At 42.9% G+C, this 71,133-nt stretch overlaps 3 protein-coding genes and 1 long non-coding RNA gene across 10 annotated transcripts in view; 2 read left to right on the top strand and 2 right to left on the bottom strand.

Moving 5' to 3' along the window:
• Positions 1-12,566, bottom strand: part of ACOT9 (acyl-CoA thioesterase 9) — a 22,693-nt gene extending 10,127 nt beyond the window's left edge. Inside the window, exons 1-7 of one of the 6 annotated variants that reach the window (XM_064407450.1) lie at positions 12,155-12,566; positions 10,719-10,810; positions 9,131-9,157; positions 6,209-6,254; positions 2,421-2,591; positions 2,295-2,332; positions 223-306 (exon numbers count right to left, since the gene is read on the bottom strand). In XM_064407450.1, coding sequence (XP_064263520.1) covers positions 223-306; positions 2,295-2,332; positions 2,421-2,591; positions 6,209-6,254; positions 9,131-9,157; positions 10,719-10,810; positions 12,155-12,168 — 472 coding nt within the window. In that variant the 5' untranslated portion in view covers positions 12,169-12,566. Of the gene's footprint in view, positions 1-222; positions 307-2,294; positions 2,333-2,420; positions 2,592-6,208; positions 6,255-6,677; positions 6,765-9,130; positions 9,158-10,718; positions 10,811-11,787; positions 11,976-12,154 lie in introns of those variants that run through there. The other 5 variants (XM_064407455.1, XM_064407451.1, XM_064407452.1 and 2 more) reach the window with 5 other exon arrangements.
• Positions 12,567-17,895: 5,329 nt separating this feature from the next.
• On the top strand, positions 17,896-20,597 carry SAT1 (spermidine/spermine N1-acetyltransferase 1). Of its 2 annotated transcripts, XM_064407449.1 has the most exons (6): positions 17,896-18,158; positions 18,267-18,318; positions 18,403-18,486; positions 19,653-19,754; positions 19,841-19,881; positions 20,086-20,597. In XM_064407449.1, exons 1-6 carry the CDS (start codon positions 18,093-18,095, stop codon positions 20,254-20,256), a joined length of 516 nt encoding a protein of 171 aa, XP_064263519.1. In that variant the 5' UTR covers positions 17,896-18,092; the 3' UTR covers positions 20,257-20,597. The 2 variants fall into 2 exon arrangements, with proteins under 2 accessions (XP_064263519.1, XP_064263518.1); XM_064407448.1 differs by having other exon boundaries at positions 17,951-18,158; positions 18,267-18,486.
• Positions 20,598-38,700: 18,103 nt separating this feature from the next.
• APOO (apolipoprotein O) lies at positions 38,701-66,326 on the bottom strand. The gene is made up of 9 exons (XM_064407446.1): positions 66,195-66,326; positions 62,335-62,442; positions 59,897-60,016; positions 57,256-57,310; positions 56,078-56,173; positions 54,041-54,132; positions 48,970-49,077; positions 41,813-41,908; positions 38,701-39,019 (listed from the first exon to the last, which is right to left on the bottom strand). The coding sequence occupies exons 1-8, from the start codon at positions 66,201-66,203 to the stop codon at positions 41,840-41,842; spliced, it is 657 nt and encodes a 218-aa protein (XP_064263516.1). The 5' UTR covers positions 66,204-66,326; the 3' UTR covers positions 38,701-39,019; positions 41,813-41,839.
• Positions 66,327-67,323: 997 nt separating this feature from the next.
• On the top strand, positions 67,324-70,512 carry LOC135293376 (uncharacterized). Its single transcript, XR_010355471.1, has 2 exons — positions 67,324-69,289; positions 69,682-70,512. It is a non-coding gene; the product is annotated as an uncharacterized LOC135293376 (long non-coding RNA).
• The last annotated feature ends 621 nt before the right edge of the window (positions 70,513-71,133 follow it).

The following is a 71,133-nucleotide window of genomic DNA, read 5'->3' as shown; positions in this document are numbered from 1 at the left end:
AACCATGTAGGTTGCATTTTGAAGGGAAATTACATGAAATGCTGAAAAGCCACTTCCCACCTCTTGTCAACAAAAGCCAGAAAATTTCAAAGCTAAAACAAGATGAAGAGAACTAAACAGGAGTGAAAAAGGTATGCTCAATAACAACCATGGGAAGGCAGTAGCTGATGAAAGAGTAAAACAAGCAGATGAAACTACTTTATTTACTAAATTGCCACTTACTGATTTTATCCACCAGAGCTGTAACTATGGATAAAGGAGACCTTTGCTGCTTTTCCTGCTTGGTGTGAGTGTAGCAAATAAGAACTGCAAAGAGATCAAAAATGGAACCAGCTCTTTAACAAAAACATAAGTGGAGCAGATCAAAGTCATCTCTGCAAAGCATAAGAGGTACCTGGAAAACACAAACTAAAGTATCATACTATAGGAGAGCAGAGCTTCCACATCTTCATGTATGTAACACATGGGACTGCTATAAAGAAAACAGCAGCAGCTATCTCAGTTTTATGCATATTTACTTACTACAAAGACAAATTTAACAAAGCATTTTAAACCAGCTCATCACCTGACTTCCAATTCCACATGATCTCTTCGCTCTACCTCTGCAGCTCCCTGTCTCAGACTCCCCTAGCTCTATTTTGATTTCATGAAGGCTGTCCAAGGACACATGCTAGCTGAGGACTTTTTAAATACTGATTCCTTTAAAGAGATGGAGATTAAATAAACTGTGCCTTACAGGCACAAAACCATAGTAAGAGGTATTTATCACACCACAGTTACTACTAGCCAAATCACTATTTAAACTAATTAGCTTTGTTCATAAGAGCACATCCAAGTGAACAGACTCCTTGGAGTAATTCAAGGCTGCAAAGATATGGTTTTTTTCTAGTCTTCATGTAATCTTCACTCAACACATCTTCATTATCAAAAGTATCTGTCCTGTACTTACTGAGATAAGAGAGAAGGAATCCCCATATGGACCATACACTTCAGAGTTGGACTTCATAATCCTTGTGGGGCCCTTCCAAGCCAGAATATTCTGTGATCTGTGCTCTGGAAGATCTTTATCCTTCCAAGTAATCTAAGATTTTTTCCCTATGTTTACTGAAGTCGCAATTCTAAAACCTGATAAGCCTATCAACTTATTGTATCAATATGACCACCCTGAACATTATTAAATTGGGACAGAATCTTGATTAACCCAAAACAATACATCCCCAGTGGAACTGACTGAAGCCCCGTATGACTGCAAAGTAAAGACATTCTGCACTGTCACAGGAAAAAAAATTTGATTTTCACACATTTCTGGGGAAATTAAACAAGGCACAGAATGAAAAACAGGCTCATCTCATCTAACAATGCAAGGTAGCCAACATTTTGAAGTCTCCTTTTCTAACTCAGGACAGATATTGAAACCAGTATCTTCCACCTTCCTGGAATAAATATCATTCATGCAGCTATTTCTTCTATCTTCAATATACATGCATTCGTTCATTAATTTCTTTCTCTGCCTTCCTCAATTTTGTCCATCTGGACTCTCAGAAGGAAGAGAAAAAAGATGTCTATTCACAACTTCCCCTTAGTAAGTACTTAATTCTTTGTCAAAAACCTCCATCAAAAAGTTCCAAACCAGCTATGGAACTAGGATGAAGGAGGAAGTCACCTGGTGATGTTTTAAGAAAAAGTATCTCCCAGTTCCATTAACAACCTCACACTTATTACACAAAAGAAAATGATGGTGAACTTCTCAAGACCACAAATAAATAAAAAGGAGGAAAAAAAAAAGAATGCTAACTCATTAAATAACTGAGTTTGTTTACCCTTAACAATTTGCAGAACCCAAGAACATACACCAATTGTTTTTAATTTGTTCTCAATGGATACATTACATGCTTTCCAGATTATACTCTCTTCTCCCCAAAAGGAACACAAAGATATTTGCATCTCATTAACTGTTGGTGTTTGTGGCAGTTTTGGTTGAGATTTTTACAATTAAAAAAAATCTTATGTTTTCATTTTCAATATGCACCCTGCAAATTTTCTCTGAGTTCACACTCAATGCAAATTCATAATCTAGGATCACTTTTCAGTAAATTGTTTTAGTAGCTGGTCCTTTAAAAATCTGACAGAGGCAGGAAGCTGAACAATTTTGTTTCCATCTGTTCTTTATCATCCTTCCTTCTCTTTCAGGCAGAATTATGGGTTTCCTTTCAAGGCCCTACTCAGTCACACCACAGTGCTCAGCAGTAATCAAACTCACTTTGTGCAGCCTTTACAAGGGCATAGGTACATACCTCCTAAACTGTCAAGATCTTCAAGTATCCTTCCAAATCTGCAATATAAGAGGTGACAAATAAATACTTACATGGCAAAACAGAAGTTAACAGTTTCCTGTAGGTGTAACATGGTTGCTTTGTTACCTTACGCTGTTGTGTACATTCAGGTATTTTTCTCTTATTTCAGGCTGACTTCCTAGAGGCAGAATCACTTCCAAGTAGCTATCCTTCATTCTCCTCGGAGGGAGATCTTCCTGCCGTTTTGCCAGTAAAGTATGGAGAGCTTTTCTTTCTTGCATTGCTTGCACATGATCCCTGGTAAGAAAAAAACTCCTTATTCTGAAGTACAGTAAAAGAACTGAAACCCTAAAAGATGTCACATCAACGATTATTGAAGTTAAAACCAAAAAGTAGCAGATATAGCAAGACACAGTGAGAGTGCCTTGAAAAGAAAGTGAAATGCACAAAATGAGACAAGCTAAGCAAGACTACTACAGAAATCTTTTAAATAGTTTGTGTACAAGTGGCAAGAACATACTTCACACTAATGAGATGAACAAAATGCATCTAATTCTGAATGCTACCAAAATCATTCCCCTTGAAAAGAACAGATCACACATAATTTAACCTATGAGGTTGTGTGCATATTCATGTCTTCTAGAGCTACAGTACCACACATCTTCCACACTGCCAATTTTAAAGGACTGACCATCAACTGACAATCTCTCCAGAGAAGTAAGGTAGATGCAGTGTTGGCTAGCACTAATGACAAGTGAACTAATCTGCTAAGATTTGCCATCATCCACAGGTGAGTTCCCCCTTTGCAACATCACTTCTAAGAGCAAGCTAAAAGACAAAAAAAACCTAACCTACTTTTCTTTCTCTCTTCCTACACAGACATCCTAAAATTATAAAAAGTTACAGAAAGTAACAGCACAGAAAAGGGAGAACAATTCCTTCAGAGTTGCTTTTCCAGCACCACCAAATCAGAGGGACTGCAACTCCCACAATGGAGAGGGGCCAGCTTACTGTTCTTTCTTTGCAATCTACCACACTGATTCCTTGCACAGGTTCTTTCCAATCTACCACATTGATTCCTTGCACAGGTATCTACAAGATACAACAGCCTTGCCCAACATGCTCTCTTACCTGTTCCAAACTTCCCTCCCCTTAAAAGTGCAACCTGACTGAATAAAGCAGATAATTCATAACATCCCTAGAATCAATACTCATCTATTACAAACCTAAGGGTTAAACATGCAACAGTTCTGGTATAAAGCCAAACAGTAAGCAAAAATGTGGATCCATTTCATAGAGCAAGGGAATGCACAAAACACTAAGCAACCAAACTTAAAGGTAAATTTCTGGATGCGTGCCATTCCTTCAACTTGTGCTTGCTGCATTGATGAGATTTCAGTGACATTGTGTTTAACAAAACCAATTTAAAAAAAAAAGAAGAAGGAGAAGAAGAAATCAAGAAAACAACAAAAAACCTTTTCACCACAAAGAAATTTTGTCTTAAGTTTTGACTTTGGATGAATTCTGGGTATTAATATGAAGGCTTACTTGGCTGAGTATTACTTCAGAAAGTCAAGCTTCAACATATTTATATTACCTCTTTTCTGTTTAATAAGCTTCGGGGAAATGCAAATGATCCATGATCAAAGAAAATGAAAGTCAAGCAGAAAACTTCAGTTAGTTTCATTTGTTTGTTTGTTTTAAACATGAGATGTGGTTCACCTCATCTAGGAAACATGATTACCATGCAGTTTAGAGGAAACAGAAAGATAACAGCCTTCTGCAGACAGTTAATGTTTAAAGTTATGCCATAAATAGAAATGGAATATTACTGGATGACTAAAGAAAGATGCAAGGTCCAAGATGATGCATCTTAATGCTTTTTAAGAAAGTTTTTTCCAAGTTCTTTCAGTGAAAGGATTAAAAGAAAGTAATCAGAAAGCAAATCATAAATTTGTCTACAAACATAAAGAAACCTAACAATAAAAATTTAACTATATTCTGTTTTCACCAGCTCCATCCTGGCTCCTCTGAGGTCAGCAGCAGAATTCTTCTTGACATCCACTTCAGAATGTGCTCTTTAATATGCAGAAGTATTAGGCTCAAAGCAGTAACATTTTTCAACAGAAAAATACACTGCAGTACTACTCATACAGTAACAATAATTCATCTAAATATTAACTAGCATCTGCCCTAAACATCCTGAGTAATGTTTATATATTTCTGAAATAGCCACAACTCCATCTAGACTATATTTAACAATGAACAAATTAATAGTTTTAACTACAAGCACAAAAACAGAATAAACACAAAAACAAGATATTTCTTTTTCATAACAAATACAAAATGCCACTGGCCTTTACAAGAGAAATCACAAACTAAAATCTCCTTTTAGCAAAACCAATGGTTAAAGATGTTCCTCCAACATGCATGCCAGATATGTGTACAGCAGTGCTTCCCCAGCTCCCTTTTCAGGACCCCTGTCAAGCTGTTCCTCAGGTTTGTCCTCTTTAGTAATTCTGTGGCCTAACTCAGTTAAATTCCCAGCTGTTCAGTCTCCACATGTATCAACTCTTTGTCACTCTATTTTTAAAGTGGGCTCTCAAAGGCTAGCAATCCATGTCCACCAAACCTCTCTGAATTTAACCTGTCATTCCCAAGCACACCCATCTGGGTCTCCCTGGCTTTACTTCTTCATGGTAGCTAAAGGATTCATTAATCTGCAAACCATTTCTGCTGCATTTTGTACAGCAAGAGAGAAGAACCCGTCTAAGAAAAACACTGCTGTGGTGATCCTGGCCTCAGTCTGCTCTCCCTCCAGGATGAGAGCAGAGGGGAAAAAAATAGATGGAAGATCAGACTTGACCAGAGCCCTCTAAAATCTCAATTTTCAAACTGCATTTCCATATGGCATCGTTCCTCCTCAGCCATTCAGGGATGTGGGAAAGGCTTTTTCATAAACAATTTCTAGGGCCCTTTCTAGCTGACTTGATGAAAAGTTCAAGCCCCCTCATGCTTAGACACTACTCTTATTAAGCAAAAATCAGGTTCCCAGATTCAGGCATTTTTGTTAGTATGACTGAAGCTGTGTTTAGATAAACTGAGTCAGAGGGCCTAGATACCTCAGACACTTCCCCCAGGCACACCTCTCTTCGTTTCCCTATCACTGCACAAAGTGGGAAAAAAGAGCTCAGCAAACACAGCCAAAATTAACAAAAAACATGGGAGCAACCAAACTGCAATGCAAACTCCAGAATGCTAAATTGACTTTTCCAGACTGTAACAGAAAGGGTTACAGTCAACTCTGGCTTATTCAATGTAATGGAGGGGAAGGAAAGTAACTCGAATAAAGCCAAACCAGCAATTATTTAAAGTATATGTAAATAAATAAAAAATTAAGTTAGGGCAGACAAAGAAATGCTCAAGATGCTCCTGATTAAGGAGACCTGGATCTCAAGCTACAATTTTCCAAAGAAACATAGGTGCCATTCAGAACACAGCCTGTACACAGAACATTGTGTGCTGTTCAGTACACAGTGAACAAGCTCAGCTACCTCTGAATCCAGTGCAGGATAAATCCACCATGTAGGCAATCCACCTAGAGATAACTCAGGAGGTAACAGCAACACAGCATTGACAGCCAGACTCTACAGCTCCTAACTCCCACTGGATTTAAAGCTAGTAGGACAATCTTGTAAGCACCAAGATCAGATATTTTGTTTCTACCAGAGAAATCTTAGAAATTTGTGATCCACAAAGTATCAATTCAGAAGCTTTGTTTGTTTCAATTACCTTTCAGGGGATCTTTGACTTCCCCTGACAGCAAGCTAACTATTGCTAACTTCCACTACCACAACCCTGAGCTCCACCTTGGTTTCACAAACGAAGTAAAATACATGTAATGCACACTGTACCTCCAGTTGGTAGATGCTCCCACTATATCCCTCAATTTGCTCCGCACTGGAAAAAAAAAAATCAAAGCAAATCAAGCTTAGTTTGCAAGTGATAAACATGAGGTTGCCTGGTGTTAAAGGCACAATCCTCATCCCAGAACAGGAAAATTAAATTCATGCAAATAGCAGCCCAGAAATGAAAGTTTGGCCAAATTCACTGCTGCTGTTAGTAGGCATGTCACAGTAATGGTCTGAGTAACAGGATGCCATAGATTATTGCATATAGTCAACAAAGAGTGTTTGTTAGTGCAATCAGTCACCTCCAGTGCTAATTAACAGCTGAAAGACAGCATGGATCAAGATTAGATTGGGGAATTTTGATGTGAAAATATTAAGCCTAAACACAAACTGTGGCGATAGCAGAAATCAGAAAGTCATAAAAGAACATAAAAGGGAACAGTGCAGCTGGGAAACGGAATGAGGAGAATACCAATTAAATAATCCCACCCACGAAGACAGGCAGTATCAGGAGACTGGTTCTTGCCAGCAGGGTTTCATAGCCCAAACCTTTAGCAGTCTGAAAGAACACAGTGTTAAGACACTGAAGACAGGCCTGTACAATTTATTCTCGCCCTGTTTGCAGTTTCAGAGTTAACAGTAGTTCTGGACAAGTTTTTCCTAAATGTCAAGAATAATCATCATAAACCTCTTCTCTACTCTTTCTCAGATGAGATTATTAAGTGTGCTAAGGTCCAATCAAATTTACCAAACTACTCCATGGCTGGTGAATGTTGGCTATTTGGAAACATCTGAAAACAAGCAGCAACAATTCCCAAACTCAGAACAGAAGCTGAGAATTGTACAGAAGGGATCCTTTACTTATATACAAAGATCTTTTATACCAGGAGGTTCAAATGTTAGGGACACATCAAGGAAGAGCAACCAAATAATACCTAGAATTCCATGGTGAAATTGAAAGAGGCTGCTGGTGAGTCACAAGCTGATTCTTTATCAGGCTTGGCATTTCTCAAACTAAATGCCTGGTCAGAGTATTCACAGTGACCAGCAAGCTGGCCTATAAACCCTGGAGGAGCCTAGCTGAATTCCTAGGATTTAAATCACATTCCACTCTCTCAGCCAGATCTGCTCAGCTCTGCTCCCCTCCTCCTCAGTCATTCAGCTTCTGCCCAAGTCCTCCCACACCACCACTACTGCTATACCCCAAACTTCCCCTCCCCTGCTCCTTCCCCAGCAGCACCCCCAGCCCCTGTCCCTACACTCCCAGCCTCTTTCTGCTCTGCCTGCCTGCTAGAGAAGCCCCAGCCTGAGCTACAGGCAGGCAAGGGAATGACTGCAGCCAGCACATGGATCCAGTGACTCACCAAGAGCCAGCAAACACCAGCGGCCACGCCTGACCCCAGCACCAGCTCTGGCACTCTAACAAATCTCTGATTTGGAAGCAAATTTTCACCAAATTTGCGGAAATATGTTTCTCTTTCAGACTGGTGGCTCATCTATTTTAGCTGACATCAACAAAAGGTTCTGGAATATGAGGAAGACAAGAAGATAGGCAGAAAAAGACAAAAATAGATTGCTTTGGCCTGATTTCTTTACAAAATTAGGCTAAAAACATGTTTTGAAATTAGAAGACTTCTACTACTAATTCTAAGAACAAAAAAATTTCAAGGAAAGAACCTGATTGAAAATCTTGAGAGTTGATTTCTTTTAGAAACAGGGAAGGTCTGATTCCTTTTTCCTTAAGCAGCAGCAGGCTTGCTTACAGAACAGGTGTTACTTTCTTGTTACTCATACTCCACCTGTGAAGCTGCCATAGCATGTATTTGATCAATACAGCATCAGCAGAAACACTGTTACAGCTTCTAGAACACAAAACCTCAATTTTTCAAGTGTGCAGACTGTGCTGGGATGAACAGGGAATAAACAGCACTTTCTCTTTGTTTAAACTAAATTCATCTTCCTTTTCATCTTTAAAGAGATAAAAAGCTCTGAAAAAGAATCTTAGATCCAAACCTGCAAAAATGTGTACAAGCTGTTAGTCCCATTTAATAAATCAGATTTCAGTTTTAGGCGTAAAAATAAATATTTTCCAGGCTGAGAACACATTAATTTTTTTATCTTAGCATTAAAAGGGACAAAGTGTAAAGTGTTTCTAAATGTTGTCAAACCAAATCTAGTCCATTTTACCGTTCATAAGTACATGGTTTTTAACTTTTTCCCTCTTTTTCCTCCTGGGAAGACAACCCTGCTCTTCTAGATATTAGAAATTTAAGTAAGTAACAATAGAAATTTAAGTAAGAAAATTAAGCACAAAAATCTATAAGCTATTTCTTTTCTTATCTGCCAAATGTCTTAACTGTGTAAAACAGTTATAGCAAATGGAACCTCTCCATCATGCTCCCAGTATCTCCTAAACTGGCATCACTGGATCATGAAAGCCAGAGCAGCAGGGTCTGAGTTTATTTGCACTGTGCTGTGGAAAAGGACATGAGGAGGGCAGCTGGACAAGACCACTGCAGTCATCTCCACCAGTGAGATCCATGCTCCTCAGCTGCATCCAGGTTCAGGAAGACCACCAGCTTTGGTACAGAGCTTGCTCTGGACTTAGGTGAAGGACGCAGATTCAAATGTCTAAAAGGAAGCCAAGTACTGCAGGAGCTGCTGCCGTGAGGGATTTTGTATCCCAAGCCTCTTAGAAACGTTTTATCCAGCACTGCAGACAGAGTGTGCTGACAGAGATTTAGTGCAACACTGCCACAATTAAGACCAGGACCATTCGACAAAGGCAAAGGGGCTTCAAGCAAGGCAACAGGGGAGAATAATGGCACTTCATTTTTCATCAGTGCTAAAGGAAGGAAAAACAGTAGCTGAGGACGTTTAGTGTTATAGCAAATATTTTAATATGTACAAATTACCACAACACACCATTATTCACATGAATGGGTGACTGTCCTGTGGAGTACAAAACAAAGGTTAGATTAACAATGAAAAGAAATTATGCAATTCACATCTACTAAGGAGTTACTTGATTATTCTACCTGCTTCAGTTCTGTTTAGGCAGATATTTCTTAATTTTAGTAACTGCAGGCAATCTATCCTTGCCTGGTTTACAGTCAGTGTCCTTTTGTTTTCAACTCAATTTGTTCTTTCCTTTCAAGCCAGCTTTCCAGTTCCCTGTCCACTGACTCTGTGTGGTATCTGCTTGCAGTGCAATCCCAAACAATTCTTCAGACTCGGGGCTACCATTTACTGCTGACAAACAGTGTTAACTTTGGAAAGACTATCTGTAGCATTTTTCAGGAAGTGGGATGAGCATTTTTTCAGAGGAAAATTCCAAAGCCCTGCTTTGTGTAGCCTTTGGGAGAGCCATGGAAGAAGTGAGGGCATTCACAACAGGAACCCAAAATTGTGAAAAGGAAGCATGTGAAAAACTACTAAGAAAAAGTATTTGGTGTTTTGTGAAAGCATGGATACCAAATTGAAGGTATTGTTTACATAACAGTAGAATAGTTTACATATCAGCAAAACTTTGAATTTGAACAATTTTGAAACAGAATCTCAAATGTTTACAGTTATTGCAGTTCACAAAATATGAGTACCCCTTGGAGTACCAGGATGACCTTACTGTTTCACTGTTTTTACTGGCCTTCTAGATGGCATCATTTTCAAATATTCAAATAAACAATCAGGGCAAGCTGCAAGGATGCAACATCATATATCCTTGCTTCACTCCTTTAACCTCCTAAATTACCATTTATTAACAACAACGAAAATAAGTTCTCTAACAACAAATAACCCTCATTTTCTCTTTTATTGGATAACCAGTAATTGTTGGTGTCTTCTGTTTAGAAAACAAAGGAAAAAAGAAGATCTCAGAAATAAGCAGAACTCCATGAAGGAATTACTTGTACCTGGCTCCAGCCTTTTTCCTCCTGCCCTTTTCTCAGCACAAGGGATTAGAATGCAATAAAACCTTTCTAAAAGGTTCTGAAACAGGAGCATTATGGTTCATTACTATTAGAGCATTTAAACAAACTTTCAACACAAAGCTCTATTGACAAGAGCAATTTCACAAGGCAATGCTGCTGATCCGATTAAAAGATTTCTACAAGTTTGCGAAATTAACAGGATCGACAGATTAGAAGTTCTGTACAGCATTATTTGCACTCAATTCCCCATTTCTTGGCCATTCTCTCTGGTCTCATTGTCCCTATCTGCACTACATGGACTTTCTATCAAGACCCGAGCTGAGCAGCAGTTATCCTGCCAGAAAAGAACCAAGCTCTGCCAAGGCTGAAGAACCAGAGGAGCCTCTAAATCTGCAGTTTCAATGATGATGGATATTTGTGCCATTCACCTCTAAACATTCAGTGATTTTCTGCTGCTTCCTGAACACTTCTACCATGAGCTACCAGACGTTCATGACCCAAACCATACTAATACATGAAGGGACATCACCTGAAAAAATAAACTCCTCAGTAACATCATTCCAGAGCACAGCCATCTGCCTTACCTTCAGCCAGGTCAGGAAGCCCTGGGGAGGCATTGGTCCCAGAAGTGAGTGTCCTAGCCAGAACAGAAGGAAGCTTCCTCATGATGTACAACCTATAGGCAAAGCAGAAGAATTAAAGTCATTGAAAATAATCCCATGAAAATAATTTAGGATTTAATTTTGGAATTATGCAGGTGACTTCAGAAACACCAGTCCTTATTTTCAGCTCGATTTTTAGAACTAGATACTATCAGTACAACAGTTCCGACAGTTGAAATTCCAACTGACACCTTTTGTTATCTAAAAACAAGAAAGAAGAATACTTCACTGGCAGTAATTGTTCTCTTCACTGACTATTCAGATGCCCCAAGACAACCAACTTAGACTCCACACCAGCATCTACCCTGTAGCATCTTAACACAGATGGGGCCCATGTGCCTCCAGGAAATCATCCATGACCCTAACCATGCACTTCTCCTGCACTTGGCTGGTGTGCATAGCAGTGGAAGGAGGAATATACCAAAAAGGATTTCACAAGGTCTCACAAGCAGTCCCATTCAGCTAAGCCTGGTTTTCTCCTCCATGGCTTAGTACTGCAGCAACTCAAAAAAGCCTAAAGTGCAGGATATAAACCTCTTAGCCATTAAGCAAGAAGGAACAACCATGAAACCCTTCAGAGAATGTAATCCACCCACAATTCACAAAGTGTTCTACAAGGTAAATAGCCAGCACTACTCCTCTAGGCAAGCATAACTGTGGTAACAAAAAAACACACAGAGGGTCTAATAAACCCCTTTGTGATAGTTCACAGCATCATCCTGACAAGGAATATGTATTGCTGGTCCTTTCATTGTCTTCCTTTGGGACTGAGGTTCCACCTCAAAAAAGGAGAGGTGTCAGGTCCTCAGGCACCAACAGAAGAGCAAGGCCATTTACACACCTCTCTTTTTCTCCCCTTCATGTATATCGACACATATGTATCATATACACACAAGTCTCCACTGTCTGCAGATACTCATGAAGGACTTAAAGAGTAAACGGGAACACAAACACACACACGCGTAACATTTAAAAAAAAAAAAAAAACCACCCTCTGAAGGCAGCGGAGTCCCGTATGCAGCAGGAATGACGTGACTGGCGATGGTGACACGCCTCTGCGAGTGCTGCAGCCTCTGGGCTCGGTGTGTCACGGCACGGCCAGCAGACGCCGTCCCGGCACACCGCGCAGGGCCCCCTCACGCCCGGTGCCCCGGCCCGGCCCAGGCGCCGCGCCCGAGGCCGCGCTGCCCGCGGCGCCGCTCAAGTCTCGGGGTGCCCCGCCCCGGCCGCGCCCGCGCCCCTCATGGCGGAGCGTGGTCCGGCCGCGGAGCGAGGATCGGGGCACGGCCTCCCTGCCCAGACCCGGGCCGGCCGGAGGCACCGTCTCCCCCGGCCGCCATTCCCCACCCGCGCCTTACCGGGTGGGCAGCATGGTGCTCGCCGGGGCTGTCACCGCGGGGCCGCGCCTGCCCAGCCACGCCGTCCTCCCGCACCGGCGACTGGCGGCTCGCCGCGCACAGAAAGGGCTCCGGGCCGCCCGCAGCTGGAAGCCCTCGCTCCACCGGGATCCCCGGGTGGCACCGCCCGGCCCCGGCCTGCCCCGTGTCCCTGTGGCAGCGCGGCCGCTCCCCGGGGCGGAGGCTGGGGCAGGACACCGTTAGTCGTCGGGCGGGCCCGGCAGAGCGGGCGGGCCCTGCCGGGACTTGCTCTTAATAAACATCGTCATTTTTTTCTTTTTAATGCTCCGTTTTTTCACTGTGCCGTGAGGAAGGCGGGCTGGCGGCGCTCAGCTGGGCGCTGTGCCCGGAGCCCAAAGGCGTCACACGGCCGCTGCCCCGGCCCGTCACTTGGTGGCACTGCTAGGGAAGGTAACTGAGGGCATCGGAATTTTCTAAGGGGAAGAGGCTTAAAATCTTGAAGAGTGACGTTATCACCCTGTACCATTCCCTGAAGGGAGGATGTAGCCAGGTGGGGGTCAGCCTCTTCTCCCAGGCAACCAGCGACAGGACGAGAGGACACAGTTTAACACTGTGGCAGGCGAGGTTTAGGTTGGACATTAGGTAGAGCGATTTCTTCACGGAAAGGGTGTTTGGACATTGGAATGGACTGCCCAGGGAGGTTGCTGGAGTCACCGTCCCTAGAAGTGCTTAAGGAAAAACTGGGTGTGGCACTCAGTGCCGTGGTCGGGTTGACACGTTGGTGTTCAGTCACAGGTTGGACTCGATAATCTTGGGTCTTTTCCAACCTAATTGATTTTGTGAAAATACAGCTGTGTTAAATAAGCTGTGTGGTTTGCACAGGCGAATAATCAACAAGTTCAATTAATCAGAATTTTTTTTATTCCTGGGAGCTGGAGAAACCTAGAGCAGCGGTGACATGGGGCCTGCACTGGGGTGTGTGGCAGGGGAGCAGCCCTGGCTCTGCACCAAGACACCACAGAGCCCACAAGGAGCAGAGCACTTGCCAAAATCGTGTCTGCACCTCCCGGGGACTGGGATATATACACGTGTCCAGGTGCAGCCCGTGGCTTCCACCCCAACCACAATGTTTGTGGCTCTCTCTGGCCATTTCAGCTTGCCAGCAAAACAGTGTAAACAGGAGGTACAAGTTAGCAAGGAAGATGCTAACCACGCCTTGATGAAGTCTGAGCAAGTGACCAGTGAGATTGGATGAGGGTATGAGAAAACATGTTCTGGCAAACACAGAGTATTCATTACATGTAAGGGTAACACCTGAAAACTAGATGGTCCTTAAAGTCCCTTCCAACTGAAACCATTCTGTGATTCCGTGAAAAAGCTGAGGGCGCTGTTGCAAAGCTTCTCGCTCATCTGGTTGTGGGAAAAAAAAAATGTGGAATCCTGGTATGCATGCCTGCTGAAAGTTCAAAAATCAAAGTGCCATGAAAAGAATCACCTCTAGGCAGTGCAGAAGACTGTGCAAAAGACAAAACTGTGACTGTGATACATAGTAAAAACACCTACTCATTGTGCAAACCCCCCTTAATTATAAAGAAAAATTTCGATTTCATAGGTTTCTTTTTAAGGCCTGAGATATTTCCCCCTGATTTAAGTACACTGCAGCATCAGAGCCACAGGGACTTCTACTGTATCCAGATATAATACTTCCACTCTATCCAAAACTGAGGCCTGGCTGGATTCTTTCCCAACATTTATTTCTATAACTTTTATACCCCAAATCATTTGCACACATGATATAGATGAGTTTTGGATTCAGGCAGATAATTAGTTATGTCTAAATCCCAAATTCATGAAACTGCATCATTACAAACTGCAGATAAGATGTATTAGCCTACAGGAATAGGGTTCTAATGATCTAAAATATGTTTTCAAAGACAATACAGGAAAATTATGGTACTTTTGTTGCCAGCATATGGCAATTCATGTAGTTTTATCACATGAAACTGTTCATTTTGCATTTGCCCTGAATTCTGAGCATTGCTCATGCAGTATTTATTAGTATTTGTACTATTCTGACAGAGATTAATATTTTTTTCTATGTACAGCCTAGTGCTGATAAACTGCAATTTTAAGTGACTTAAATAAAACATCAGAAGCAACTGTGAACTCATAAATATCAACACGAGGTCTAAGGACTAGGAAGAAAACAGTTGAAAACTATAAGAAAATCCCAAATGTCCAAAATCATGAAAAATTACAGGTCAATACTGAATATTAATTGCATTTTTTGTAATGTGCTTCAGAGATTTGACAGGACATACAACTTGGATTGAAGTACTTGGAAAAATTTATTAGCACAATCAAAAATCATTAACTCACTACATTTTAATGTGGGATAAGGAGTTTTCTCCTTCTCTTATTTATTACAAACAGAGAACCTCTGAGGCACGAGAGAGGCATTCATACAGGAATGCAAGGAATCTTCCTAGCAAAGGAGGAAATCAAAAATTAAAGCAGGGGAAGAGACTTTGATTAATTGCACAGTAAAGAAAGAAAGTTGGTGCCCACTTTGAGCCTTTCTGTCCATCCTTCAAGGAAAGAGAATATTAAAAAAACAATTAGATGCAAATAAAAACATGCTTTTGATACAAGCGCAGATGGGGTCCCATAACTCTCTGAATAAATTGTTCAGTTCACTGCCATGAAAGGATCTGGGGGAACTGGCTTGGCTGTTTCCTGTATCTTCAGAGCAGAAAAGCCCTCCATCTCTGGGCAGGATGTGGGGAAAACTTGCCTCAGTCACTACATAACGATCCACATGCTTTTATTAACAGCTGTTTATAACAGTTCCTGTTGCATGCTAAAAAAGAAAGTGCCACTTGCTATTTTGCACCAATGTTTCTGTTTCTCTTATGAGTAATATTTAGTGAAAAGATACAGTAAAAATAATAAGAATTATGCACATTATAGATAGTTCTAACCATTTTACCTTCTCAAACACCAAAGTCCAATCCTCTTGGAAATGCAGATGGATCACAGTCAGCAGGTTCTGCATGGAAGAAGCTGTGGGCTGGTACAGAAGAGCTAATTCAGACTTCAGTGCATATTTCATTATAGCAGATTATTTCAACACTGGTTTACCTTAAACACGTTTGCTAGCCACCCAACAGCACACATATTTGCACAATTTAAAAAAAAAATGTTGATCCTTTTCAGGAGACTTGCCACTACTCATTGCTTGGAGAGAAGGGCAGATCAACAGGCTGTGATCACTGAAGGATAAAATCCAAGCCCTGTGCAGGTCATTAAAGATTTCATCATTGGCCTCAGCTATGTCAAGATGACATGAAACCTGCTCAAAGACAAACAGACCAGGGAGAAAAGGAAAAAGTCGTAAAACACATGCCAAATCAGTCTGGTTAATTCACAAACTGAGTTTGTTTGGAACCTTTTTGTAAAATATTCTTATTAACTTTACTTATTCTGGGAAAATTCCCCTAATAATGCATAACTAAGTAATTGTACTATAGTCTCTGAGATCTAGATATCTTAATTAGCTATTTTTAATTTTCCTTTTTTTCACTAAATTCTATGCATTTCCTATTGTTTCATTAAACTTTTTGACACATCATGAAAATTTTAAAATATTTTTTTCTTCTGCCTTGTGAATTTGAAAGCTAAATCAAATTAACAGTATAATCTTGAGCAACACAATATCAGCATATTAGCAAACTAAAGCAGGACTTTCAAAAACAGTCAAGGGAGAAAATGTTTGGGTCTTTTTTTGCTGAGACTTCAACTTGTAAATCATGTGACTTTTCTGACTTGAGAAGAAAGAAACCAGGCGCTTTGTGATCTTACACAGCAGTAGGTTTCCTGACAGTGTGACTTCCTCATCGTGAAATGCAAAACAAAGAGAGTTCAGACAACACAAAGGCTGTTGTCTCTCACAGAGACAGTATTTCCCATTTCAGATCCCAGTCTAATCATTTCTAGGGAATTAAGATATCTGTATTCATTAAAGCTATTTTGTTAAGCTGAGTCTGTCTTTGGTAGATTATTCAGATTCAGTCTCCCTACTAAACACCCTGTCCTGAGGGATTTCCAGACTCACAACCCATGAAATAAATTTTTAACTTTTCTACTACTAGCCACTGGTGGTTGCTTAGTGATATGGAAATGCTTCTGTTCTTTGGGCATCTCTGTTCTTGCTCCAGTAGAGGGTAAAGTGAGCCAGTTAGGGTGTTTGCATAAATCCTAAATTACTCTCCCAGGCCTTCAGGCACTTTCCACTGTGTGCTAACCCCAGCCACCCAAACACACACTTTATACACTCTTCTTTATACAATCCTCTTGTTCCGTGCTGGTCCCTCTGAGTGAAGGCCAACCTTGCAGCTTGTTGGACACATGAAATAATGGGGGTGTGTTGTGAGAGTCAGCAGCATGACTTAGTGTCTTCCCATATCCCAAATTCAGCTAAATGGAAGATAAAGAGCTGCTTTACAATACCTAAGAATGTACATGACAGTGGCACAGAAGAAAAGGGTGAAAAGAAAACCACACATATGGCAAAGAGCTGCACTTCTCTGGTGGCCCAGCTGTAGGTCCGTGGACCACACGGCCACTGAGATCATGATCCAGCTCATTCCTCAGCCTCCAGCAGTATCTCTAGGTGCTGAGGATAATTCCTTCATCCTTTCATACTCCAAAGTCATGTTGTTGAGTCTCCTGAGATGGAATTTTCCTCATCACGCCCACCTCTCTCCTCAGTGGCATCCATAGCTCCATCGGGATGGCGGCGGAGCCTCCCTTACGGCAGACTACCGGCAGATCCCCCTGCTTTAAACCCACTCCTTCGTGCTTCTCCCAGCACAACCCCTTCCCCTCCAGTCGGGCGGGTTACGTTGCGTGTGCCAGCCTGGGAAACGTCCCATTCCCGAGGTTAAACTTCAGCGGTTTGAGCCTTTCTCGGTAAGGACGCTCCTGCCCGGGGCGTACCTGGGTGCTGGACACGCTCCCCGCGCCCCGGGTGGATAGGGAGCACTGCTCCGCGTCTCCCGCAAACACCGAGGCTCCTTTCCCTCTGTGCCCACAGCGGTGCACGATCTGGAACAACGCCGCCCCGCACCCTGCGGCCAGGGCACGGCCCCGAGCTGACCGCAATGTCGGGCTCGGTTCTCGGGGTCCCGCGGCAGCGGGTGCCGGGAGAGGCAGGGCCGGCGGTGCCGGGGGGGTCCCTGAGGCCCGGCGGTGCCGGGGGCCGGTCCCTGAGGGCCGGCGGTGCCGGGGGCCGGCCCCTGAGGGCCGGCGGTCCGTCCCTGAGGGCCGGCGGTGCCGGGGGTCCGTCCCTGAGGGCCGGGGGTCCGTCCCTGAGGGCCGGCGGTGCCGGGGGTCCGTCCCTGAGGGCCGGCGGTGCCGAGGGGGGTGTCCCTGAGGGCCGGGGGCCGGTCCCTGAGGGCCGGCGGTCGGTCCCTGAGGGCCGCTCCCGCCGCCCGGGCAGAGCCGCCGGGGTCTGGCCCTGCAGCGCCGCCCAGCCCCGCCAGGGGGCGCCGCGCGCGGATGGGGTGGGGAGGGAGGGCGAGTCACGAGACGGCCGCAGCTGTTGCCGGCAGGCCCGGGCAGCATTCCGGGGAGGGGCGCGGCCATTGGCTGAGGGCGAGCATGGCGGGCGCTTCTATTGGCTGTTGGGCGGGGAAGGCGGGGCGAGCACGTCTTTAAATGTGGCGGCCGAGCGCACGCTCGGCACTCTCCGAGCCGGGGAAGCAGCGGTAGAGGACCGGGACCGCCAGCAGCCGAACGCCGCCGGGACATGCTCGCAGCCTGACTGACCGCAGGTGGCCGCCGCGCCCGGGACACGAATGAAGAAACAGCTGCTCCTCCTGTTCACACACCGGGGACTCGTCAGCCGAGGGGGCCGCAGGGGGAAGCGTCGCCGAAAATGGCCTCGTTCAGCATCCGCGCCGCGCGTCCCGAGGACTGTCCCGACCTGCTGCGACTGATCAAGGTGCGGGCGGGGCGGGGGGGCAGCGCTGCCCGGTGCCGCACCAAAACAAGCTGTTGCGCAAGGCAGGGGGGGCGGGGAGAGGCCGCTCACATCCTCCTTCTCTTCCAGGAATTGGCGAAATACGAGGACATGGAGGACCAGGTGGTGCTAACTGAGAAAGGTACGGGGAATGGAAGAGTTCGGTCGGTTGGCGGCCGAGTGACAGCGCCTGTGGCTCAGCTGCGTGTGCATTCTGCTTTTCTAGAGCTGCTTGAGGATGGTTTTGGCGAGCACCCTTTCTACCACTGTCTGGTTGCAGAAGTGCCGAAAGACCAGTGGTCGTCTGAAGGTGAGGCTTCCTGATACTTCTTTTTGGACGCTAAATACACAGAAGCATCTTTGCTTAATGTTAATGATTGTAGATGAGGTTCCACCTGTGGACTGGGGTAGGAGGACTAGGTTAATTGGTGAAATTCAATAATGTGTAGTGATACTCTGCTGAAGTGGTTGCTAATCCTGGAAGCATGGGAGATCAGGTATAACATAATGTGCTTGACTCCAATTATTAAATGGCTTTTCTTGTTTGACCCTGACTTACCTTTATATAATTCTGTTGAATCACATTTTTTTCTTTAATTTGTCCCCAATCTTCAGGTTACAGTCTCTAGCTTCGCCATGTACATGGCCCTTCTGTGTACATGGATGGGCGGGGAGGTAACTAAAAGATCCGTTACACAATAAAGTAGATGATCATAATATGAGGTAAGGCCTACAGGGACAAGTGCTATTCCCAAACCTTTACCAAAGACACAGTAGATGGCAGAAACCTGTTTGCACGCTTCTCTTACAGTATGTGCAGAGTGTTATGGCAGATGTGGTTAAAATACTCAGGGTTTATGTTCAAGTGGGCTGTTGTTGGGAGAGTTGGTTTCTCTCTTGAGCCACAGAGTTAACAATTGAAGCTGCACCTTTACTTATCTTGACTTCCTGGTGCTGAAGGTAAAGAAAACAGCATGATGCTCAGTGGAAGCATAAGTGGAAGTTCCTGAAATGCTGTTGTGAAGGTGGCCTGTAAATAGGCCTTCTGACACAGTACTTCCTGAGGAATATACATGGAAAGATCAGGGTTTGACAGATTATTCCTAAGGAAGCAGAGCTGGGGCAATCATCTAGATTGTGAGCTGCTGTGTAAAGTACTTACTTGTCTTCTAGACTGAAAATGAATCAGCAGGGTGTGCATTATTTTGTAGAAAAAGGCCATGTTTGCTCTTACAATGACAGTACTTTTGAGGATTTCAGGGTATGAACAGAGCAATCTTTTTTTATTAGGCTGATACAAATTTGTCAGAACACGTGTTTTCAATTGTGTGCCTATTTGCAAACTTCATTTTTATTTGTAACCTAATATTAAATATCTGCATGTGTCACAAGATCTGTATGTTTAAACATGTATGTAAAACTTAGTATTTCTACCTTGTAAATTCTGACTAGCTGAAGTTACACCCTTTGTTTCAGAAACATGCATTGTGGGCTTTGCCATGTATTACTTCACTTACGATCCGTGGATTGGGAAACTGCTGTACCTTGAAGATTTTTATGTGATGGCTGAGTACAGAGGTACTTATTGCAGAATTAGATGAGTTACTACCCCTAGGGCTCCTGTAGATTTAAAACTTAAGCTTCTTGTTTTTTTGGTTTTTCAGGACTTGGTATTGGATCAGAAATTCTGAAGAACTTGAGTCAGGTATGTCTAAGTGCTTAAGCCTAAACAAGCATTAAAGGAGGTGGCAGGACTCTAGACAGCTTAAAACATTGCCTAGAGTCTGGTAACATGAGAGATGCTGCAGTGGCTGCTGGAATGAACTCAGCGACTTGTGGTGGCGTGCATTTGCTGAGTAATGTGGCTGGTTGTCACTGGGGCTGTGACCGTGTGGCATTGGCTTTGCAGGTGGCTGTGAAGTGCCGCTGCAGCAGCATGCACTTCCTCGTCGCCGAGTGGAACGAGCCCTCCATCAGGTTCTACAAGAGAAGGGGCGCCTCGGATCTGTCCACCGAGGAGGGCTGGAGGCTCTTCAAGATTGACAAGAAGTATCTCTTGAAGATGGCAGCAGAAGAGTGAGAGATTATTCCAGCAAATAAATGTTTTCTGCGAATATATGTGCTCTCTGAATAAACTTCTTGCTTTCTGTGTATGTACAGTTTGTAGTGGAATAAAGTAGTGTGGATGCTAATAATGGCAGTGCAGGTGTGGTTATAGAGTAATGGTACTGTGATCTGGAGCTGAGGCAGCTGTGAAGTTCAGTATGTGCTTGTGTGCATCCTTTACCAGTGTGGGCTTGTAATCCCTGTATATGGAGACTTCATTCTTGTAAGTGTCATTCAAATGTGTACAATGTACACACTGGTAGGGTTTGTTTTAATTCTTGTCTTTTATAAAAATAAAATAGTGTTTTCACTTCATGGCAGTAGTTTTGACTTCAATTCTCACATAAAGTTTTCCATCAAATAACATGCAGGTTAATAAAACACCGGATTGACGTCAGCCTTCTCACAAATTAAATTATTTACCAGGGTCCCAGTGGGATAAAAGGGCACTTGTGTGCCTATGGGATCTGGTGGCAAGGTTCTGAGCACCTGACTCAAAGGGTTTGAGATCAGCCCCTGGTGGTGCAGGGCATCCTGCCTTGTGACCTATATTTTTAGGTACAGTTGGGAGTCCCTAAACTAGATTGCTGCTCTCTGGACAGCTGATCCAGAAAGTCCAGAGCTTGGAACTTCCACTTGCAGAGCACCTCAGCTGGAAGGGCGTAGTCTTGAAGGGAAAGATGTATCCTGGTGTGGTTTCGAGGCCTGAGTAACAAAAAACTGACTGGTCACATGAAAGTATATTTACAAACCACACAAAAAGCTCAAGTGTGTGATTCCTAAACCACCAAACTCAAATGCTTCAGGTGGCATGTGTTTCTGATCATGATTTCAGATCAGGTTCAGCATTTCTGCTGAGCCTCAGTGGCTGTGCTGAGCTGTAAGTGCTGTGTTAGTGGTAGGAAATCAGCCCTGTGTTTTTTAGCCTGTGTACAGTAGCAGGTGAAAACAGTGCTGCTCATCAATTTTTTAATTGTCTTTGAAACAAATTAACAACTTTGCAGTCCTGTGTTTGCACTTCTTGCAAGCCAATGGTGAAAGTGGATGCATGCAAACTTTGTCCTGCTCTCCTCTTGCTCTCTGGTAACCCTGCAATAAAAGGCTTATTTTGGCCAGCATTGCTTTCACTTCAAAGGAGGGAAAATACTTAGCTGCCTTGTAACAAACTGGTTTAAATAAAACAAGGTTTTAAACCTGTTGGTCACTGCATAAATCATGTGTCACATGGAAGATGTTTCCTCCTCCTAGAAAGTAGTGTGCAGCAACTGTTTCAGCCATGGGAAATGCTGAACTAATTGTAAGAATAAAGTATCACTCTACCCAGGGCTCTGCATGAAACTGTTCTTATTTTCTGTTTTGTTTGAGTTTTTAGCTGATGTGTACTCAGCAGCATGCCAGCTCTGCCCAGGTGTGAGGTCTGGCTGTCAGCTGTTGCTTCAAGAGTGAGAACACTAATAAAAAATACAGCAGCTCTTGGGGGAGAGCAGAAGGCAGCTTTTCCTTGGGGCCACTGGTGGACAAGAAGCTCAACATTGTCTTGGCAGTGTGCACTGCAGCCCAGAAAAGCAATGAAAGCCCATGTCCTGGGCTGCATCCAGAGCCCTGTGGGCAGCTGGTCAAGGGAGGGGGCTCTGTTCCTCTGCTCCCCTCTGGTGAGACCCACCCAGAGTGCTGCATCCAGCCCTGGGGTCCCCAGCATCAGAAGGATGTGGACCTGCTGGAGTGAATCCAGAGGAGGCCATGAAGATTATCAGAGGGCTGGAGCACCTCTCCCCTGAACACAGACTGAAAGTCAGACCTGCTCAGCCTGGAGAAGAGAAGGCTCCAGGGAGACCTAGCAGCTTTCCAGTGACTAAAGGGGAAAGCTAGAGAGGGACTTTTCACAGGGGCAAGAGGGCTTTAAGCTGTAGGAGGGCAGATTTAGACTAGCTAGTAAGAAGAAATTTTTACTGTGAGGGTGGTGAGGCACTGGAATGGGTTTCTATAGTTGTGGATGTCTCATCCCAGGAAGCATTCAAGGCCAGGCTGGATTTCAGCAACCTGGTCTTGTGGGTGACATCCCTGACCATGGAAGAGCCTGGAAGGAGATGGCCTGTGAGGTCCCTTCCAACCCAAACCATTCTGTGGTTCTGTGATATGGTTCCAGTGCTTATCTGGACTAACTCCAGCTGGACTGAGAATGGAATCTGTCACAAAAATTACCTTGACTGAGCAGGTCAGGTTCTGCATAAGAAACATCCCTTTCCAGGACTGCCCCAGTCTGTGCAGTACCTCAGCTGCTGTGGCAGCATTCATACCACACACAGCAGCCTGAGGCTCAATCCCACTCCTACCCAAAGGGAGAGGAAATCTGCGTTTCTTGCTTGGCCAAAGATGAAATGCCAGGCTACAAACTTCCCTACCCTTGCTGAGCCTGTTCTCTTCTGGAATTCAGTAGGCCAAAAGAAGTGAGAACAAGCATAGCCAAGGAACCAGCCCAAGAGCTGGTGATGGAGGCAGAATGGGAAAGAGGAGATGGTCTCCAGCAGTTCTCACTGAGCATCAGGGTGTAGTATCTTCTCCTTGGTGGAGATGCAGTAACTTCACTGGTTAGTCTGTGAGCTACATTAACCTCATCTCATCTCCTGCATCTCATACCTGCTGCATCTCAGTCCTAGTGCAATCTGGTTTGAAGTTATTTTAAGCTTGTGCTTCTGGCTCCATTTATCAGACCAGAAGGGGATTGGTAGTAGAATAGTTTAAGAGTAGTTTTATTTTGAAATTAACAGTTCATTAGATATCTAGGGCAGGCCTGCTTAAATCTCAGGCCCCAGACTTCTGGAGCACAATAAAGCTATCAAAGCTGCATGACTGAATGGAACCAGCTAACTAATTAGGCATCATAATTAGAAAAGTAAGCAGCTTAGTTAAATTTTCAATCAGTTTTAAATTGTTTATCATATCTTGTTCGTCTTCTGCCAATGTGGCTTACCATTGCATTTTCTAAATGAATTCTGATGGAATGGATTCTCAGGCAGTCACAGAAAACAAGTGAGGCAGTGCTAAATGAGAAGACCTTTTCTAGCCAGTGGGGATAAATTTAAACATTCACGTGTGAAAGGAAATACAAGGACCAACCTTTCAGATATGACTTTTGCTGAGATCCTACTAAGAGGCAGAACCAGCAGAAGTATTCTCACAGTTTTGGTAAGAGTCTCCAACAGTGATGTGGTAATGCCGTGGGTCAACAACAGACCAATTTTAAATTCCCTCAATAACTTCTCCTCAAGCTACGGGAGGACCAAAGTGCTTCTGGAACTACAACTGAGACATACAGCACAGTGTTTTTTGTGGCTTTAGGTGCTGGAGAAACCTCACCTGGTGTGACTTTCCTCGGTTCCAGGACCACAACCACACCGCCAAGCTGAGAGCCAGCCCGTGGCGGGGGCTGAGCCATACCAGCTGGCTCTGAGCTGTCGCTGGTGTCCCAGCCGTGGCAGCAGAGGCACAGGGCTGCCGTGTGCCCTGCAGGGCGGGCAGCGCTGCGCTGCTCCCCGGCTGCAGCGAGCCTGCCTCGGGGGAGAGAGAGTTAGGGAGCGAGCGTAAGCAGCGCTGATAACATCTCCGGGCAGCCGAGGCGCAGAGCTCCTCCTCGCTCTCCCTCTCAAACTCATGCCCCGGGAAGTTCTCCTCACGCTGAGCCAGCCAGCGGAACGTTTCGCAATGGCAGAGTTTCCACATTCCCATCGGGCGGGGACAGAAGGGCGGCCTTGGACAGACTTAGGGCCGGAGGATGCGTCAGGCCCGTGCCGGGGGAGCGCCGGGCTCGCCGCCCCCTCTCCGCTTGGCCTTTTCCTGTTCACAGGCCCCGGCACAATGATCCAGCCGTAGCCATAGCGACGACGTGGAAGGAGGCTTTTTTTTTTTTTTTTTTTTTGTCTACATAAGTTAAAACAAAATACATGTGAGAAAAACAACCCTTCCCCCTCCCCTCTTCTTGTAAAGAGCATTCGATGTCGATGTCATTCAAAAAGCCAGTGCAAACTTTTCCTCCGAAAAATCAAATGGGGGTTTTACTGCATTCCTGCTCGGTGTCTTGGGAGAGCCTGGCCCGGGGGAGCCGAGGAGTCAGCTCAGGGCAAGCACCAGCTCCGTACGGAGCGGGACTCGGGAAAGCTCGGCCTAATTCCCCGCCAGGCAGCGCTGCCTCGGGCTGGAGGCCAGCCCAAGGGTGTGTGTCGTGCCTGCCTTTCTTGGAGTTGACCAGAAGCTTTCTTTCCTCCGGCTCGCTCAAGCTTCCTCCCCACAGCGCTCGCTCCCCGCGCTTCCCTCATGAGCTCGGGCCCTCACACGGGCGGACGGATGGCAGCGCCGAGGGGCCAAACCTGCGCCTTTAAATTATTCCCCTCACGCAACGGACTCGGCCGTGCCCGCTTGTTTTGATTGCCTGGGCAGGATTGCTTAATTTTTTTAATTTTATTTCTCTGTCAGAGAGGTGTCTTCAGTTTAAAGGAGTCCTCAGCTGCTGTCTGAAACCAAGCATCTAAGCAGCACCGAGACTGCTGCTAGTATTTAATCTTGCTGCAAACTCAAAGCAGGCTCTAACTTCGCCATCCAGGCAAGATTCCTTCCCAGGACTCTTCTTTCTCTCACCAAGTCCTGGCTAAAAACTTTTTTTGCTGTCCAGATTTCTTTTTGGGAAATACAACCTCGATGGAGGGCTTCAGAGCCCATCAGGAGCTCAGACTTGGCCCCAGAGGGAGCTTGTGGAGGAGCAGGGTGTGAGGCTGAGGGCGGTGGATGTGGGCTCTGGGCAGGAGCACAGCCCAACACGGTTCAACACTCCCAGCACCGGGAGATGCCTCTCCCCACCCTCAGGCCTTGCCCTGCTGAGCTCTGACTTCTTTCTGCTATCAGAAACACTCTGTAACAGAATAAAGCGCAGGCAAACATCTCAACTGAAAATAGTAAGGTGGAAGAAATTTCATCTTCAAACCAGTTTCGGTTTCGTTTCATAGAATTACTCCGGGCTAAAGCAAGAGACAAAAAGCCCCAGGGGATAATTAGCTTGTGAGGATGGAAAATAAACACCCTGTTCAGAAACTGCTCTTAGCTAAATAGTTCTGTTTATTTTGTTCCGACCTTTGCGTATTTCGATTGTTGATGTAGCAGGTGTCCGATGATCACATCCACTCAAAGGAAAAACGAACCTCCGTTTTCTTGAACTATTTTCCTTCGCCACTAAAACAGACTAAAAATAGCATGCTTTGGTAAGACAAAACCAGGCGCCCGTCCTCTCCTAAAAGTTTGTTGTACAGTATGATAAGGTTTACATCTTCAGAATCACCTTCCAGGAACCCATTGTGCAGGGATGAGACATGAATCCCTGGAATTCCTACCAGAAACTTCTCCACAAAGCAAAAAACGTGAGAGACACGGTAGCTTTCCACATGAAAGCCCATCAGTGTTTCCAAGTAACTGGATATTGCAGTGTTATTTTCAAAACACACTGATAAAACTGCAGGGTGAGACTTTGGAAAGCTGGTTACTATAATTGGACACCCAGATACCACTGTGGAGGTACCTTTGAACAGACTTTCTTTATTGCTCTCCTGGTGAGCAAACTCCAGCCGGGGCTCTCTGTGACCTCCCTGAACTTCCAGATTTGGCCCACTTGAGTCACCGACACACAAACAGCACCACACACCTTGTGCAGGAGGAAACAAGTTTTGGTCTGTAGTCTCATGCCTTTTGTAATCAGCTCACATGATAGGATTTGGGTTTCACCCCCAGCCAGCTTCCTGCCACGGTCCAGCACAAATGTACCTGAACATTTCCAACCACTGCCTCAGTGTGTTTTAGCTACAGTTGCAGGTACATGGGCCTTTTCCAGAGTTAACATAGAGAGATGGGTCAAACTCTGCACTCACCAACTCCTAGAGGTCATAACCTCCATGCAGAGGTTAGCTTTGCCACTGGGGCAGAAAGTGTAAATTAAAAAGGAGGCAGGGGAAGAGATCTGCAACACTGAAGGAGGCCAGGTACCAGAGCTGACCACAGCCTGCCACAGGAAGTCACACACCCTGCAGAGGAAGCAGCATCAAGGGAAACAATTTAGACTTTTTTCTTTCCAGATAATGTAAGCAGAACAAACTGTAAGACTTATTTCACAAAATGTAAAGTCTGAGAGGCGTATTCTTGGAATACATTAATAATGACTGGATTATTTTTACCTCCCATTGATGTCATTAGCCTTAACAATGGATTAGCAAGTACTAATTTTGGATTTGGTGGTGTAGGAGCAGGAATTATGTGTTGCTGAAGAGCAACAGGCAGAACTGGCAGATGGAGGCAGCAACAAGTGCTAGGATCAAAGAAATAATACCTTATTAATCCAGTTTTAAACAAAACCAAAACTAGCTGAAATTTTGAGGAATGGTGGCTATTCTTTAGCTAGGCAAGAAAGCACACCCATTTTATGTAACTACATATCTCTGAAAGCTGTAAAGCTGCCAGACTGTAAAACAGGGTGATAAACTAAAGTCCACTGCATTACAAAGTACAGCTGGTCCAAATGACAGTGAAGTCAGGACAAGGCTAAAGAATCCCAAAGGAAAACAAAAATAAATTATGTAAGCAAATACTCAGGATTTATAGGCATGCGTTGATTAACTTCTCAGCACAAAGTAATAAAATTATTCTGTATTTGCATGCTGGGTTTGCCATCACCACAATTTGAATTTGATTACAGGAGTCCTGCAGGGACTCAGAACCCCAGAGCTCCTTTACTTGCCATTTGGGCTTGGTGTCAGCAAGCTATTTTCTGCTGTTAAAAGCCAAAGCACTTTTCACCCCCACAGCTCAATATACTCAGGCATCCTTGCTTAATTCCCAGGCAGGGCCAGGTTTGCTTCGATAGCCATGTGCCTCTGCAGCAGTTTGGGCAGCTGGGGGTTTCCCTTACACTGGCTTACATCTGGTTTCAGATGTTTCAGCTGGGGTATTTTCTGCAATAAGCACAGAACTGCAAAAGTGAAAGGTCCTTTTACACAGGTCTAAAAGCGAGTAGAGGTGTAGAGGAGGATCTGACATTATCTCCAATTTGCTCTTAAGGAAACTGTTCAGCCTTTTGGATCCAAGCAGTGACAGTCCTTTCATTTAAGTTCTAAAGCATCAGATGCTCCTGTTTACAGAAGTAAAGAATATAAATAAAATATAAATGCACCTCAGGCTCTTGCAGCTTGCAATGAAAGATTTAGAAGCATCAGCATGCCGTGGGCTATGCTGGGCCAGCCTTCTCCCCTTGCCAGAGTGCAGACACAGCCCCTCAGCTGGCTGGGCTGCCCTGCATGTGCAAAGCCCCAGCACCATGGGGACAGTGACACTTGCAGCTGGTCCTTTTCTTTCATTATCTTTTCCAAGCTCAGCCATGGTGGCCTTACACAGCTCTAAATAGCACCAAGCTCATCACAGGTGCTGCAGGATGCTTCAAAGGAGTTTCTGTGGGAGCTGGCACAGAACAGAGGGGCATGGAGCTGCTGGAAGCTCTCAACCCCCTGGTGCCCAAGCACTTGCTCTGCACTGAAAGTCACACTGAGTACTCCACAGGAGATGCCTGGGGAAACAGCCACAGACAGCTTCAAGTGTCAAATCCTCCCAGTGCTGTTTCTGGTGAGACTGCAGCCAGCTAAACCTGCCTGGCTGCAGCGTGGGGGACACCTGCAGGCTCAGCACCTGCCAACACACACACACGGGCACACCATGCCAGCCAATGCCAAGACTGCGCCCTTTTCCAGGAAGGCTGAGCCCCAGCAGTCTCATGACATGGGAAACAGTGTTTTGAGGAGAGCCTGGCTTTGCCTGAGGCTGCTTCTCTGCAGCGGGGCTGAGCTGGGGCAGTCAGGATTTAGTGCCTGCTGGGACACCACGGCCAGAGTCACAGCTGTGGCCTCAGTGGCCACATGGTGGGAGCACAATGGAGGAGAAACCTGCTGAGGCAAACACAGGCAGACGTGGGGGCAAGTGTGGGTTTGTCCTTCCCCAGTCTTTTGGGCATGCCAAGGGCAGAGCAGGGCTGGCAATGGCTCTGCTCTGCTGCTGGGCCCCCTCAGCAGCTACTCTGCATCACAGGGAAAGGGAGCTCAAACTTCTCCTTCAGACAGGGAAGTGCCTTGTCTGAAGAGGTTTTCAGACTGGAACGTGAAGGCTGAGGGTGTGTTACAGTGCTGTGGATGGCAGCACACTTGGCTGCCTGTCTCACACTGAGTTTTGTAAGTGAAGAAGTACAGTACCCTGCAGTGAAGCAGCAAGTCTTCCCAAAAGCAGCTTTCTGCAATGCAGCTGGCACAGAACATCAATATTTTTTTCCAGAGAGTCTCTTTTACCAAAACACTACAAACTCAGCCACCACCCCAGGCCAGACAAGTACAGCCAGGATGTCCAGGGCTGACTTTAGATCAGCTTTCCCTGTGACACCTGAGAACAACCTCCATGGGCATCCAGCAGAGCTGACACCATTGACCAAATCCCCTTTTTTTCAGGGTAGTTTATTTAATCACAGTCTCAGAGTTATGTGTGACTCACATCACGTGTGAGTGAGCACACATACGTGAGTTCCTCTTGTTCTGCCCCGTTAAAGCCATAGTTAAAAGACTTTTCCCACAGACATAGAGTGGAGTTTGACTTCATTCACAGCAAATACAGTTAGTGCCTGAGTGATAATGTGCATAAATAGTACATGAGTTGCACCTGATCATGACAAGTTTAGTTTTTTAAGTAGTTTCCATTAAGGGTGTAGCAGTGAACTTGTAATGCTCGGTTCAGCTGTGGGATGAGTGGGATTACAGTGGGCTGGGTGAAACCTGGCTGAAGGGCAGGGCTCAGAGGGTTGTAGTGAATGGGGCTACATGTAGTTGGTCATCAGTGGTGCTCCTCAGGGCTCAGTTCTAGGGCCAGTTCTGTTCAATATTTGGACAAAAGGAGGCTGAGGGGCAATCTCATTGCTCTCTACAGCTTCCTGGAGAGGAGAAGTGGAGAGGGAGGTGATGATCCCTTCTCCCTGGGATCCAGTGATGGGATGTGTGGGAATGGTTCAAAGCTGCATCATCAGGGGAGGTTTAGACTGGACATTAGGAACCTCTTTGGCAGGAGTGTGATTAAACACTGGAACCAGCTTCCTAGAGAGGTGGTCAATGGCCCGAGACTGTCAGTGTTTAAGAGGCATTTGGACAATGCCCTTAACAATCTGCTTTGACTTTTCATCACCCTGAAGTGGTCAGGCTGTTGGACTAGATCTTTGTAGGTTCTTTCAACTGCAATAGTTCTGTTCTGTATCACAGAGAAGTCAACAGAAAGTGTGTTGAAGACACTAAACACTGCATTTTTATATAAAATAATTTATTGTATTTTATTCTTGAGACAACTGTATTACTAGAGAATTAAACAGGAGACTGTTACAACCACCAATAAGAAGTGTGTACTACACCCTCTCTTTTGGAAATTGCTGCCCATTGCAGCCAAGTGCCATGTTTTGTGTCCTTTATCCAGCCAAAAAAGACATGCTCCACTGGGACCCCCAATGTGTCCCTGACTGTGTCCCAGCAGGGTGAGGACCTGGTCCCCACGGCAAGGACTGGCAGCCCAGATGGTACCTGCTGCTGCCTCCCTGGAGGTGTTACAGGGGGTTTGGCATGGCAGGAGAGCCCACATCCCACAGAGTCCTGAGGTGGGAATGACTAATGGCTGAGCCACATCTCCAGTGCAGTGAGCCTGTCTCCTCTCTTTTCCTGGAGGGCAGTGGCTGGGTGCCATTTGGACTTTTTCCCATGCCTTTTATTTTGTGAAAAAGGCAGGAGGTCCTGTGGTCCTCTGGGCTGCCCGTGTCATCTGATGTGTGGGTGTGGGGGCTCAGCATCATCTTGAGACCAGCCTCCTTGGGCCATCTCCTTCCAAGGCTTCCTGACCCTGTGAGCCCACACCAGCACTGCTGGCAACACCTGCAAATGAGCCCTGAAAATTCTGGTCAGGCACCCAACACCTGCCAGTTTCTTTTTAGTCAGAGACTCTGCAACACTTGGTTTTATCTGTCCTTCCCTGCCCTCTGACAACCCCTCATCCCACTGACTCATCTGAAGGTAAACAGTGCCCAGGGAACTTGGCAGGAAAGCCTCACCTCTGCTGATTCTGATCAAAGGTAACCTTCAAGAATGTCCCAGGAGAAACATTGGGTGCACTTCTCCAGCAAAGTGTTTAATAATATTTGTCAATCCAAAACCATCACTGCACTGGGATTATCATATAACGTATTGGTTGTGTCTACTTATGTTTTTAGTAAGATAATGGTGGCTCAGGCTTCTTAATCTATAAAGAGAATTAGGGCACTGTAGTGGCACAGGCATGCTTGGAAAGGCACTGATAACGTCTTTCTTATAAATACAATTTTGCTTGTCTCTTTCCTTCCTTTTTTTTAGGACAAATGAAATAGATCAAGTGAATAAATCAGTGCCTAAATCTCCATCCCAGAAGCAAGGACCCCTTTTGATTGCCTTGCTACAAGTTGTTCTCTATGAAATTTATTTAAAATCTCAGATTAATTCCATTTTCCTGAAGTTTAAATGTTTAAACATCAAAATGTTTAAAGAACATATCACTAGTCAAAACAAAACTCATTATGAAATACAATAACAAGACTTTGGTGTTACTGTATCACCTTGAGTTAAATCAGGGCTTGGAGGGCGGCTGTGCTACTGGGTGTTTTCCCACCTCCAGATTTGTGTATCCTGGAGAAACAGATTTTCCTCTTACACAGCTGCAAGTTCTCCACAAAAATGTCCCTTAAGCTTTAACCTGGGGAGAAGTGAGTGGCCCCCTCCAACTGTACTGCTGAGCTGGGAGTAGGACAGGGGAGAAAGGAGAAAGGGATTGGTAAGAAACCAATCCTTTCCAGTACAGGGAGAAAATCAACAATGGAGAGGGTGCATAAAAAACCCACAGTACATTTTCGCTGTGTCCTTTTCAAACCATAGTGCACATGTTTGCTCACTCTTGTTTTGATGTTTCTTTTATTTTTTTTCTTTCCCCATCCTGCACTCACTGTGGAGGGAAGGTCAGGTTTGAGGAGCTCACCTGGCCAAGGGTACCACAGTGTTCCCCAGTCAGGACAGCTGTCTCCTGCAGCTGCCTTCACGTGAGCAGGAAACTGAATGTTAGAAAAACAAACACGGTGCCAACCTCTTCATAAATAAACACTGATAACCTTGAATGGGTCTCTGTTATGCAAGGCACACCAACACCCTTTCGGGGTGTAGGGCACCAGAAGCGCTGCAAAGCTGCTGTTTCCAGGATTTTAGGGACAGACACCTGGATCTGCAGCCTCTCCCAGAAGTGGGGAGAGGCTGCTGCTGTGCCAGAGTGGGGAGACAACCTGCAGGCCCCTGTGCCAGCACTGGGTGATTTGGGACATCACCCATGGCCCCACACACCCTATGTGTAGGAATAAGGGCTGCAGGAGCACCAGGAGTGCTCCAGACACGCTGGTGCAGAGCTCTGGTCCCCTGCACTGGGTCAGATGTGGCCATGGGGTCAGCACAGCCATCATCACTAAAAATTAACCTGGCTCACAACCTTGATGTTTAAAATAAATTACATTTTTTAAAAGAACTAGCCTATTGTTTTCCAGCTCTCAAAATGTTGATTGACCAGGTTTTAAGGAAACACTGTTCCAAAATTCCACAGTGATAAAAGCTGCTAGTGATAGTCATATATGAGAAGCTTGGGCAACTGTATATGAGAAACCTTGAAAGCAGGGATGATGTGGTGCCAGAATTCCTCAGGAAAATTACTGAGGTGAGAGAAGAAATGTAAGAAAGACCTCAGTAGGACCCTCAGGCCAGGGAGGTGCTCTGGGCAAAGCCAGGAAAGTCTAGTGGAGAGAGGAATCACAAACACAGCAACACAAAAAAACTGAGAGAAAACAAGTTGTTGCAGAGAATTAAGGCAACAATCAAGCATGAAAACATTACAGAATCTTCTGCCTTGGAACCCTGCCACTGAGATCCTGCTTGAATTAGAAAGAGTCCCACGTTTCCAGTCAGGAAGGATGCTGCAGAACTCTCCTGTTCTCCAGGAGCATCCCTCTGGAGCAGTCAGGTGAACCAGATGGGTCTCACAATGCTCCTGAGCCTTCCTGCAGGCAGAGCAGTCTTTCAGCTGCAGGCAGAGAGTGGAGAATCCAGTGCAAATAAAACCGCTCCTCTTGTGCATTTCACTCCACAAGGAAAATACAAACATACAGGAAGTCCCACAGGACTACTGATTCAAATTACTGCCTCACACGTCCTTTGTGCTTGAGATTTTATTTATTGCATTTACTTACAAGTGGTGGCTATAGGTTTACTTGTGGTAGTAGCCTTCCAGGACAAAAATCAGGCTTTGATCACAGCACATCACAATCTTAGTTCAGAGACTTGTAGCCTGAGGTATGTAGAGTTCTACCTGCACATCTGTGCTGCACTTTACCTCACCCACTGGGAGCCTAAAATAATTTAGGTTTTTTGCTCCCATAGTTCTGTTACTTTTGGGTGTGAGTCATCCTGGGCTGGCTAGCCCAGGGCAGAGAGTGCTTTTATACCACTGCTCCTCTAACATTCCTCAAACAAGAGACTCTCCTTAGCAGGCTAACCTCATCTGCAAATAGGACAATACTGTAAAGGCAATAACAGTAAAAAGCGATTGGGGAATGTCTGGCCTTTTTAAGAGTTCAGGAAGGGTTGTGGTGGTAAAAGAGGATGCACTCACATTTATGTTACTTCTTTTTTCCACAAGCTAAACCTCCTTCCCCTTTACTGTTTTCTTCTTGGTCAAAACACAGTTGCTGATTTTAGCATCTGTGTATTTTGCTCTCTTGAACAGGGAGAGATCATACTGATCTTACTTCATCAAGGCAGAAGTACAGCCAAAGTTTGTTTGACCCCAGGGACGTGTCCTTGTACAGTTGGATGCTGTGCAAAAGCTGCTAAATGGCAGGAGACTCCAATATTATGTATGAATTGGCTCGCACTCCCTCTTGGCAGGGATGGAGAGAGGCGAGTGGTGCACATTTCTTTCTTCTTCCAGCCAGTAACAGCTCATCCCTTTCATTGTCAGATGAACCCGGAGGCGAGTACAGGAGAGATAAACACAACAGGCCGTGCCTCGCTGACCTCGCAGTGAACCACAGGCAGGAGAGCGAGTCCTTGTCTCTGGCAGAGCTTTTTCCCCCGCTCCTTCCCCGGGCTGGTGAGAGGCGCTGTGCTGAGCCCGCGCGGCGCCGCCGGGGCCGGCCTGACTCAGCGGCAGCTCCTGATGCCATTCTTCGTCTCTGGCAGGATATGAAAAATGTGTCAAGCCTGGCACACGACAGTAAACATAATCCTTTGGGCTGCCTTTGGTGCTTTCACCAGCCCGTTTTAGTGTGGGCAGTTTGTAAACGATGCTTTTTAGACAGAAGACCAAAACCCCCCTGGCGCGGCTCCTCAGTAGATGCAAAGATTACTTTAACGCGCGCTGCGCTGAATTACAAAACTCTTTTTTTTTTCTTTCTTCTTCTTTTTTTTTTTTTTTTTTCTTTTGGTCCCACGCCGAAGTATCAGCGCAGTGCTTTGAACTGAAGTTACCTTTATGATTCACAGCATGAATGAGCACTTAGTGTGCGCATACAAGAGCCCCGTACGAATCAGGAAATGGCTCTTTCAGGTCTCCTGACAAAAGGAAGTGAGTCTGAAGCTTGCTAAATTTACAAAGAGGAGGTTGGTGAATTTAATCTGGGGCAGGGGGTGGGGGGAAGGGAAGAATCTCTTTTCACTGAGGATTGATATACAAACTCCCCATGTTTCTGTACACCGCTTTTAACAACAAAAAATAAATTAAAGGGGCTAAAACTGTGGTGGTGAGGGCCGTCTCCAGCTGGCTGCCTGCGATCGCTAGCTGGTACGTGCTTACAGCCACGGAGACATTTCTGGCTTCGTGCTTCAGCACTCCCCCTTTCGCTGGGGCACCGAGAGCTTTCCTCCATCTCTGCGGTGAAGATGTGAGCTGGCAGGGAGGGGGCATCGCGGCGCACCCCGCTCGGGGCGTGCTTCCCTCCTCTGCCCGCGGAGCGGGGGCACAGCAGCGTCCGGGGCTCCTCCGGGGCTCCTCCGCGCTCCCAGCCCAGCGCTGCATGTGCCTCGCTTTCCGTTCAAAGAAACCCACTGAACTTCCCCCAAGGCACGGCTGCTGCGCCCTGCAGTTGAACGAAGGTACTCCAGATCAAGACATGGAAGGTTCAGATGCAGTGGGACACAGAACAGCGGATTTTGGAAGATTTTGGTACTGGACGTGGTGGGTCCCGTGGCTTCACACTGTAAGGGCCAAAGCAGAGAGAATTAAGGTCTCCTTGCGAGGTTATTCTTTAATCTGGGCATGCAGGGGCTGAACTCACTACTCCCTTAAAATGCACATTGCACAAGCCCCTGGAAAAAGATGAGGTGCTCTCTGACAGCCCTCCAGTACTTGTCTACACAGCCCCAGTGGGTAAAGGACTGCACCAACAGCCTTCCTGTCCCCTCAGCCAAAAAGCATGGAGCAAATGACCCATCCTGTTACTTCATAGGCCATTTTACCAACTTCAGGTTAGCTTTGCTGAGGAAGAGCTGGACACACAGACTAAAGTGCACCTTTAGCTTTAGTCTCAATCAAATTCTCGAGTCTTGTGAATGTTTATAATCACATAGAAACAAAAAGTTCCCTGCCCAGGCTGTCCAGTTGTCCCCACTGCTCCTTTCACAGTGGGCACAAAGGCTCTGGGGTCATGAGCACAGCTCAGGCTGTGCCATGGCTATCTCCCAGGCACACTATAAGCAAGTCAGCTGGGATCCTCCTCTCTCCAGAAGATCCAGCAAAGCTTATCCATTACAGGATCATGCCTCAGTAACTGAGGCTGGTGATGGAGCACTGCATTCAGTTTACTTGCCACAGCAGGACATGGCACATGACTGACTGGCTTTGTGTGTTGGTTGGTAGTTTTAGACCTTTGAATGCACACACACAAAGAAAAAGAGTAAGGAGGAGTCAAGAAGCTCAGCCTAGTGCAGGCATTGTAGGTCCATTTCCAATGGAGCAGAGGGAGGGAGGAATCCTTTCGAGGGAGCAGACTTGTAACCAGCAGTGAGACATCCTCAGCCCACCTTTGATTTTGCCAGCTTTCAGCGTCAGTGCAATGGCTACCAGAACACCAGCTTCAAAACGTGGCTGTGAGAGCAGCACTGGAGGAATCCATGAACTTCAAGTCCAGCTCTGACTTTCACCTTTAAGCAGAGATAGCCAGTGATGTATTTCACTGTCATGAAATAGCAGAAAACACTCCAACTGCATCAATACACCAATGAGAGGGACCCTAAGAAAGCTGCCAGCTCCAGTCAACTTAAGAACCATCTCCAGTCAAAAAACACCAGAATCAGCTAATGGTACAGACTTAAGAGGACAGAGGGTGGTTGCACAACTAGAAACATACTTTTTTTTAAACTAAAACAACTTCTGCTTTGTAGTTTAGATATTGTTATCAAATGCCTTCCTTGTAAACAAGAAGCTTTTGTACCTGTCAAAACCTCTCTGGAGGGGGGTTAACCTAGGCAGCTGCCAGGCCACCCAGGTGCAACAGCCAACAGTGCTGTGAGAGGCTGCAGCCAGGAAGGTCCAGTGGGAAGCCATGCAGGCCTTCCCAGCATGCCTGAACAGCCAAAATGCTCTCTGTCAACAGCAGTTTGTTGTGATGAAACTGGCTTTAGAAGTAGCTCAGAATTCAGAGGAAGGTGCAGAAATAGTAATAACAAAACAAAACAAAAAAGGGAAAAAGAACCAAATGCAGCAGTCTGTATTTGTCCGGAAGCAAATGTGCTCACCCTGAGGTTTTTCTGCCAATAAACAGCAGTAACAAGTGCCTTCAACTCCCAGGGCACTGTTTTCTCAAGGGGTAAAATGCAATTCCCTCCACATCAATCTTGGTTTTAACTGCTCTCCTTGAAGGTGACAGATGCAATGACAAATGCTCCAAAACACTTTCGTTATGACTGCTGTGAAGTCTGTTTCTGGGGTTTCCTGCAGAGGACTGAGTCTAAACCGGAGTTTTGCAATGAACACTTGTGGCAAAATCCTGTGTTTATTGAAGGCTGCAAGATTATGCACATTTACCTGGGCTAACTGGATTATTCCAAGCTGGTGATGCTCCTCCTAGCAAACAGAGAGGCTTTGCTGTCACTTTTGACACAAGACATGCTGCCTGCAAGAATCCCATCCCAACACAGGGCCATCCTGATGCCCTCCAGCCTTCACATGCTGCAGATTACAGATGGTGTTTTAAAGAGAGAGCACTGCAACCTGGCCCCAACCTCTGCTGCAGCCAGTGCAGCCAGGGATGCTGAGATGAGAACACTCTTTCAGCCGCACACAGTCCAGTTACCAAGCCAAAAAGCTTCAAGGGGAAGGATGACCAAACACACTTGGGTGGGGAATATGCCATTTTCAGCCTGCACTGTAATACCCACAGGCAAAGTCTGGCAGAAGATAACACAGACATGCACAATTTAGTTCCATGTGTGCACACACATATAGATCTGTACAGACATCAGCAGTGACCAGCATGACCAGCAGTGGTCAGCTCCTCTCCTGTTCCTCATTAGGATGTCTGGACCAATACAGCTGAATGTTTACAAACTCTTGTGCTCTTACCACATGACACTTTTATTTTATTTCCTGTAGTTATAAAAAACAGAAGACATAAGGAAAGGATTCCAGCTAAGGCTGTCTTGCTCACATTTTGGAACAATCTCCTTGTCATGTGTGTATGCAGGTGCTTGAAGGCAGTCATTTCCTGCTAGATAAAAGTGTTCCTGTTTGATGTCAATCACTTGGGACATTTTTAAAAAGCAGTGTAAATATGCTGAATTAAGACCTGATCAAGTGAAAAGCATTTAAGTGATATTTATTTAACCCAGGCTATTAAACATGTATATGTGTATATGTAAACAAAAAACTGAATTACCAAGTAATCACGTCCTTAAATGCTAGTGTGGCATATGCCAAATACTGAAATAATATGAAACTGAAAAAACCCCAGGCATCTAAAGCTGTATTCCTAATTCTCTACTAGGATATGTAGATATTCTCTATGTGATATGAGAATGCCTAAGTGAAGAACTATCTTAAGGGCAGAAACAAATCTATGCTTGTACCACAGGAGTGGTGTAACAGAACATTTACTGCTCTATTTCCCAAGTTTCCTTTCCACTACTGACAAAAACACTACTTTGATCCTCCCAAGCCTGCTTAAACTATCTTGGCAAGTTTTGTTTTCACTTTAAACCACACACACACTCACACACACACACACCTCCCAAACCCTATGCAAGAACTCTGCTCCCTATATCAACATACATCTTTACAGCCTAAAACAATCATAAAAACATGCACTGAACATGTTGGGAGATGTTGTTTTTCAGCCTAAGGCAACCACATGCCTTACTGCCTGTACCAAAAAAGAGTTGGCCTGTTTTACAGTGCCCACACAGACTGGCATTGGCACTGACAAGGTCTGTTTGTTTTTCTCTAGAGGTCTGTGGAACATGCTCAGCTGGAATACCTAACCATGCAATAACAGGAATACCTAACCATGGAATAACAAAGATGTTTACAAGCATTTTGAATCTGGTTTACTTTGCATTTTCTTCCCTGCTCTTTTTAGAAAGTTAGTGTATCACACAAAGATGTATTTCATGTTATCCTTCCCCCATTCCTCATATTCACTGATTAATTAAGGAGCATTTACAGCTCACCAACACAGCTTTATATGCTCTGAGCTACTTGGATTACAGTAACTTGTAATGTATCAAGCCCCAAAAGAGAGACTCATGGAAATTACAACAAATGATGAAAGGGTTTTATTGTGCAAAGATTTCAAAATGCTGGAAATCCTTTTGTATCTCCCTCTACATCACTTTTTCCTCCCCTCCCCTGGCTGGGAATAAGGAAACAGCCAAGTTATTCTATAGCTGGTTCCCACCAGGGTAACGTTCTGGTTCCCATTGTGCTGTGCACTCAAGAGGAACAAGGACAAGCATTAACAGCTCCATTCCCATCCATCCACCAGACAGGAACTCACAGATGCTTCATTACACACCTCCCGCTGGCACTGATGAGGCACAGGGCTTGTATAGAAAGGAGGGGGGGACTCAGACAAAACACAAGAGTCATTGTAATTGTTCCCATTCCCAATTCTGTGAGCTCGTGTTAGCCAAAACATCCTACTACTTTCAGCTTTCCTCGCTGGTAAAAAATACAGGCACTGTCAACACCACCTCAGAACCTCTCAGATTGTGCAAACATCACATCCGTGAGTTTAAAGAAGACAGGAGGAGGGGAAAAAATGGACCATTTTCTGTAACCGGAATTTTATTTTATATAAATAATAAAGAGACCGAGGGATTTTGAGACTTGCTACTTGCAATGTTGACCCTGCAATGGGACAAGCATGGGCAGCCTTGAGTCCCACTGCAGAAGAGAGGATGAAGTCTCAAGACTGTCCCAAAACACGTAGTGTCCTTTCACAGGAGCCACACCAGAAGCCCGAGCAGCAGATCATCAGACTGTCCTGAGGCAGAAGGCAGATTAGTCACATTCAAAGTGGATTCAGATGGTTTTCATCTTTTTCTTGGGAAATTGTTGCTCATATCTATATTCTTATTCACCTATAACCAAAGAAAGGGGACAGAGGTTAAGGGGAGAGGAAAGGAGGGAGAAAGCAGGATTAAATTTATCACAGGCCTTTTCATTTTCATAGTGCAATCAAAACTTTTTTCTTTGAAGTGGCAAGTTGATCAAAATCTGTTTGAGGAACATTCTCAACACCAATATGCTTGCAGTAGAGATATTTAACTCTTCATATTACTGACATTAGAGAACTAATGATCATGTGTGTTCTAGAGGACTTGATTCCCATAGTTGAACTACATGGAAAGACAAAAGACAACACTTCAAATCAAACACCAACTGGAATCTTGTATAATAAACCAAATTTCTCAAAAAGAATTCTTTTTAATCCCCATCAAATGCATGTTTTCTGAAACTTACTCTGGAGTAAGACTAGGGCAATTTAACTCAAAGAACTGGAATTACATAAATATAGATGTGGAACAGAATGAAAATGAGATAGGCCATCCTCATGAAAAAAACACAAAACTCTGTCACTTCCATGCAACTCCCAAATACAACAGCTGGATAAAATGAAAGCTTTTTTCTTCCACGGCGGGATGTGGTTTGAGCTGAAGTTTGCATATAATTTTTGATGACAAACTATAATAAAGGAGGTGCAATGTTGCTGGTTTTTGGAATAGAGAAATATGTTGTTGTCTTCAACCCAGTATGATTTTGTCCTTGGCTGACCATTCACAGTTCAGAGACCCATGCTGTGGCAAATCATTGAGGAAATGAGATTCTCTTTATTTTAGTAACCACATTCAACTAGGAATATTACCAACAGTTGAAAATGCAGTGAGGCTTTCGGGACTGATCTCATCCAGAATAAAAAAAATGTGTCTTTTCAAAGATCACAGCAATGTTCTCCAACCTCTGGGATCACCCAAATCCAACAAAACATCTGGACTTGGGTATGGAGTTAAATGACGGGATTTGATTTCAAGCACAAGTAACAAACTGCCACCCCCGCAGAGCAGCTGAACTTGATACTGAATTGAACTTTCACCATCTGGTTGCCCTAGGTCAAAAATCCAGCAGTTCCCCTCATGTGCCTCCTCCAGAAACAATATGAGGTGAAGCATGTAGGTTTCAAAACCAGCAGCACTCAGGTACTTCAAGCTCCTAGGCAATTTATCTTCACTCTTTTAAAACCCTCCCCAAACAAAGAAAATGTGCCTGAAGCAAAAGGTTGACATTTCCAAAAGTGAATAAAGGCCTACGAGAAATTATTTTCATAGCAAGAAATTCTAAAAGAAAATAAAACCTATTTATGGATTTCTGTTTGAACCTTGATATTTGTCCAGTGTCACAAACAAAAGTTCAGTTTTCTTGGGTTTTTATCATCTAGTAGCTCTGTCCTAGTTGACAAGAAGCACAATATTTCAGTGAATTTTAGAGGGGCTTTTCTTCCTCTCAATTCTCTTGGGATTCTTTACACAAAAATTATTCAAAAATCCTCCTATTATTTTTTTAGTTTTTATTTTAAATGACTATCTTACAAACTACTTGGAAAACATGTATTCTTAAAGATTTCATATTCATAGCTCTAAAGGGAAAACTAAGGTACTCAGTACATCAGCCAGTCAACAAGCTCACATTGCTGTTGTGAGAATTAGCAATAGCAATTAAAAACACCTGAAGGGAGCCAACATTAAAGACCAGGTTTGCTTTTAAAGCTGCCCATGCAGCAGTGGAACCTGCTGCTCAGCAGATGGGTGATTCCACCACATCTGCAAACATATGTGATTGATGCTGCTGCATGGAAAAAAAAAAAGATGCAGTTTGCCAGAACTGTACTCTATTTACACAAGTTTGCAGCAAGGAAAAAAAAAATTCTGGTAAATACAATACTGCATACAAAAATGATGAGGAGTCTCTATAATGCCAGGATCACTTTCTGATGAAAACTAAGTTTTTAACATGATGCAAAAATAATACAGGGCAAGGAGAAGCAAGTAGAAAACATGTTCAGAAGAGACATTCTTTATCAACTGATAATAGGCAGACATCTGACATTTTGTGCTAAATTATGTCCAATTATGTTATAATTATTTGTAATAAGCCTCAAATACAGAGCAATTTTTATCCTATGAAACCAAACCACCATAAAAAAGTGAAGAGGATGTATCTGTTTTGCTTTTCTAGAAACTGTAACCATAGGACTTGCTTGAGTTTAGAACACAGCCCCGAGGCCAAGTCAGAGCTGGTATCTCAACTGCCTTGAGAGAGTTTCTGCCTTGGAGATCCTGGGAAATGCTGCCTTCATTTCCTCCATCTTTTGTTCCCAACAGGACTCATTTGGCATTAACATGAAAGGTCAGGCACATCATGGGCTTTTACAGGCTGTAAGGCAGTGCTGTACCCTGGCACTCACAAATCTTTAGAGAAAACTTATCAGCAGGGAAGAGGTTTCTTTCCCCACCCTAATACTTGCACAAGCATGACAAAAAAGGCAAAGAGGTTTTGGTATGGAAAGCAGAAATGGGAAGAGGAAAAATAAAATAAAAGGCCAAAACCAATGAAGACCACAATCACAAGGCTTTCCTCAATTAATTCAGAACCCTTCAGACAGACATGTATTTACTCACTCTAAAGATGAAGAATTTAGATTTCTTAACTTGAATAGTGTTAGGGAGTGCATATATTCTTGACAAATTTTAAAACAAAATTATCTGTCTGCACTCTCCTAATCATTAGAAGAAAACTACAAGTTAAACTTGAAAATGTTCAGCTTTTCCCAATTACTCCCAATTAGCCACAAACTATTACCAGCCTTTATCCTTTACCTGTTTGATGCCAGGTGATGTAGCATTCTACTTCTGGGTTTGCTCTTTATTTGAAGCAGCATGGACTTCCAGGGGCTTGTCACCCACTGCATCACCCTTGAGGAAGAAAAAAATGTGCACAACGTTTCAACTGAGGCAATCCATGATTATGTTTTTACCAGAACAGAGACCCTCTTCAAAAGCTGAAACAAAAATATCTCACAAAATCAAGTGCTTCATGGGACTAATTCAGTATAATACACTCAAATATGACCTCCTACCAAACACTTTCTAGATTTTAGTCTTCCTGTAGCTAGCCAAGCAATTAAAGGATTTGAAAGAACAAGTATTTTCAACAGAAGTGCTTTAATTGAATCATTTTGCCTGTATTAATAACAGAGGATGAATACCCATGGAGTAGTTGTTATTTTGCATTCTCTGAATTCTGTATGGATTTATACAATAGATCTCTTTTAGCACATTTCCTTTTAGAAGCTGTTCTCACACTTTCCCCAACATTAATGACAGAAACCAGAGAATGAAGAGAAGCTTGTTACAGGGTCTGGTCTATCTATTTGCCAAGATGCTATAACAAACATGCATTTGATTACAGCTTTAAATAGATATCCATTTAAAAATACTTAAAGGGCCACACACATGGCTTGGGGACTGAAGCACATAGAAGGATGAGCTGAGATGAGGATCTGTTCAGACTAGTGAGGACCAGACAAAGGGGGAACTTAATTCCTAGCCACAATTTCTTAATGGGCATTTACATATTTGGAAGAGCCATGTCCTTCTCAGAGGTTCACATCTAAAGGACAGGGAGAAAAGGTCAGAGGAGCATGGCAGATTTCTCTTAGATCAAAGGGCAAAAAATTATAAATGTATCACACCACTGATCATTGGAGCAGGTTTTCCTGACTACTTTCTAAAATTCCACCCCTGGAAATATTCAGCACATAACTACGTAAGGCCTGAACCACCAAATCTAATTTTGAAATTGTCTCTGCTTTAAACAGGGGTTTGGGTGAAATAATCAGAGGTGCCAACCACCCCAAGTTGTGTAGTGGTCAAGATGCTGTGGGGAAGGGATGCCATCCAGAGGGACCATGGCAGGCTTGAGAGGAGGGCCCACGTGAACCTCATGAATTTCACCAAGGCCAAGTGCAAGATCCTGCACCTGGGTCAGGACAATCCCAAGCACAAACACAGGATGGGCAGAGAATGGCTCGAGAACAGCCTTGGGAAGAAGGACTTGGGGTTGCTGGTTGATGTAAAGCTCAGCATGGCCCAGCAAGGTGCCCTTGCAGCCCAGAAACCAACCATGTCCTGGGCTGCTCCAACAGTGTGGGCAGCAGGTCTGCTTTGCTCCTGGAAGCAACCCAGGAGTGCTGCATCCACCTCTGGGGCCTGTGACATCAGAGGGATGTGGACTTGTTGGAGCAAGTCCACTGGAGGCCAGGGGATCACCAGAGGGCTGGAGCACCTCTTCTACAAAGGCTGAGAAAGGTGGGATTGGTCAGCCTGGAAAACAGCAGGCTTTGGGAAAACTTCTTGCAGCCTTCCAGTGCCTAAAGGAGGCTACACGAGAGCTGGAGAGGGACTTTTCAGAAGGGCCTGTAGTGACAGGACATGGGGGAATGGCTTCAAACTGGAAGAGGGCAGGTTTAGATTAGATATCAGGAGGAAATTCTGTGCTGTGAGGGTGGTGAGGCACTGGAACAGGTTGTCCAGAGAAGCTGCTGATGCCCCATCCCTGGAAGTGTTCAAGGCCAGGATGGATGGGGCTCTGAGCAACCTGATCTAGTGGAAGCTGCTCCTGCACGGGGTTGGAACTAGATTATCCTTAAGATCCCTTCCACCCCAAAATCATTCTGTGATTCTATAATACTAAATGTGATGGAAAATGTAGCAAAAGAAGCTAGAAGAAACTGGAAAATGTTTCAAAGGATGGGTCAAATTTATATATTACCAGTTAAACATTATAAGGCACCAAGTCTGTGCAATCCTGCATATGCTGTGCTGGAGATATGGACTCAGTATATCAGGATTCAATTATGAAGATATTTCTTAAATGTTTTATTCAAAAAATGCCTAGCAAGACCTTTAAAAGGTAATTCTTTCTTTCAAAAATCCATTTTGTTTTGATTACTACACTGGATATTTCATAGTAGAGGAAATCACATCCACAAACCATACCCATTTCAGAATAATAATCTACTCTGTAATTTGCCTGTATGGGAACTTTTAAATTATGACATTTTACTAAAATTTACAATGAATAATCTGACCAACGATGCCTCATCTCACAGTTTACTCAATCCTGAACAAATGAACTAAAAATAAGCTCCTCACAGAGAATCCTGTATTTTTCCAGTTTCTTGTTTTAACTTGTACAAAGTAATTATTGTCTATAATTACTGTCTAGGTAAGCTTTTTTTTTAATATCCTGAAAGAGGAAAACAATCTAAAGCAACACACACATGTACAAGAGAATTGCCTTGCTAAATTCCTTTGTTTCTATGAGCTCAGGAGATCTCATCACAGGGCTTGCCTTCAGTATAACTATTAAGCCCGAGTTATTTAATTCAAGCCAATCCACTGATGGACTATCATTCCTCACACAAAGTCATTTGCTGGATTAGTAATTAAGAAGTTTTTAACTCCATCCACTGTATATGCCCACAGTGTAAATAGTGAGCCTAAGTGAGACAGCTCAAGCAGTAATGTGAGCTAGCCAGAAAAGGACTTCTGTGGCACAGGCACATCACTTTAGAAAAAAGTGCCAAAGTCCTCTAGCACACTCAAAACCAGGTCAGAAGCAAAAAATGTGTTTAGATCAATGACTCAAAGACAGACTTCCTCTGTGCCAGGGTACCCTCTCCTAATCAGAAGCAGGCACATATTCAAGACAATCTTTCTGCTTTCTGGCTCAACACAACCACTCCATAACAAATCTGGGTGGCCAGAAAAGTTCACACATCAGAGCTCTATTCCACAGCAGAAGAGGAAATATTTTGCATTCTTGTGTTTCTGACTGTTTCAAGGGAGAGGTGACTGATAAGAAATCTCCATAATACATTCATTATCAAATGTTCAATACATAGGGATTCCTTGGGATGAAAAAAAAAATTGAAACTAAAAATAACACTGAAACAAAGAGGACTGTACAGTTTCACTACATGAGTGATTCAAAACCACCCCAACTTAGTTCACACAGTATCTAACAGAGATACAAACCTTGCAAAAACCCCACCACGGTTACTCTGAAAATTTTCCTTCCATACAAACAAAACCCCCCAAAGCAAACCAGCTAAATGTCAAACCCCCAAACATGAGGTGCCTTTCCCTTACGTTACAGCTGAGCCAGGTGCAGAAGTTTCTGTTGCTACCTCAGAAGTCTTGCAGATGGCCAGACCCTTTTACACTAATCTTAGCAACTATAACTGCAAAAGTATGTAAGATAGGTGTGTATCTTTTATGCTTATGGAAACTCTTGAAAGGGAAAGTCTGGCCACCAGGAAAAAAAAAAAAAAAAGAAAACACAGCTGCAAAAGAAAAACAAAGGCTCACCTGGGCTCAGAAATAATTTACCTTCTGTCCTCTTCTGCTTGCAATGTATTGCTTGGAATTAAGAGAACATCACTGTCTTAACTTATTCATCCTCCCCCAGTCAATCAGTAACTCCTTCTTCTTTTACTTAAGTTGACCTTGAACTTAATTCTCACAGAAGTATGAAGTACTTTCAAAAACGTTGCTCTAAGCTGCCCTTAGAGAGATCAGAGTCCATTCTTTCTGTCCATCCCACTTCCAGCACACCTAAATTCCCCACTGCCCATACTAAGGATCCACTCCAAAAGAAGTAATGTTTCTTACAAGTTTCAGACTGTTTTTATTCTTACTACCAACAATAAAAGGAGGACATGTGACAGGAAACAGCATTTTCTGCCAGAAGTAGATGTTTATCTTTTAGTTGAGATGACCAAACTTCTGCCTGCCTGTTCAGAACCTACCAAAGCCAAGCCTTACAAGCATTTTCTGAAGAAAGAAGCTCTCTCAGCTGCTTATGTTGTGTTTTAAAAGATGACCAAAATACATGTGACTTCAAAAGTCTCTTAAAACACAATTCAAGGTTTGCTATGGTCTCAATCTGTGTCACTGACCATGAGGCTCCCCAGTCAAAACACTGACACCACAATTTTCAACAGAGCTTTCAGGTGAGGAAGGTTCTGGTCCACAATTTCCTTGACACTTGCTCTAAGCAAGTACAGGAAATCAGGCAAGGCTGAGCCTGCTTTGTACCTGGAGACATTTTGTAACCATCTAACATTTATACCCAGAGAAAAACACCCAGAGACTGCCACAGAGATAGATTTTAAATATATCTTTATATAAATATATATTTTATATATTTATATATATATTTAAATGTATAAAGCATAATATATAAAATATAAATAAATAATTAAATATAAATCTAATTTTTTACATGTGTAATAAAAACATATGGGTTTTAAAATTGTATGTATTGTATATTAGTATTGCTAAGTCACTGGTGGTGTCCATCAGCACACCAGACAGAAATTAAAACCAAATAATATGCCATAGAAGTTTCTCTCAGTCTCTGAAGCTGAGAGGGAAATTAGTTTTCTGTGAGATTACATTACTAGCTGGGTCAAAGTGGGAAAGAGCAAACACAAGAAGAAAGGAACAAGGGCTGAAAGAAGGGTGCACTCAGAGCTGTAGTGCTGTTCTGCTTTTACACAATTTGGCCACTTCACTAAAAACAGGGGGTGCCCAATTCAGTGCTGCTGGAAGAGAGAGAATCCAAAATTGTTACAAAATACAGCAAAAGTCTTTGAATGCTATAGAGACAAGACAAAGTGAGAACTAAGAGAAGAAAATTATTTTTCTATGTGCTTCAGTTTCGGCAGAGAGATTTTATCCTGATATCCTGAAGAGCTCCATCCTTCAACAGCATGTTAAAAACATTTATCTGACTGACTTGCTCTGTGGAGGGGCTGCAGCCACAGTGTTTTGAAATGTAGGCACAGAAGGTCCCAGAATTCATCTTTCTTGGCAGAACTCAGAATTCAGTTGATATGACCTCAATTTGGCACAGGATTTTGTTTCATAAAACCTTCAGAAAATTAACATACCACATTTATTTTAATGACATATGCTGCACAAACATGAAGTTATGCACAGCTGTGGTACCTATGACTATCAAACAAATTATGAGCAACGTAACAAATTAACAGAAGCCAAGAAGAGCCACCCATATATTGCTTGACTATTTGCAAGAATCCTTTGTGTAGCAACAGGAAAATGCTGGAGTAAATGTCACAAAAACAAAAATAACGTCTTTTGCTCTGGCATAGTTTCATGAAATGGGTTACATCTGCTGCAACAACAACTCAAGAGTAACATTTAGACCTGCCTTCACTAGTTCAGGAATCTAGCTGCCTAGAACGACAACAAGAAATACATATACAAAAGCAACAAATTCTTCCACAAGGTTGTCAAATTAAGACAGAAATCACAGAATCTATCCTGCAATGCTTTGCCAATTTTAGTATATGATAGTTAAAAGCATTTTCTTCCATGACACTTCTGTATGAATAAAAGCCTCCAAAAAAAATGGAACTTAAACAGAAATTTTTCTGCTTGAAAAATTGATACTGATTTGGTGGTGCTAATAATCCAAATTATTATTTCCATCTGGAACAAACCTAAAACAAACCCATCTCTACCCACCCAGTGTCTTAACTATCTATTTTGTAAGGTTTCACCAACCCAGGCCAAAGGAAGCTTCAGGACAAAATTCTTCCATTAGAATCACTTCTCAGTCCCCATTCTAGACAGAAGCAGGTGACTCCTTAGAGCTGCTGCTCAGCTCCTCTGCACAGCAGGGAGACAGGACCTCTCTTGAGGAACCTCAAGGACAAAGCACCAGTCAGGCTGTGCCTCAGTGGTAAGAGATCTGAGAACCTGGGAAATGCTAGCAGCTTCATCAAGTGACCAGGTACTGTTTCCACATTTGAGTCACAGGGTTTTTGTACCTTGTCTAATCCATGAAGATACACAGCAGCATTCACACTGACAGCATCTGAACAATGAGATGAACTTTTGGAGAACACTTGTCACTGAGCATTTTGCTCCTCTGTGCAAGTAACGTGTTTTGGCAACTAAGGGGTGTGATTTAAAAATTCTGCAAGGAGGAAGAGAAGGAAGTGTGTTTACTTAGTGGTCTCTGCAATTCTGCAGGCTGTTTGTTTTTCTGCTGAGGTAGCAAGTGCTTGAATAGGCCTTATAGCAAAATGAAAGTGTCAAAAGTTTTTGCCTTCCAATAACAACCACGTGTTCCCTTTTGAAAGCCTGGGACACAATAAAAGAAAAACTTCAGCTATTTTTTACTAATGCTACCAGTTTGCCTTTCTGAAATATTTTAACATTGCCTCTTTTTTTGAGTTTCTTTTTGACAGCCTAGGTTTTAGGAAAGGTACAGAACAATTAACCAACCTTTGTTTATTCAGGTTCCTTTACTCAAGTGCCTTGGGCCAACACAGGATGAGTATCCACTGATGAAAGTCTTCACTCTCAGAAAACTCAGCAACTGCCAGGACATGTGAACACTTCCCCAGCCCAGCTTGTTGGGAACTACTCCAACACCCAGCCTCACCAAGGGAACTTGGTCCCATCCCTGAGGTCTATCCGAGTGCAATTTTGTCTCCAAACACCTCTCTCCCAGTTACAGTGAGTGTAAAAGTGAATTTAAAACAACAGGAGGTTTACATTACACACTAGAACTTTTCTTTCTTTAAGCAGCAGCTAAAAAAATCACCTAAAAACCTTACAGGGTTTCTCTGGCACACATTTAATAAACTTGCTCAGTTCTCCAGTCTCTCATACTATGCTTCACCAAGCCATGTACACATATTTCCTAGAATTCTGTTTGCTTATCTGTATCAGATTATACTAAAGGAAGCTTCCAAACAGGGTTTCTGAAAGTTTAGCTTGAAGTAAGCCTAATGTTCTTCCACAGCTTAGAAAGAGAGAATGAAAAAATTCTCTTCAGAAATGAAGGCCAAGTCACAGTGGAACACTGTTGCTCATATTTTTTTTTCTGAAAAGGCAGTGGTAAATTCAGAAATCAAGTTACTCAGACTTCTTACCTTATCACCTTTTTCCCCTGATTTCTTCTTCTTAGGATTATCCTTCCAAAGAGCTTCTACAGCAATATATCCTTGAAGACTCCAGTCATACAGCTGTGTGCCAGCAACCTTTGAAACAAAAGTTTTTAGAAAGCATAAACTTAATCATCTGGGAAATATTGTCTTGCTTCGTATTTAAATGGAAAAAGTCTCATAACACAAGATGTTTAATTCTTCCTGCTCAAGCTTACAATGTACAGAATTAATAAACATCCTGGAAAACAATGTCCCATGAGGAATAAGAAAAAATAATGTGCTAAAAACCTATCTGAAGACTACCTGAATATAGATCTATACAAACAGGAGTGGAATGGTTCTGTGTGGAAACAATCAGTTTTCTTAGTATTTGACATTCAACATAATTAACATATGCAAAGTATTTCTTAATTTGACCATACCCATTTCAAAGACCCTACTAAGGGTTGTCACTATTTTGCAATTTTAGATGTTCTTCTTACTTGTTTTTTAGAACTTACTGATAGATAAATGTTATGAATAGCCAGCTGTCAACTCCCAAAACGGTACATAGCTAGGAAAGACTGTTTGCTATATTACACCAACAAGTATTTTATGACAGGGAAAGGCCCTAAGTCTAATAAAACAGTACCCCTTGCCTCTTATGTGACATGGAATTGTAGTATTTATAGCACCCTTTAAAACTAAAGAGTGTTAGGTTTTTATTGCCAGGCTCAGGACTTTCATATCACTGTCTGTTTCTGTAAGAAGAACAGCAAAAAGGACAATTTGTCCAACTAAACAGCTATTAAACTAAAAAAAGCTTATGAAATCAAGAACTAAGAAGGTATTTCCCTCTCTTCTACAGCAGGCAAAGCCACAAAAGGCAAACTCTGAGAACAGGGCAAGTGTCAATGCTTCTGAAACAATTTTCTGATGATTCTGAAAAGGCTTCTGAACTACATTTTTCAAGTTTCTTCCCATCTCCATCAATTCACTGTTCAGAGATTTCCTGAGCCAGAGGTGATTTTTATGTGTGTAAAGAGGCCCAAGGAATTTCCCTTCTATGAACTTTTTGCACGGAGTTCAAGGGGAAGTGCAAGTTTTTAGTATCCCTGTGCCAAGTGGTTCTGCTGGGTACACGTGGTGTGAAGAGCCACTTCCCCTTGTTTGTGTGATCTGCAATCAGCAAGACTGATTACAGCAGCTACTGCACAATGGTACCAGGATGTGCTTCTGGGCAGACACCATGTGCTTGCTACCTTACAAAGGAGGCTATTGAATAACTAGAATTAAACAAAAACAAACCCTAATCAGCCACCACACTTTCAAGTCACAACTAAATCCAAAATGTAGGCTGTCTTAAATACAAAGTATCCTTTTTGTCACCATATCTGAGCAATTATTTTGGTCTAAACAAGTCCATTGGATGCACTCCGTTTTCTCTACAGCTGAAAGTGATAAGAGTCACCAGAAAAAAGCACATCAAGAGAACAAGTTAAATCTCCAAAACTGCCCAATTTAAATATTACAGGTATAGACAGTTATTTTGTTTTTTAGCATTATAAGTGTTCATTCTCCAGCATCCAGCACTTCAACAGACTAGCTGGATCATCTAAAAAGATGGTGGTCCCTTGTGCAAACAGCACAAACCTACCAGGACTGAAAAATAATCACAACAAACAAAAAGCTGGTCTTGTCTGCAATATCACTGAAGACACAGCTACCAACATGAGAAAATAAAACTGTCCTGAAGCTATATTTTTTGTTTCTGCTTAAAAATACTCCATTAAAATATTTAAAACCACTAAATGCCTAACAGTACAAACTTAAAAATATTCCTATAGTCATATAAGGTCATATGACCAAGTGATTTATGAATTGCATTAGATGAGAAACTGGTCATGCACGTTGCTGGATTAAGTAGCTGCATCACAAGGTACAGCAACCCAGACAGTTTAGTGTGCCAAAACCAAGCAATGTTTCACCAGTGCACAAACCTCCCAAGAGCCAGGACCACAGACACTTCCACAGCTGAAAAATACAGTTCTAGGCAGACTGGAAGGACAAGCTACAAGGTCAACATGCTAAAATACCATTGCTGTTGAATGCAGCACTGTAAGTGGGTTTGTATGCTAAAGTTTAAACACACAAATTCAAAAGTTAGATTCAATGGTTCTCAACAGGGATTCTGAAAGTTTGAGGTGCCCACACTGGGCACTACTGGGGTGGCACCAGTGGTCTCCAAGGTCCAAAGTGCCACACAGCACCATGAGCATGCACCACTGACTACCCTGGATGTTACACTGAATCACACACATACAGAATACTGATTAGCAGTTCTTCATCCATATACTGAAACTATAAACTGAGAATCCACTGGTGTTCCTACATTTCCAAAGTGCCATTTCGGAGCAGTCAGCAGCAAACAGGGATGAGATGAGCCCAGGTCCTGCTTTCCAGCTCACAGTTCTGCACTCATGTCCTGCTCTCAGCTGTCCCAGCACAGCTGTTTGTGTCTTACAGACTGAACCCAGCAAGGAACAAGGTACAGGTTCAAAAGACACAGAAATAATGTGGTTTGCTGACAAAGAAACAAAACTCTATTGGGAAGCTTTTCTTTCTTTCAAGAAGAATGAAAGCATAACACAGAGCACTTTAGTAAATTTGAAAGGTTCTAATAACAAAGGACAAAATTTAATTCCAGTGACAGAGTTATTTAAATAACTGCATAATGGAAAGTTCTTTCCAGCTGGAATATAAGCCACAGTAAATACAAAGTATTTTGAGTATATTATGATTAGCTGAAAAGCAATACCACTGCAAAACACTAAGTAGAGTTCCACCAGAATAAAATAAGCTTTAGTATTAAATTCAGTTCCCCTACCACATATACAGTCTGACCTTTTGTTCAAAGTTATTTAAAGTCTAGTAATACTGGCAGTGAGGAAATAAATCCTTTACAAAGTTGTGATTTGTTAGAATTTGTGATCTATTATCTATTAGATTATTTCCTAAAGCAGGGGGAAAATAACAGTCTATGAATTTCTTCCATCTTCAGTTAGATGATTAGTGTCTGAAAACTACCTGTTACCAATGATGAACTCTGTTGCTACAACTTTGCTTAGGAATTCATACATCTTAATTAAAGAAAAATTTTTACTTAAGATGAATTAAGGGTTGGGCCTCAATTACAAATACATTTTGCTGTGTTTATTTCCAACTCTCCATTGCAAAGTCTTAAATAAAAGTGGGACAGAAACAAACCCCCACAAATTAAAAAAATAAAAACAACACAACACCCAGTGAAGGGAATTATACAACTGTAAAAGAAAAAGCAGTGATGAAGTATTTAAGTGTGGAAGAAAAATTTAAAAAAACCCCACAATATTAAAAAAAAATTAAATTTATGTTACAGAGTATTTTCTATATTGTTTCATTAACTGGGGAAGTGAGCTTTGTACTGCAGGCATTCCTTTGTAGGTTTACAGACATATTTTGAAAGGCTTATGAAACATTTAAAAATAATTAATAGAGAGGAAAGTGTTTCCAATTTCAGATTAAAGCCTAAACATTATGGATGGCAAGATACAATATGCTTAAAACTTTGCTTTTTTAAGAACAGAAAGCACAAGACAGATTAGAGGAACCAAAACAGTATCTAGGATATTACTCTCCCCACAGAAGTTTCTAAATTCATATGTCTACTGTCCTGACCAAGTCAACAAAGCTAAACCCATTCCAATCTCCTACCAGATTTTTCATTACAGTCAAACTAAGAACTGTGAATTAATCAAAGAGCAACCATGCACTTCAAAGTCCTCATAAAATAAACTAAGTATTGTGAAGCTGTTAGCACCAAATCCATAGTTAAGCCTGAACTGAGCTTCTTTAAAAACAGTAACATCAGTTTGAACAGCGTTCAATCGCTTCCCACTTCACTGTTCAGAAGGCAAGCAGAATTTTAATACACAGTTTCCAACAGAAATGTCTAAGCTTCTTAAATTTTGATGGGTCTTTTTCCTGCCACTTGCATAATTTTCACTCTCTGAGAATAAGCCAAGAGAATTATCTGTATTTAGAGCATCTGAATCCTGGAAGCAGTAAAAAAAGATTCCATCAAAGATCAGAGTACCACCATGCTGGCAGAGTTCAAACTCAGCAGTTTTGACTCTCCCTAAGTCAATGACCTTTCAGTTTTTAAAGAACATTGTATGTTCTTGAGAATATCATACTACCATTCTGACATCTCGGGGTTATTCACAAGTGGCCAGTAACTAGATAGCAAATTTAACAAAGGCTGAAATATAAAGAATTCCTGAAAGATGCAAGTATGTGCACTGTGAGTGGTTAAAAGCTGGATGTGAAACACAATGTGGTGGAGAACTAAGGAATCTGCCAGTACTAAGAGTGGACAGCAAGGCACATGGTCTAACATGGGGAAGGGCTGTAAACAATTCTGTGGTCTCTTCAGTTCTTCCTCTCACAGGAAAATAATTTAAGCAACTGCAAGTTAACATGTTTCTTGAGTGCCTGAAACAACAAATCCATAAATAGGGAAGGCATCCAGTAAGTTTGCAGCAGAATCCTTACCCTGTTCCAGAATGTGCATGCTCTCTTTCTTAAAGCCCCAACAAAAAAAAACCAGAAAATGTCAAAAACATTTATCTCAAAATGTTATGGTGACTTGTCTATAGAAACCCCTCTTTTTCCTTTCAAACACTGTTTTCATTTGCTCACAAGATATTTCATATTTCCTTAGTATTGTAAGTAAACACAAAAACTGTACTCACCTAGCATATTTATGTTAATTTAGTGTTACATGAGGTTAGAGATTTTAAAAGAAAATAACATTTCTGTAACTGAAGACACTACTGCAGATGTTAGAAAAAAAATATCACTAAAAGGAACATGTCAGATGATCTTTCAGCACAGACTGCATCTGCTTTAACAAAATAACTGTAATTTTGTTAATTGCCACTGACATGGCTTTTAAACATGGATGACCAGTTAATCTGAAGCTAGGAGGCAACAATCAAAGTAAGAGACTTCTGCAAAGAAAAGTATCACCACTGACCTTTGCAATAGCAGCTGCTTGCTGAGGGTAATACATGGAGGTACCGATACCCATGAGAGCTGCAGGATACACCAACTTCTTTATTTTTGAGCCTGTTTTGTAACAAAAAATCAAAAACCACAAACCATTGTTAGAGTATATGTTAGCCAAATCAGCTGAATGGCCCTAATATTTTATTTATAAACATTTTTCTTAAATACATTTTAGTGTATTTTCTCTTCCATCCTACCAGTTCCTTACGAAACAAAATCACTCTGATCAGTAGGGCCCCCCTATTAGTTGGCTAAACTTTGTAAGCTTCACCAAGATCATATTTCAGATTGGCTGTGCACATAAAATCCTTTGGACATAAACTGCTGACCAAGTCTGGGACTAGGACTGGACACATCTAGGCTCCTCTGAGTAGGAATCTAGAAAGAAAGTCTCTGAATCCTGTGACTCAAGAGGAGGATCTCCCCAGACAGGTCTGTCTGACCCTGTCCTCTATGCAGTAACTGATCAAGTGTACCTTGCTTTGCATCAAATCCTTTCAAACCATTGCTTTATAGCAATAAACACATTACTGCTGCTCCTTTACAAGTGAACTGCATCACTCCATCTGCAACACAAGTTAAAATTAATTATCTCTAATGGCATTTTAAGCCAAGCTGGATGACTACACAATATTCACACGATTAAACTTTGAATACCATATTCTCTACTTAGTGAGCAGCTGTGCATATTCAAGTGTCATGATTAGACCTTGAGGATTTTATCTGTACCTTCCAAGAGGACAATTTCTCCACAAAGACCAAGGGAGGGAAGAATAAAATAAAGAGGACTTGTGGTAGCATCAAAATGAAGGGGCACTTCCTTCTATGGTTTGAATATTTTCTGGAAATAAGTCATATTTTAAACTACTACCAGAAAAAAAAAGTTTTAAAATTATGTCTCTCATCCTAAAAGATTCACAAATTTAACATTTTTAGTATGAGGTATTTTAATTTTCATTAAACTTAGGATCCTCTAATCTTTCAATTCCAGTCCCAAGACTGCACTCCCTCCTCTCCCCTCATAAATGATGGAAGCTGATCTCATTCAAGATCACGCTACTTGAGAAGCAGGAATACGAAGAAAAAGAACTTCAAACAGGGAAGTTACTTTGATTTCATCAGAAAAAAATAGACCAGGAAAAAAAGTGAAGTACTGCTTTCACCAGCATCACTGGAAAATTAAATATTTTGAGGTGCACTTCTAATTTCTACACAGCCAAGTACACACCTCCAGTTCAACACATTCAGGCCCCACAAAAGTTTATTTTTGTCCAAACCATGTCCTCACTGGTACTAAAATTCTACAGCTTGAAAGTTCTGTTATCTACATTTCACTGCATTAAGAATATCTCAACGTTAGCACAAAATATTTTTTCGCACTTAACATTTCTTATACTAATGCTTCTATTTATGAAAGCATGAACATTTTTTCAGTAAGTGTGATGAAATAAATGGTATCATTTCTCTGTAGTGCAAAATGTGCAGGTATTTACAGTACACCCAGAACTCACAGGTCTATTTGCTGAACCACCATCTGCAGCATCTCTGCACATCAACACACAAAACTTTGGAAAAAACTCAAATATACCCCTAACTTGACACATATCATAATTCAGGAACATCTGTATTTGACCAAAATTCACTCCTCTGTTGTTTTCTACAGTAACATATGTGATCAAGAACTTCAGTAATTAAAAATATTTTTAGGCTAAAAGATACCAAACCAATCCTTTGCCATTTTTGTTATACTGAAACACTATTGGGAAATATGGAAGACTAGATTTTAGTAACAAATACAGCAATGATAAAACAGTAAGTGTTGGTTATTAAGCACCTTTTATAAGTTTCTTTATAAGGAAATTTCTTATAAGGAAGTTTCTTTATAAGGAACAGTATAGAAATATGCTTGTAACAGTTAATTCAGATCTCTTTGTCACAACTAAAAATTAGTACCCTAAAACCCACAAAAAATTACTTATAACCAGTTCAAATGGTTCTCACTTACCTCTAGCAAGAAACAATCCAATAATTCCAGCAAAACTTATCACACCAAGCCTTGGATAAAATCCAGCAGGTGGTTTTTGGAGAAATTCATAGCCCTCTGAAAAGAAGCCAGAACAAAGTGCTTTAATGTAATGTGAAAGTGGTTTTGTGATAAGGAATCATCAATACACGCTGGCAATTGTTACAAAACACAAAGAGTTATCAAAACACATTTAACTATCATGTGCATTTTAGACATGCTGGCAAAAAATTCAAAGCCTTTGAATCTTCTCTAGTGACACATGAATGAAACTGAATGTTGTATTGTATTCACCAATTTTCATAGGAGCTTTGCCTTTGCTCCTGGGCCATCTATTTTGTTTTGCTCTTTGCATCTCAATTATATCTTTTTCAAATTAGTGATTAAAAACCTTTGCAAAATGGAATTTTACAGTTACATGTTAACAATAACTAGTTTCAGTAAAATATTGTAAAAAACCAAATCACAGAACAATGGAAAGACACAGCAAAAACAAAGTGCACTCTAAGATGGGAGTCTGGTGGAGGAATGGAAAATTATGGAAAATCTTCCATGCTAACAAGTTCAGAAGACTGAAACTGCTAAGTTTAAAGAAAAGAGGTGCAGTATCTGAAATGAACTCTACAAAGAATCCATGCTCAGCTCTGGAAAGCCCAAGTATGAAAGGATGCTCCCAAAACCAAAAACAAATTAAAATTCTTTTGGATTAATACAAAATTCTTAGGAGATCCATGGAAGCAAACCAAAATGAAAAGGCTAAACATTACAAACAAAAGACCTAATGCCTGCAACAAGTAATAAACTTTACAGGAAGTTTCAGTTACTAAGCTGGGTCAAGTAAATACTGCTGGAGGCTGGGTCAAGGAAATACTGCTGGCTGGGAATAAATTGTGAGGGGCTTTTCCCTTCTCTTCCTCCATAACTAATTTTTAGTGACATTGATAAACATGAATCTGGGTCTCAGATTTTAATTGCTTAGAAATGTAGTGTCATAAGTGACCCACAAAGAAAATTCAAACAGATGTGCAGTGGAAATAAATTAGCCTTAAATGCATTAGAAATTATACATATAATGATGCTTAATGTAATTCCTTGTAAACTGAAGATATTGTACAGTCCTGCATTTTAAATTGCTAGTTAAGAAAACTAAGCTGATTTACCTCTACCATGCTCAACAGCTTTTTCTAACTGAGGCATAGCTTTGGCATAAAGATCCTAAAAAAAAAAAAAAGAGAACAAGGGTAAATAGATACCAAGTAAGTAAAATATTAACTATAGACTGTAACTGAGCTGACAAAGAAAGGAGAAAAAAAAACAAGAAAGAAAAAAGTGATGTCCCTACAATAACTTATTTTTATTCCCACTTCCACCCTTCACTTATAGGGCTGTGCTTGCTCAATGTTACATTTAGTATAACTTACAGATTTTTCTCAAAGGACTCTTTGGATAGAGAAAAAATACAGTACTTTGAAACACAGATGTCAATCTCAGTATTTTACTGAGATCAGGCAACTGAAACTCAGAATTATCTTGGGTTTCTCAGTGTATGCAGGTATTACAAAAATACTTGAGGTGATACAAAGAAAAGAAGTAAAACACTGCAATAAATTCCTTCCTCACACTTCAAAGGGGTATGTGACTCATTCTGCAAGGAGATAAACTCCACTTTCCAGGAGACTGTCTTAGGCTAACAAGACTGCATTTTGAAGTGAGTTGGAAAATTAGATTTTCACAGATGTCCGAAGCAAATCAAAGACACTGCATCAACCCCACAGACCAGTTCTACATTTTTTTCAGACTGAGAATATTGAGGAAATAAAATAATGCAGGCTGGCTTTTATCAAAATAGAAAAAAAAATCTCAATAAGAAGACCCTGCTAATTGTTATTTACACTAATAATGCTGCAGAGGAGCAGCGTAAGGCTGTATATAAATAAATATAAACATATATGCCCAAAGCTAAAGCAGAGAATAATCTTGCAATTCCACCTGAGCTGCATCTGTGCAGAAGTGAATGCATTTGTTTAGGATACTGTATGGGGATATCTTTAGAACTTTCATCTCCACAATGCCAAGAGTGATGTAAAAAAACCCACCTGGCATGAAAATAAAAAAGCATTAGCACGTGACACACAACATAACTTTAAATGGATGTTGGTCTTATTAAAAGTCAATTTAAGAAGAACTTGCTCTAAAGACCCCAGAGATGATGCCTTATCTTCTGTTATAACTGAAATATAATTGGATTATTTATATGTCTGAGTTTTGAGCTGCATTTCCACTACAGTTAAGTAATTTTGGAAAATAAAATGGATATACAAACATAACAATTTCATTCAGATTATCCTGGGTTTAAAGACAGCTGAGACACACCTAAATACTATTTTCTTCAACATAGCAGAGATGGGCAGGGGGTGTAAAACCAAAGCTACCTCTGACTACAGTTAAGCAATATTGCCCCAAACCCATAAAGTTTACATGCCCACTTCATAAAATGAGTCAGTAAACCACTGCCAGGAAATGGCTTCTTGTGTGTGAGCAGAAGAGCACAGCTTATGTCAATGATCACCAGACAGACCAAAAAAAAAATAAAACAAATAGGATGACAACAGGTCAGCAAGACATCAAGCAAGGTTAAAGGCTAAACTCCTCTCCAATTTCACTCCCCTGTTAGGGTTAGGGTTACCACAGGCACCAAGCAAAACCCATGTGTTCAGGAGGCCTGTGGAAAACTCCCCTTCCCCTGCCAAGCTGCAGCCAGTGCTCCTGTTGGGAGCACCTGAAACACCAGACTGAGGAAATCTGAAAAAATGTTTCAGTCAGTCCTGTTAAAGGCAGCAACACACAGAACTTCCAGGCAGAAAGGACACCCCAATCTGAACAGCTTGGCTTTCAGTGGAGAGCTGGGCACACAGCTAGCAGCTCAAGGGGATTCACAACAGGCAGAGGGCAAAGCAGAGGATCACCTACAGCTGCCAAGAGACAACCACAGGGCAAGGATTCTCCCACCTCAAAAATAAACCTCAACATTTCCTGGGCAGGAAAGAGCAAGAAAGCTGTCCTGGGGCTTTGCAATCTAACACCAACAATTAAAGCCTTGATCACAAAAATATTGGTTTTCCTCTCTGCAACAGAGGCTATTTTTGTATTTAATGACTATTTACTCTAAACATACTACCTAATAAAATATATATGAGAAAGGTCTGGGGATTAGATTTACCAGTACTTAGTGGCCTAGGATTTTCTCTCTTCCAGAGAGCTGCATTCCTTCCCTCAACATTCCAGTTCAACAAATACTGATTTATTTTTTGCTAAGTTGTGTTTTGTCACAGTTGCAGCATGGGCAACTTGGTTTTGCTGCTCCAAAACACACTGCTTGATAATTTAAGGCCTCCTCGAGCATGAAAACTGCAAATACCACACTCCTATCTTCCTCAGCCACAGAACCAGTGCCAAATCCAGATATCCCTAGGTATATTTAAGCCTAAAGTTCACTTCAGAAAACAATTCTATGCCTTAGTTAATTTTAATTCTTTAGAAGGAGAACTCTTAAACCCAGGGTTTAGTTCAGCAAATTAGTATAAAGACACAAATGGTTCTGTGTGACAAAGGGGTAAACATTACGACCTGAACCGTGGAAAATTTTAATCAATGCAGAAAACTTTCAGTGATGCCATATTTTTGAAAAATGCTGTTGCAGCTATCAGCTTTTACTTTGCTGCTACCTGTTAATTCAGAAAAAACAAACCACAATCCCAGCTGGAACTTTATCCACAGCAGCTGCAATACAAACCATTATACCTGACACCAGGCTGTATATGGCTCCATAACATGCCGTAAACGGGAAACCCCCTCCTCCAATTCAGTTCTGGGATTCTCCACATATTTAGTCTCACGAGCTGGGGAGGAGTACAGTGACAGCTGTGAATATTAGCAAACAAGATGTTAAAAACAAAGGTGCAATTGTGTAAGTAGGTCTTCAGGGCATGAACAGCCTAAGCAGAGAACACCTAACACCGTGCTTACTACATAAACAATGCATAATAAAAATTCACACAGCTCTGAGACAACCATTATGAGCAAAGTTTAATTATACAGCACGTAATTATGATGAAGATGACTTCTAACTGCTATACAATTCATTCATAGCTGCTATATGATCCAAGTCACAAGTTATAAATTAATATTAAACTAGTTTAATAAGAACACACAACATAATTGTGAAAAATGTTTCCCACCTTAATCAGCACTTCTGGTTCCCAGTTAACATACTGAATGTACTAGAAATCACAACTAATCATTTTCTATATATGCACAAGGCATCATTAAAGAGCCTAAGCAGCTTCTAACAAAGGTAACATCCAATACACATGTGCCAGTTTGTTACTGAGCAGGAAAAAGGTACAACATCCCAACCTTTGGTCATGACCCACATCAGCAATTGACAGCATTAATGGCACCCTGGCACTGAGCAAAGAGGAACTGCAGGGAGCAATGGGCACCTTCATATAATAAATGCTAAAACAGCCTGTTTAGGGTTTAGAATCACCACAACATTTACTACAATTATCTAAGCATATTCGAAACTGTATTCCATTAAAAACACCCTTGAGTTTGTATGCAGGGTACAAACAAGAAGATGAACAGCAAAGCTCAGAACAAAACAAAACCTATTAAAATTTCTAGCAGTTTATATACTACACAGATGTTTAGTATAAAGAGCTTATATTTTACATCATATTTATACTCCATTTAGTAGTTTATTATAATCTGATGATTACAAGTATTGCTGCATTAAAATGCAGCTAGCTCTCTTTTCAAGATCAGATGGAAAAGAACTGCCTCTCTGTCATAATTTTAAAAGCTGCTAACCATAACATAAATTACAGCAAATTTATCCAATAATTGTGCAGCTGGATTTCCCATGACACTCTGAAAGACAAGGATTTTCAGCCTCACTTCCCTAGGAAACCTGGTCATCCCTGGCAATCACAGTCACAAGCTGAACTTTGATCCTGTTGGACAACCTAACAGCAATGCCTGGCACAAGGACAGAAGCCTCAGAGATAAGGAAATTCCCATATATTTTATGAAACTAGACAGCTGACACAGTAGAGATCCAAACTAGCAGCCTGTGAATGGCAAGAAAGGCAGCCAAAACTCCATGGCTTGCACATTCTGCTGTGCTGGAGCTGATGGCAAGCCCATTACTCAGCTCACATGAACTGCAGGCTGCTGCCTCACCAGTGACTCAGGCCAGCAGAGGCCGGGCACGCCATGGCCCAGGCTGAGGCTCCCAGCCAGGAGCCCCCTGCAACTGCAGCTCCCCTCCCTCTGTACAGGGAGCTGCCAGCCACACCAGTGTGCACAAACACCAGCCTGATCTACTCCCAGTGCTCAGGGTACAACACTTGAGCTTGGGCTGAAGTGTTCAGAATTTTTAAACAACTGCATGCTCTCATGCAGTTGTTTAAAAATAAAATATATAAAACTGGATTTATTTATGAACTAATAGTTTTGGTTTTTTTAGTGTTCGAGGTTTTAAAAGCCTGTGCAACAATGCTGGTGAGTCTACAGTTTGACAGGGTATTTTAAGGCTCTACTTATAACCAAGACATTTGTAACATCTTAAAGAAATGAAAACATAACAGGTTATACCACTACTTATTGTATTTGTTGTTGATTAGGTCTGAATACTGTGGAGAAAGGAAAACTGATAAAATTCTGCAGGCTACTATGGTGGATTCAAAGTATTGCCAGACAAGAATTTTGATAATAAAAAAGAGACTATTTTTAGAAATAAAACATTCTGATTCACTGTTTTAGTGGATAATATAAATTAATTTTTAATCAGAATTTACCAACACTACTTACAATAAAAAGTAAGTGATATTATCTGGATAAAAAGCAAAGAAAATATTCCTGTGGATTTGAAATATAACCATAAGTAAATCTACAAACATGAAAATGTAATTTCTGAATGAAGAATAACAGGCTTTAATGTAGGAAAAAGATCCTACACACAAACAAGCCTGGCCCTATCAAGTGAAGATCACCAAATGCCATGCCCAAATAAAAGCAAAATTGTACATACATCTTTGTTGAGGAAAATTGAGAAGCAAATTTAAAGGCATGACTACAGAAGGTGACAAGATGTACCTAAATATTCTCATACATCAAAACACAATGTTTTCAGAATTCTTTAGATAGAAGAGCACTAAGACTCTAACCACACTTACCTCCTCAGTTTTCAGCAACTCCTTTTTGGACGTCTTCTCTGAAGAAGCAGCATAGACCTGGACAGAGAGCAAGCTCAGGCTGACAGGGGCGGCCCCCAGCCGAATGACCTGCAAACACGACCGGAGGACAAGGACATCACGATGTGCAAACAAAACTGCAGCGTGCCTGAACATCCCAGGTGGACAATGGTTTTGTCCCTCTACATGGTCAAATGTGATCTCAATAGATGCTTGGAAATTAGGAGAAAGGAGGGTCAGCAGTACACAATCTAATGCTCTCAGGCACTGATATGGTAACATCTAAATCACTCAGGTGGTGATTGGAAAAGCCTAACACTAAAGGAGGCAGTAGAAATAAATGTTAATCTCATCAGTTTTCATCTCACAAAAAAGATCTTGTTTTCTCTTGTTTAAAATAATTTTTGTATTAACTTTCTCAGTTTAAATAGCAAGATTATATTAATATTTTAAACAATTTTGTGAATGCCCATAGTACCTCCATTTTTCCATAGTTAGTACCAAGAAGTTCAGTGTTTTACTTCTACTTAATATCTGCGTACAGATTTAGGAAAACAAAGAGACAGCTATAAATACTAGAACAAAATCAATACTTTCTAAGAATTTTAGGAATGTCTCCTACTTTCTGTAACAAACATGAATTACTTGACAGTTTTTTGAATACTTTAAATTCAATCCAATCACACAACACAACCACCATGAGTAAGGTGGATGTAGTTCTTCCAATATTCAGGACCTATGCTAAACTGAATTTCTTAATGGGAAAGTCTGCTTCAACTTAAAAAACAGAAGAAAAAAAAATCTTAGCTGCACAGTAAATCAAGAATGCCCAGAGAGCATTTTCAGCAAATGCACATCTTTGTCAATGGCAAAGTATAACTCCAGAAATGTCAGCTGAAATGGGAAAGCTTTCAGTGTCTCGTACTCCTGCTACTGCTCAGGGAAAAGTGCAGAGTTACAACAGGCTGTGTGTTGCTGGATCAGGTTACAGCGCGAGTGGATCTAACACCAAACTGGAGGCGTCTGGCTCCTCTCCAGAAGTCCTGCTGCTCACCTTGCCCTAGCTTTGGTGGCCGGATGCTTCCACCGTGAGGCAATTCACCTCTCGCCAATTTGGCAAAAGATTAACCCTGAAAGAGAAGCGGAGAGCTTTGTGCGGGCTTAGCAAACGGAACCCTTCCACGAGCCAGCCTGACAAGCACCACAGGAACTGCGTGGGACAGGGGAGGAGAAAGGAGAAGGCAGCAAGGCCTCTTCCTTTCCACACACTGACCTAGCTGCTGTGACACTGGAGCCGTGGTGCAGCCAGCCCCCCTCACGCTGTGGCGGTGGCAACCAGCCCAGCCACAGCACAACTGCTCTGTCTGTTGCAGAACTGCTACAAAATAGCTTTAAAATTATCCACACCACATCAGCTTACGGCAGGCAGTCGAGCATTTGCAGCTTAAATTTCTTCCACTGCCTTGCAGGTGGAATGTTTATTAAATGTAACCAACGGACCTCTCACTATACAGTTGTCAAACTTCCTGAAAATGTTCATTTAAGTGTAGAGAAACAGCACACAAGAACTAGGTCACAGGACTGCTCTTCTGGAAGACATAAGGGATCTGATGGGTCAAAAGGTATGGAAAAAACTTGCTTAAAATGCAAGTTTTTCCTTGTCTGAATTTATGGACTCATTACTACATCACTATAAATGAAACACCACAATGACTGGTTCAGCTGTTTCACAGCCAAGGAAAGACAAGGATAATCTTTAATAGTGTTTGCTTAAACACTTTTCACATACTTCCCTTAGCCAGGACAAAAACAAATGCTACTAACCATCAATAGCTGTAGAGTTTATTTCCTCAATCTTTTCCTTTTTTCACTGCAAAACTGTTCTGTCACTGAAAAGGCAAAAATCTAAATGCATTTTCTTTCTGAAATATGTTTTCAAACAGTGTAAAAGGTGTTAAGTGTCACCAGCAGAAACAGTAACACCAAATCTTTGATATTTGAGATTTTTATGTAAAGACACAAACAGCAGAGCAGAAGACTGGAAGCACCTGGGTTTCACAAAACAGTATCAGTGACCACAGAACTACTCAGACTGTTGTGTTAACATAACAGACTGAAATGTTAACTGTTTATATTATCAAGTGCAGACATTTTCCATTGGTTTTAATTTTTAACAAAATGAAACTAACCTCTGAAAGTGCAAGTTGAATCTCTTCTTAAATGTGCTGTTCAAGTCACACTGCAATGGTCTCCTTAGGGGACAGACAGAACTGCTGCTGAAATACTGCAAATTTGCATACACAGAAGTATTTGGGAGTATGAAAGATCAACTGCTGTACTTTTTGTTTCCAGAACTCCCTTTAGGATCTCATTTTTGAATTCCCTACTAACCACATATTACTAAACCAATTGCTTTAGTAAAACATTTGGACTGATTGAGCTGTGCCTTCAGTCTGCCAGTCTTGCAGCCACTCAGTATCAGAAAAGCAGAGCCAACATTCTTTTCTATTGGCAATGCTCTGCAGTTATTTTAAGCAAAAATAGACACATTTACTCCTCTCTAGCTAAGAATTCAACTTTATCTTTAGACACCAGATAGGAAAAGCTTGAGCATACTTTTGAGAAGGCTGATCCTGGTCCTTAAGAATGAAAACACTTCATTTATCTCAAGATTTTTCAAATCTTCCTCCTATTTCTCAACTCAAACTATAAAAACATAAAACCAAAATCCAAATTCTTGAACACTCCTGTCCCTGAAGCACAAATATCCCGGACAAAAGCCACCTTCCCTTTGGCTCTCAGAGGCACAACATCAGGTTGGCCTGAAGCACCTAAATCCTCAGTGCTGTACAAAAGTACTAATACACAAATTTACATAGTGCCCAAATGCACGTGCTCACATATAAACCCTCTAATGACAATTATGGAATTCCCAATGATTCTGAGCAAGAATTCCAACATTAAAGCACAAAAAGAACAAGGAATCTGTGACAAGAGCAGAGCAAGCAAAGGCTCAGCACATCAGTATCACAGACTCACAGAACTGTCAGGGTTGGGTGGGACCTCTGGAGACCATCCAGTGCCACCCCCCCGCCAAGGCAGGGTCACCTGGAACAGGTGACACAGGAACAGGTCCAGGTGGGTGGGCTTTGGATGCCACCAGAGACACTGCACGACCTGGGCAGCTGTTCCTGGGCTCTGCCACCCTCAACGTAAAGAAGTTCTCCCTCATGTTGAGATGGAACTTCTCATGTTTCATTTATATATTAGTATTTGGTATATTCAGTATATTGATATCTAGAAACATGATCAATATTTCACACAGAAAATGGTACCAAGGTTAAAGGAATAGCACGAATCGAGCATCACCAGGTTTTGGTGTTTTGGTTTTTTTTAAGCAAGCAGCCGTAACCAGGTCCAGGCTGTCTCAGAGCTGGAGCGGTCCCCTCTGACGGGACCCGGGGCCGCTCCAAACAGAAGCAAAGACCTTGGAGGCGGCGAGAGCCGGACCGCGCTTCCCGCGGCTTCCACCGCCAGCCCTCACGCACCGGGAGGGAGCCTTTCCAAGACCGGACTGACACTTGGAAGCGCCAGGAGCACGAACCCGAGCTCGGCGGTGCCGCAGCCCCGCGCCGCCGGCAGCCGCTGCACAGAGCCGCGCTCCGGGCAGCTCCCCGCCAGCACTGCGCCTCTTTTCCTGCAGCGCCTGGAGCGGCACGCGGCTCTGGAGCGCTACAGGGAGCGGCTAAGCGGCTGCAAGGAGAGCACTGCGAGCCTGCGGAGAGTTAAGAGGCAGAAAAGCGCGGGGAGCGCCGCGGGCCCGGCCCGGGACCCTTCCTCACCTTGAACATGGCGGCGCCGGGCGCGCGGCGACGGGGCGATGGCGTCACCGCGGCGTGACGTCAGGCGGGCGGCCCCGCCCGGGAAGCGGCGGGGCGGGAGCGGCCCTTGGGAATGGCGCGTCAATGGCGCCTCGGGGCTCGTGTGGGGCGAAAGTGGAGCCGGGGCGCCGAAAGCGCTTACGCAGCAGCCCTCAGCCCCGCGGCATGGCTCGGGGTGTTGCCCCGCAGCCTTTATAGAGAAGGTCCGGCCGCTCAGAGGTCACAGAATCAGTCAGGTTGGAAAAGAGCTCTGAGGGCGTCTAGTCCAACCCGCTACCGAGCACCAGCCCGCCAGCTAAGCGTGGCTCTGAGCGCCACATCCAGCCTTTGCCTGACCCCTCCAGGGACGGAGGCTCCAGCAGAAGTCCATTCCAGTGTCTATTCGCCCTTTCTGCGAAGGAATTCTCGCTCAAGTCCCACCTAACCCTTCCCCGGCACAGCTGGAGCCCGCTGGTGCGGGGCAGGCTCCTGCGAAGGGCCCGAGCCGCAGCTGCCGCCCTGCTCGGGGGCTGCAGGGAGCGGTGAGGGCGCCCCGGGCCCCCTCACCCCGCCGGGCACCCCGGCTCCCTCACCCCGCCGGGCACCCCGGCTCCCTCAGCCGCTGGGCACCCCGGCTCCCTCACCCCGCCGGGCACCCCGGCTCCCTCACCCCGCTGGGCACCCGGGCTCCCTCACCCCGCTGGGCACCCCGGCTCCCCTCACCCCGCCGGGCACCCCGGCTCCCTCACCCCGCTGGGCACCCCGGCTCCCCTCACCCCGCTGGGCACCCCGGCTCCCTCACCCCGCTGGGCACCCCGGCTCCCCTCGCCCCGCTGGGCACCCCGGCTCCCCTCACCCCGCTGGGAACCCCGGCTCCCTCACCCCGCCGGGCACCCCGGCTCCCTCACCCCGCCGGGCACCCCGGCTCCCTCACCCCGCTGGGCACCCCGGCTCCCTCAGCCGCCGGGCACCCCGGCTCCCTCACCCCGCCGGGCACCCCGGCTCCCTCACCCCGCTGGGCACCCCGGCTCCCTCAGCCGCCGGGCACCCCGGCTCCCCTCACCCCGCCGGGCACCCCGGCTCCCTCAGCCGCTGCCCGCAGCGCTCCTGCCCCGGCCCTGCGGCAGCGGCGCCGCTCTGCTGTCTCTGCACAGCAACCTGGTGCTGCTTCTGCTTGGGGGAGAGTTAATTCCCTTCACAGTGGCTGTGTATTGGATTAGTGCTGAACACAGGGCTGGTAATACAGAGATGTCTTTGTTACTCATGTTATAAATGAGAAGCTTGACTAGGCCAATATTCAAGCAGCAGCCAATTTATTAATTAATATGGTAAAGTATGAGCAATACAGCGCTGGGTACAGTGGGGGAAGTTTTCCCTCCAGCTGCACACCGATAGTTGGGGCTTACAGATATTTATAGGGGTACTCATAAGCTTTCTCAGCAGTTTCTATTCCCAATTTTTACATCACAATTCCATACACTATTGTGATTTAGTTTTTCTCAGGATGTATCTCAGAAAGGAATATCCCCAGATGGTGGGGTCCAGCTTCCAAAAGAAGAAAGAAGTCTCCCAGCTGGTGAGGTCCAGATTCCAGATGCAGGTTCACTTTTAATTGCAAGGACTATAAATCTCATAACAGTGATGTCCAGCTTCCCTTGGTCAAAACTATCAATCCTTGAGTTGATGTTCATCTTCCTTTCTCAAGCTGCTTTTCACTGTTTTGTTAAGGCGTTGAGATAAGCATGTTTCCTTTTTATATATTCTAAAGCTATAGTTTCAAAGATCCTTACTACAAGCAATATTCTAAAATTACACTTCAAAAGGTTATTATTGCAAAACTCTTTTTAGCTAGAAGCAGAAAGCTCCTGTCAAACGGCAACATCCTTAAAGCTTTAATTCGAATGCTCCTAAATCAACTTAAGACTTATAAAGGTTAATTGCAAACAAAGGATAGGTTCTAAGGCCTTCATCCATGCTTCACTTTCTCTGTTATTTATTAGAATTGTCTTTATAACTGTCCCATGGTCAGTTTCCACACTTTTCACAATCACAGATAGACACATTGCCTGTATGTACCTGGCACAAAACACAGCTTTGTATTTCACACTCATGTGTTGAGGACAGAACACCCCTTTCCTCAGCTGGGGTTACCTGTCCCAGATGTGTCCCAGCCCCTCACCAGCGTGGCTGCATGAAAAGCAGAGAAAGCCTTGGCTCTGTGTAAGCTCTGCTCAGCAATAACAAAAACATCTCTCTATTATCAGCCATGTGTTCAGCACTACTCCAACACACAGCCTCATTCCAGACACTGTGAAGAAAATTAACCCTACCCCAGCCAAAAGCAGCACAATGGGGCTAGTGTATGGATAGGGTTCTGTGCCTTTCTATCTCAAATTAAAAAAAATTTAAAATCAAGCACTCATTTCTCAGTCTTTTTACTCTTTTGGTCTCTGCATCCCCTGGGGCATCTCCCAGCTCACCTGAGAGTTGGACAGGTTCAAGTTTTTTCTGCTCACATCTGCAGCAAGGGAGGGTCTTGTGTACATCCCAGTGACTGATTTGTAACTCAGTGGGAGATGAATATCAGAAATGAGGAGTGATAAATTTCTGTCAGAAAATGGACTTGGAACAGGCTGCCCAGGGAGGTGGTGGAGTCACCATCCCTGGAGATGTTCAAGCAACACAGTTTCTTAAAAAAAGCTAATATTGATTTAGAATATGAATAGCACCATGTTAGTCCTAGAAAACGTTGTTAGAATTTTAATGCAAAAGGTGAATCACCTGAAGAATATGGTAGCAAACACTTCATCAGGAACAGCACTGTGGAAAGACAGACAAGGTAGGCACCCTTGCACGATTTTCTTTGTGATGATAATTTTTGTTGTTCCCTCTTAAAATTCCTACATTTCTTTACTGCACATTCTTTACAGACCTAACAGAAGCAGCTACAGCAGGAAGAAGTTTAACCACTGCATTGCAGAACTGGGCAATGCTCCTTAACAGGCAAATTAATGGGACAGCAGAAATACCATGGACAAATGGTACAAGATGAGCTCCAGTACCCACAGACAATACCGGTATTTTATTGGGTTTGGTTATAAAGATTTTAGCATGGAAAAGTTAAACCTAAAATGCACCTAAGTGACCAATGAACTTAGTGCTTATGTACCAAAGTTTGGTACATGAACAGTAAAGAAAATTCCAATTCTTTCTGGACATAAAATGGTGTAAATGTTACAAATATGTATTTTTGTCATCAATTTATATGTAGTGGCTACACAGCAATTATTAATACAATTATGTTACACAGATATAAATATCTGAAGAACAGATGGTTGTTTCAAAAAAAATCTAATCCAAATAATTTTATTATCTCAGGCATTTTCATTTCATTAGTGTGGATATTAATCTTTAAAACTACTGATAGACTGATTAAAATAAATGTGAAAATATATTTGCTTTCATGTAGGTGTGTTCTTCTCTTATACTGGAGGATGTTGTCCCTGCCAATTTCCCTGGGACAAGGACAATATATGCCATAATGGATTATGCACAGTCCGAACCAGGACAGGCTTACAAAGGAGCTGCAGTTTGTGCTGCTGAGGCCACAGAATAAGGAGGTTTGGCATGACTGACTCCTGGCTGTTTCTAATGTAAGGACCTCTAGTGAATTTCAGTTTGATTTTGCATGCTGGTATTTTTAGAAAATTGGCTTTTCTAAACGCTTGTGAAAGACACATTTCCTTCAGAAAACTGCAGCTCAGACAAGCTTGAAAATGTCACCACAGTTCATAAACTGTGTCATCACAGGCAGAAATACAATTTAAGAAACTTGATCTCTAATCCAATGCCTTAGCCATTATGGTCTGAGCTTTCATGATGTATTAGATTGCTTGTTTACAGTTTATTTTTTGGTCAGGAAAATAAGATCCGTCCTTTACTTACAGTTCTGTGCCACAGATGTATAATTGTAGGAAAAAATGGATTTGTTGCACATTAATGTTAAAGTATGAGTGTGTAACATCTGTCCATCAAATACCAGTGCAGTTACCTACTCACACTGATTACTGGAAAACATTATAATTCTGGAAGGCTGGTTTAATTTGATGTTCTCCTTAATGATAAATCTTCTTGTGCATTAAAACAAACAGACAATCTCCCTCCCCATGTTTTTCCATGCACCTTTTCTCATTAAAACAAACTATTAAAAAAATACTATGACTTGTCACTACAGTTTTGCCAGCCTGTTCAGAATTGAGTTTTGATGTCTTTATAAAATAAATTGCTATTCTGCCTTTTAGAGCTTTATTTGTGTTGTGTTTCAAGTGGAAAGAATGCTGTTTGGCAGGTCTCTCTTCAAGTTCATTGAAAACGTGTAGTTAATAGGAAATACACAACCACAAGGGCTGCAGTAAATTCAGCCTTCGTTGTCAAGCAGCTTCACCCATGGCTGTGAGCCTGGTGCTCTCAGTGCCCACACAGGCACAGGGCGAGGGGGCACAGCAGGCAGTGATCAGTTCTGCAGGTTCCTGTCACTTTTAGCACCTATTTGTTAGGCAGCTAACTGAACCGGCTTTTATGGGTGCATGATTACAGACTTTTCACAATGCCTTTGTGAAGGGAGAGTAGTTTGCACGTCCATAAGAATACACCCTCATCCTTTCTACTTCATTCACTTCCTAAATAAAAACAAAACCAAACCGAAATTGAACAGGTTTTTTATTTAATGATACCGTCTTATTTAGAGTGAAACTTACCCTGTGCTTTTTCTTTTCATAGATAAGATGGGTCGTTTTGCAACGTTTGTCAAAGGCACTTTATTGGCAGCTATGAGGTCTGAAGTCACACATTCAGAAAGTAAATTGGGTGTTGAGAACAGATGCCATTGCAGAGCTATTTGTGCATTCCCACTGACCTACCT

The sequence above is a fragment of the Passer domesticus genome, chromosome 2, assembly GCF_036417665.1.
Source record: "Passer domesticus isolate bPasDom1 chromosome 2, bPasDom1.hap1, whole genome shotgun sequence".
Lineage (NCBI taxonomy): Eukaryota > Metazoa > Chordata > Aves > Passeriformes > Passeridae > Passer > Passer domesticus.
Note: the sequence above shows the minus strand (reverse complement) of the source record. Positions and strands in the feature narration are given on the sequence as shown.

Bases quoted from the DNA above. Each gene is read 5' to 3' on its own strand.
- SAT1 (XM_064407448.1), top strand. From the start codon at position 18,093: ATGGCCTCGTTCAGCATCCGCGCCGCGCGTCCCGAGGACTGTCCCGAC. The intron at 18,159-18,266 runs GTGCGGGCGGGG...CTTCTCTTCCAG, and splicing joins ACCTGCTGCGACTGATCAAG to GAATTGGCGAAATACGAGGA. The intron at 19,755-19,840 runs GTACTTATTGCA...TTGGTTTTTCAG, and splicing joins TGTGATGGCTGAGTACAGAG to GACTTGGTATTGGATCAGAA.
- APOO (XM_064407446.1), bottom strand. The intron at 60,017-62,334 runs GTAAGTGTGGTT...TAATATTCACAG, and splicing joins AGTTGCTGAAAACTGAGGAG to CTGTCACTGTACTCCTCCCC. The intron at 57,311-59,896 runs GTATAATGGTTT...TTTTTTTTTTAG, and splicing joins CATATACAGCCTGGTGTCAG to GATCTTTATGCCAAAGCTAT.